At 44.9% G+C, this 68089-nt stretch overlaps 1 protein-coding gene and 1 long non-coding RNA gene across 2 annotated transcripts; both read right to left on the reverse strand.

The window, feature by feature from the left end:
- Positions 1-31194: 31194 nt before the first annotated feature.
- Positions 31195-50409, reverse strand: LOC104672670 (zinc finger protein 611). Its single transcript, XM_010376510.2, has 5 exons — positions 50317-50409; positions 45705-45806; positions 40005-40086; positions 35681-35807; positions 31195-33440 (listed from the first exon to the last, which is right to left on the reverse strand). The coding sequence occupies exons 3-5, from the start codon at positions 40017-40019 to the stop codon at positions 31510-31512; spliced, it is 2073 nt and encodes a 690-aa protein (XP_010374812.2). The 5' UTR covers positions 40020-40086; positions 45705-45806; positions 50317-50409; the 3' UTR covers positions 31195-31509.
- A 1212-nt stretch (positions 50410-51621) lies between these two features.
- Positions 51622-58717, reverse strand: LOC115900704. The gene is made up of 3 exons (XR_004060371.1): positions 57555-58717; positions 53889-54697; positions 51622-52223 (listed from the first exon to the last, which is right to left on the reverse strand). It is a non-coding gene; the product is annotated as an uncharacterized LOC115900704 (long non-coding RNA).
- Positions 58718-68089: the final 9372 nt, after the last annotated feature.

A 68089-nucleotide genomic window follows, 5' to 3' on the forward strand; every position in this document is an offset into this window, starting at 1 on the left:
ATTACAGGTGCGGTCACTGAGGTTCAGAGTAGGAGACATTTCACCAAGTTATCCTGAGAAGCTCTGAGTTGAGTCAGAAGGAGGTGTGGCTCATTCCCATGTGATGGCCTGGAAGGGTTACAGACTGGCATTGGTCTTTTTCTCTAGAAATTTGCAGGATGGGCTGGGTGTGGTGACTCACCCCTGTAATCCCAGCACGTTGGGAGGCTAACGTGGGTAGATCATATGAGCCCAGGAGTTTGAGACCAACCTGGACAACACAGTGAAACCCTGTCTCTAAGAAAAGTACAAAAAATAGCCAGGTACGGTGATGTGCATCTGTGGTCCCAGCTATTTGGGAGGCTGACTGGGGTGAATCTTTGGCCTCCCAAGTAACTGGGATTACAGGGGTGAGCCACCATGTCCAGTCCAACATTTACATTATAGCGTCTTGACTTGATCCTCGGCTCCTCAGCTGCCTTGTGACAGTGTGTGTGTGTGGGTATGTGTGTGACTGTGTGTGTGTATGCTCACGTGTTGTGACAGGCAAGGAAAAGCCAGTAGAGAGTCATCACCACTGTCCTGGCAGGAGGAGGTGGCCCTCGGGCTGCAGTTCACTGTGCTGTTTGCATCTGATTCTTGGAAGAATCTTTCCTGAAGTCATGGAGCCTCCAGCTCCTCCGGAACAGAACTAGTTGTGTAGGGGTGTGTCCTTCATGCCCCTCAGGTCCCTGACCACCTCCCCACCCTTCCTGAAGGGAACCCAGGACCCTGACTCTGAGTGCATCACCTGCTGGTGGCAAAGCCCCTGCTCATGATGGCCAAACTGGGCCCTGGTGATGTGCAGAGCATGGAAGACCCAGGAGCTGGAGTGAGGCAGTGACACAGATGACAAAAATGGGAATGGCTTGGGACTGGCTGAGGACACAGGGTCTGGTCTTTAGGGCTTTTCTGACCTCAGTGAGCCCTTCTCCTCTTACTTTGACTGAAATAAATAGCCACAGGAAGTTCAGATCAATTAGAGTTGAAATTTCCAGATGAAATGTGGGACCATCCTCACACTTGCCCCAGCCCCTCAGTCTTCTCTGAGGACGCCTCAGCATCTAAACCACAACCCCAGAGTAGATGCTGCAGTTATCCTGTGGCCAAGATGGGAAATGTGTATCCTTCAAGTAAGGGAGACCCAACACACAAAATAATCCATGCAGAAGGGTGTTTCTGGGTGGGCACAGTGATTCCTGTCTGTAATCCCAGCACACTGGGAGACCAAGGCAGGTGGATCACCTGAGGTCACGAGATTGAGATTATCCAGGCAAATATGGTGAAACCCCATCTCTACTAAAAATACAAAAATTGCACTGGGTGCAGGGGCTCATGCCTGTAATCCTAGCACTCTGGGAGGCTGAGGCTGGTGGATCACTTGAGGTCAGGAGTTTGAGACCAGCCTGGCCAACATCGTGAAACCACATCTCTACTAAAAACATAAAAAGTAGCCTGGCTTGGTGGGCATCTGACATCCTAGCTACTTGGGAGTCTGAGGCAGGAGAATTGCTTGAACTCAGGTGGTGGAGGTTGTAGCGAGCCAAGATCACACCACTACACCCCAGCCTGGGTGACAGAGTAAGACTCAAAAATAAAATATAATAAAATACAAATACAAATACAAAAATTAACCGGGTGTGGTGGCACACACCTGTAATCCCAGTTACTTGGGAGGCTGAGGCACAAGGATCACTTGAAGCTAGGAGACAGAGGTTGCAGTGAGCCAAGATCACGAGACTGCACTCACAGTTTGGACAATAAAGTGAGAGTCTGTCTAAAAAAATAAAAAAAAGCACTTCTGATATGATTCATGCAGAGATAATAAAACCTGAGTAACATGATAGAGACTGATGGGCAGAGGGAACTTCAGATGGCGGTGGGAGGGCGTGGCAGACAGCTCTGAGCCTAGACCTGAAGGAGGAAAAAGGGACAGTGCTGTGATCATTTAGGGACATAGGGCAAGAGCAGGGACAATGACCTGAGACAGAAAAGGTTTTGATGTTGGAGAAAAAAAAACAACAACTGTGACTGGGGCAGATGGAGTCAGGAGAGGAGGGCAAGCTCCCAGGAGGAGGCTGGACACTAGCAGCGGCCCTGGACACAGGGCTGTGGAGCCACAGTGAAGAGTTGGGCTTTTGTCCTGGGGAACACGGGAAGCCGGTGGAGGGTTCCCTGCCAGGGACTGACATGACTGCTTTAGATTTCACTGTGATATCCTCATACAGAGAAAGGCCCCAAAGATGGTCTCTGTGTCTGAGTCTACACCTCTGTTTCTTCCATTCTGCTGCTTTTCTTCATTTTTAGGGTTACTGCATCCCATTGAAAATCCTAGTTACAACCGGGCACTCCCCTCTCCCAGACGAAAAGCCATGCCCAGACACACACTCCATTTGCCAATCATTTCAGGGGTCAGCGTCGCCCGGGTTGACCTTTTCTGGTCTAGCCCCTCATCTCCAAGTTGCAGGGAGGCTCACTGGGCTCAGAGCAGGGACATATTCACCAAGTTACCCTGAGAAGGTCTGAGATGAGTGAGAAGGTGCCTGAATTCTTACATGGGGCCTGGAAGGGCTAACGGGAAGGGTTGGTCTTTATCACCCCTATCCTTGAAAGTTAGAGAAGCATCTTTCACATGCCTGGGCTAAAGAAACTTCTTTACAAGGTTCTGATGCCATTAATTCCTGACATTTAATTCTTCCTTAAAAAAAATCACAGTAACATCCATAAAATGCAGAAGTGTGAACACACAGCTATTGACCTTGGAAACAGTGAAAGAAGGTCAACTGTAGAACTAAGACACAAGCAGATTGTTTTAATCAAGAATACGTGGGTGGTCAGGCACGGTGGCTCACACCTGTAATCCCAGCACTTTGGGAGGTCGAGGTGGGTGGATCGCCTGAGGTCAGGATTTTGACATCAGCCTGGTAAACATGGTGAAACCTCGTTTCTACTAAAAATACAAAAAATGAGCCAGGCATGGTGGCAGGCAACTGTAATCCCAGCTACTCGGAAGGCTGAAGCAGGAGAATCGCTTGAACCCCGGAGGCAAAAGTTGCAGCAAGCTGAGATGGCAGCATTGCACTTCCAGCCTGGGGAACAAGAGTGAAACTGTCAAAAAAAAAAAAAAAAAAAAAAAAAAAAAAAAAATACAGGAGTGCTTCTGGAACAGCATTCCATGCCAATCTGACCCATCTTTCAACATTTGTCCAAATACACTAGATGGCCTTGAGGGAAACATGCACTTAATAGCTTACAACTCAAGATTTTAACAATGACATAAGGAAAGAAAACTGAAAAATAGATTAACTGGTTAAACTACATTTTCATGTTAAGGTAAGAGGTCACTGATGTCTTTACCAGGTACACACTGAAACAATCAAAACTTCTGATTGAGGTACCAAAGGTTTCCAATAAATAATAAAATCTAGAAAGCATGCAGACCTTGATCTGAACCAGATGCAACTAATTTCAAACTGAAACTATTTTTAAATTGTTTTAAAAAATCTAACAAACTCTGAGGTCAATGGGAACGTAACTGAAATATACACATGTACAGAAAGGAATGATGTGAGCTGGTTATAGGATGCCACAAAGGCATCTTTCAGAAGTGATTATGGATTAAAAAGATATTCTTAAAACTAAAATTTTTCTCACACTCCAACTGCAAATATATATATATATATATATATATATATATATATATATATTTTTTTTTTTTTTTTAATGAGGAACTAGAAAGAAAAAAAAGAAATATATTACAGCACTTTTGATGTCCCTTTTGTTTTTTATTTTTTATTTTTTGTCTGTTTTTCTGAGATGGAGACTCACTCTGCCGCCCAGGCTGCAGTGCAGTGGCATGATTTCAGCTCACTACAACCTCTACCTCCCAGGTTCAAGTGATTCTGTACCTCATCCTCCTGAGCAGCTGGAACTATAGGTGCATGCCACCATGCCGGGCTAAGTTTTGTATTTTTCATAGACACGGGATTTCACCATGTTGGTCAGGCTGCTCTTGAACTCCTGACCTTAGGTGATTCCCTCACCTCGGTCTCCCAAAGTGCTGGGATTACAGGCATGAGATACCACACCTAGCTTTGATGTCCATTTTAGAATGTACTATGGGTTGGGTGCAGTGGCTCACACCTGTAATCCCAGCACTTTGGGAGGCAGAGGTGATCAGATCACCTGAAGTCAGGAGTTTGAGACCAGCCTGTCTAATATAGAGAAACCCTGTCTGTACTAAAAATACAAACTTGGCCCGGGGTGATGGCGTATGCCTGTAATTCCAGCTACTCAGGAGGCTAAGGCAGGAGTATCGTTTGAACCCAGGAAGCAGAGGTTGCAGTAAGCTGAGATGGCAACATTGCCTTCCAGCCTGAGCAACAGGAGTAAAACTCCGTCTCAAAAAAAAAAATACTATGTAGGCCAGGCACAGTGCCTCAACCCTGTAATCCCAGTACTTTGGGAGTCCAAAGCAGGAGGATCCTTTGAGCCCAGGATTTTGAGACCAGCCTGGGAAACATAATGAAATTCCATTTTTTGTTTGTTTGTTTGTTTTTTAAATACAAAACTAGCCAGGCTTGGTGGCTAATGCCTGTGGTCCCAACTACTCAGGAGGCTGAGGTAGGAGGATCGCTTGACCCCAGGAGGCCAAGGCTGCAGTCAGAGGAGATCATGCCACTGCACTCCAGCCTGGGTGATAGGGCCAGACCCTGTCTCAAAATACTAATTAATTAAAAGTGTTTTGTAATAACAGGAAGTGAGTTTTGTCCCACTTCACTGCCCCACGTCCTACCCCACCCTGGGAAAAGGGAAGAGAGTGACTCACAACTCAGTAAGTCGCTGCCCTCTGGCTGAATAGGGATTCCAAGTGGAAGCTCACCTCTGATGCCAAAATTTACAGAATGTACATGTCTTATAGATAGAAATTTTAAAATTCTCAGTCTCATCTTTATAATTTAAACAAGTTTTAAATTATTAGATTATATACACAGAAGTCAACATGTCACAACTAATCATATGCAATAAACTCACCTACTCATCTGATCCCAAAGTCCCCGTGCCCCTTCTCTTCTTTTGAGACAGGGTTTCACTCTGCTGATCAGGCTGCAGTGCAGTGGCATGATCTTGGCTCACTGCAGCCTGGACCTCCTGAGCTCGTGATCCTCCTCCCTCAGTCTCCAGAGTAGCTGGGATTACAGGTGCGCATCATCATGCCCAATTAAGTTTTTTTTTTTTGGCAGAGATAAGGGTCTCACTATGTTGTCCAGGCTGGTCTAGAACTCCTGGACTCAACTAATCCCCCTGCCTCAGTCTTCTAAAGTTCTGGGATTACAGGCATGAACCACTGCACCCAGCCTCTCTGTCTTCATTACTTTGCTGCCTTCCCTAATTCTGTACATACTTCTCATTCTCCCTTTCTCTCTCTAGCTCGTGTTTTATTTTTCCCCAGGATTCTGCTCTTCATTTTGTACCCCTTTCCTCTCCTGCTGTTTATCCCCTTCTTCCCTCTATTCCTTCTCTTCCACCTCTTCTGCTCCATCCTCACAACTTATTTAACATCTTGCTGCCCTTTTCCCCAATCTTTTGATCATCTTGTATCTCCATATGAGATAGAAATTTAAAAATAGTAAGTACTGCATTTATTCACTCCAAGAAAAGTAAAAGCGAAGGCCCATAATATGGCAAGGCAAGCGTTAAAAAGAAAAAGAAAAGAACGAGTTTTTCTCTGCCTATCAAGCTCAGGTCAAGGACGGTTACAGGATAACACTGTCCAAATAACCAAGTCTAAACGAATGGGCTCCAGACACCCCCACATTCCAGAGCAAGGTTGAAGAAAAAAAAAAGAGTGAAAGATTTTTTTACTGTTACTCTTTTTCCAGGCTTCTTAAGCATTATGATGTTTTACAAATGTATTTAGCCAGTTCTTGTTTTTCTTTTGATGCAGCTACAAGGTCACTGGCTATGCAAGGTCACAAGATATGTTATCAGTTACATGACCTGTCACTGTATAATTAATTGCTTTTGTAAGGCCACTTATAAAAACCCCGCTCTGTCTTTGTTCAATACTCAGCTTTTTGGATATGAATCCACTGAGCTGGTGTGTACCTAAAATAAACAATTCTGTTTCTCTCATATTGGTATCTTCATTCTTCACTTTACCACAACACATATATTTCCACCTCTTCTCCCATCTCTGCACCTCCTCTGCTCTCCCTGTTACATTCCTTCTTCCCTGTTATACCCTCATCCCCACTCTCTAGAACTCCAGATCCCCAGGTGTCCTCCCTGCTGTGGTTCTCCCTCTGTTCTTTTTGCCACCAGCACAACTCTGCTCTGTCTGCCCTGGCTCCAAATCCCTCCTCCTCTCCCTTACTCTGATGAGCCTCCCTCTTTGCTGCCCCTCTCCCTACATTGCTGTCCTTCATCTCTCTGTACATCTAGCTTTTCTCTACATTTCTCCAGTTGCTTTTCTCCTCCTGCTTTCTTATCTTTTTTATTTTCACTTTTGCTGTCTCTTGGCAAATCCCTCACCATCCTCTACTTTGCCATCTGTTATGGGTCTTTCTCATTCTGCTTTTCTCTGTCTTAGGTTTTCTGCTGCTCTCTCAGTCCCTCTCTCTGTCTCCTGATTCCTTTGGCCCACACAATCACAGGAGGATTTGGAATAAGACACCTGCATCCTGGAGAAACGCATTTTCCAGGGGCTGAAACTGAGCAGGCAAGAACACCCCACGTCACAGGACAGGCCCCGGGCAGCTCCCCAACGCGGGATCAGGAGAAGCGGTGACTGCGGAGGAGAGACCTGGGGAACAGCAGGGCCCGACCCGAGGAGGGAGGTTGGGGGCGACAGTGCCTGACAAGGGTGGGATCTGCAGGATCTCAGGACAAGGCAAAGGACGCCGCCTCCCCGGGACGGGGGCCGCGGCGCTGCGCTTCAGGGGCCGACACGGGCAAGGTTGGGAGGTGTCCAAGGCGGGAATCCACGTCGCTGGTGAGGACTTTAAAAAGCGCGGGGCGGGAGGAGTCTGAAAATGGTTTTGGCCAAAACAAACAAACAAACACAAAATAAAACAAAAAAACTATCCGATGGAAAGTGTATACATTGCCCTACAGCAGAAAGAGTGGATGGGACCAGCCTCAGAGCGACTTTAGACCCAAAAAGAAGCGACTTCCGGACTCTCACGGGGATGGCTCAATTTGCTCTGGGTGAAGACGGGCGAGAATTTCCAGATCTGTGGGGACCCTAGGTCCCAGGGACAGAAGCGCTGAGGACCTGGGAAGCGCAGACTTAATACAAAACAGCCAAACTCACCGCCGCGGTGTGACCGTCACTCCAAGCGATTCGCTTCCAGGGTTTCGCGAATCTGCGCGCGCAGGACAGAAACCAGGCCTGGGCGGGACCCGCGTGGTGGTGGGCGGGCCCTGGGCAAGGTAGGGGCGGGGCGCGAAGCAGAGAGACTTTGCAGTTTAGAACCGGTAGAGGGCAGGGCCGTGACCGGACCTGTGTGTCTCACATCCTGGCTCCCAGCGCCTGTTTTGGGGGTTTTGGAGGCGAGAGCGGCCAGGAAGTCTGAGGCATGATTCAAAAGCCCTGGAATTGTCTGGAACGGGGATGCAAACTAGAATGTGAACTGCAAAGCCCTGCCTGGGCGGAATGTACGATTTCATGCTGACGGCCCACAGAACAGAATAGACATCCTCTTCCTTTCTATTCTCCATTCATACGGGAGGGAGGGTCGGCCCTGTGCTCAGCTTCAGTCTTCCCTAGAACCACCGTCTGGGTGCAGGACGGAGTGCTCAGGCCAGGGAGGAGTGAGGTCACCACCTGCTAGTTAAACACAGCATGGGTGCGGGCGCGAAGGCAGGAGCCTGAGGTCCCAGCTACTCAGGAAGTAGCGGCAGGAGGATCGCTGAGCCCTGGGGTCCAGGCCAGCCTGGGCGACAAAGTAACACCACCTCCCGCAGGGCCCCCTTCCTTGTCTCCCTCTCTCTCCCTGTCTCTCTCTCTCACTTTTTAAACTTTTTTAAATACAATTTTTGATGGTGTGACATAGGGAACCAACATTATTCTATTCCGTGTGGATATCGTTAGTTGTCCCAGCACATTTGTGGAAGAAATCTATTACTTTTCTTTCTCACGTTTTTCTTTTCTTTTTCTTTGAGAGGGAGTCTCCCTCTGTGGCCCGGGCTGGAGTGAAGTGGCGTGATCTCTGCTCACTGCAACCTCTGCCTCCCAGGTTGAAGCGATTCTCCCGCCTCAGTCTCCAGAGTATTACAGTATTACTGGTATTAGAGGCGCGCGCGACCGTGCCCATCTAATTTTTGTATATTTGATAGAGGAGGACTTTCACCATGTTGGTCAGGCTGGTCTCAAACTCCGAACTTCAAGTAATCCACCTGCTTTGGCCTCCCAAAGTGCTGGAATTACAGGTATGGGCTACTTTGCCTGGCCTAAGGAATACTCTACTATCTAAACGTTGAGAAAATACAGTTGAAAACAACGACAACAAAAATCTTCCCCCAAATGAGTAATTATCTCCACCACAACAGAGAAAGAAATAAAAACCATTTTATTAATAAAGAAACCTTAGACTCAAATGTGATGGGGAAATAGAGGCAAACAACTATAAGGTTGACAAGAGAGAAACTTCACTGTTCTATATAACCCATTAAGTACATGTTTTCAAGATGAACAGTAATCAGTCTTCAGATGAGAGGACTTGACAACACACTTGTGTCACACGTCCTTCTTCCTGGCTTTAATTGGTAACGGAGGTGACCATCCGTGTCAGCTAAATAGCTTCATCCCGAGGGAGGGGGAAAACCCTAACCCATGTCTTTTCGGCAAGTGTGAGTTTTACAACATGGCGACAGGTGCCCTCTCTGGTGAGGCTCCTACAATCTGACAGAAACTGATGTCAGCAGTAAATAATAAAATTTGGCCGGGCGCGGTGGCTCAAGCCTGTAATCCCAGCACTTTGGGAGGCCGAGACGGGCGGATCACGAGGTCAGGAGATCGAGACCATCCTGGCTAACATGGTGAAACCCCGTCTCTACTAAAAATACAAAAAACTAGCCGGGCAAGGTGGCGGGCGCCTGTAGTCCCAGCTACTTGGGAGGCTGAGGCAGGAGAATGGCGTGAACCCGGGAGGCGGAGCTTGCAGTGAGCCGAGATTGCACCACTGCACTACAGTCTGGGCGACAGAGCGAGACTCCGCCTCAAAAAAAAAAAAAAAAAAAAAAATAATAATAATAATAATAATAAAATTTAAAATATATGATTAAGCATAGAGTTAATGTGAACACAACGCTTGAAGAAAGCCAGATGGCAACATCAACTCCAAATAAAATGGGATCAGCGTTCCCAAGTAGAGACGTTATGGTTTCGCACACAGGGAAAGACAGAGAAGCTTTAGCAGAATCACCACATTTTCCATTTGAGACCAGTGCACAGGCTGTAGCAACTTGATTGGTGACGGACTGATACACTTCAAGGAAGGTTACTTTATCACTCCGTAAGAAGGGGCAAGGATCCCAGGAGGTCTTACTGCTGAGGATGCTTAGTCTTCCTAATTCTTTTTTATTTTTATTTTTATTTATTTATTTGTTTTGAGATGGAGTCTCACGCTGTCATCAGGCTAGAGTGCAGTGGCGTAACCTCGGCTCACTGCAACCTCCAGCTCCCTGGTTCAAGTAATTCTCCTGGCTCATCCTCCCGAATAGATGGCATCATAGGCATGCACCAACATGCCCAGCTAATTTTTGTATTTTTATTAGAGACGAGGTTACACCATGTTGGCCAGTATAATCTCTATTTCCTGACCCCGTGATCTGCCAGCCTCAGTCTCCCAAAGTGCTGGGATGACAGGCATGAGCCACTTTGTAGGGTCCAGCCTTACAGGGCTTACTGGGTGTTCTCCCCATGTGCGGAGACAGAGATTGTAATAAATAAAGACACACGACCAAGAGATAAAGAGAAAACAGCTGGGGCCGGGAGACCACTACCATCAAGATGCGGAGACCCGTAGTGGCCCCAAACAGCTGGGTGTGCTGATATTTATTGCATCAAAGACAAGGGGCAGGGTAAGGGGTGAATCTTCTAAGTGATTGACAAGGCGAAGCAAGTCACGTGATTACAGGATAGTGGGCCCTTCCCTCTTAGGTAGTGAAAGCAGGGAGAGAAGGCAGCATACATCAGTGTTTTCTTCTCTGCACTTACAGAAAGATCAAAGACTTTAAGACTTTCACTATTTCTTCTACCGTTATCTTCTACAAACTTCAAAGAGGAACCAGGAGTATGGGGGGAACATGAAAGTGGACAAGGAGCGTGACCATTGAAGCACAGCACCACAGGGAGGGGTTTAGGCCTCCAGATGACTGCGGGCAGGCCTGGATCATATCCAGCCTTCCACAAGGAGCTGGTGGAGCAGAGCGTTCCCTGACTCCTCCAAGGAAAGGAGACTCCCTTTCGCGGTCTGCTAAGTAACGGGGGCCTTCCCAGACACTGGCGCTACCGCTTCACCAAGGAGCCCTCAAGCGGCCCTTATGCGGGTGTGACAGAAGACTCACCTCTTGCCTTCTAGGTCACTTCTCACAATGTCCCTTCCGCACCTGACCCTATACCCGCCGTTTATTCCTAGGTTATATTAGTAACGCAACAGAGAGTAATATTAAACGTTAATGATTAATAATGTTTATAATAATGATTGATAATTGCCCATGATCATCTCTATATCTAATTTATATTATAACTGTTCTTATTCTAATTATTTTCTTTATTATATTCAGTTTGTGCCTTCAGTCTCTTGTCTCGGCACCTGGGTAATCCTCCGCCCACACATTGTGCACGGCCAGTTTTCCAAATTATTTACAGGAAAACTGTGAGAGTTGCGCCTGCATTTCCCTGGGCTCTGGCTGCAGGACCACATTCCTCTCAAGGCTCAGAACTATTTAAAGGTTCATAGCTTTAAACTGGAGTCACTTGATGTTTGAATTATTTAATTTCCTACACAGGTACTGTCTCTGTTGTTTGCCTTTCAAAGAGAGCTCCTAAGTCCTTCGGAAATACATCCCTGCATCATTAAGCTAAAAAACGGTTTAGTTCTAAAAAATTCCACTTCTATCCCAGTGCAGTGGCTCACACCTATAATCCCAGCACTTTGGTAGGCAGAGGCAGGTAGATGGCCTGAGGTCAGGAGTTTGAGGCCAGCCTGACCAACATGGAAAAAGCCCTTCTCTACTAAAAATACAAAATTAACCGGGCGTGGTGGCACATGCTTGCAATCCCAGCTACTCGGGAGGCTGAGGCAGGAGAATCGCTTGAACCTGGGAGACAGAGGCTGCAGTGAGTGGAGATCATGATATTCCACTGCAGCATGGGCTACAAGAGCTAAATTTCATCTCAAAAAAAAAAAAAAAAATACACTTCAGAAGACAGAAAATGCATTTACACATTTTCCAAATAAACGTCCTAAGAAAAGAGACTACAGGAAAGAAAATCTCTTCCTTTTGTTTTCAAAGGACGAATTATGTCTCTCATGTATTTGCTTGTTTGTTTGAGACGGGGTCTAGCTCTGCCACCCAGGTTGGAGTGTGCTGGCGAGATCACGGCTCAGTGCAGCGTCCAACTCCCTGGTTGAAGTGATGTTTTCATCTCAGTGCCCCGAGCAGCTGAGAACACAGGTGTGCACCACCACAACTGACTGATTTTCTTGTTTATTTTTAGTAGAGACGAGGTCTCTCTATGTTGCCCAGGCTGATCACACACTCCTGGGCTCAAGCAATCCTCCTGCCTCAGCCTCTCAAAGTGCTGGGATGACAGGTGTGACCCACCGCTCCAAGTTCTGGCTTTATTTCCATGAAATATGAAAATTTCCTCCACCTCCTGTGTGTAATAGGCAGTTTTCCATGTCACCTTTCAGTTTCCATTATCCACTCAAACAACCCAGGACTTTGCTTAGTTTACTAAGCCATTCTAATTGTCAGTCCCCGTTGTAAGCAGCGCCCCACTCCACCCCTTTACCGAGGTACCTGCTCCTCTCCCCCGCCCTGCCCCAGCCTGAGGGGAACTCGCCCGGCCTGCAGGACGCGCGACTCTACCTGCTCAAAAAAGGCTCTTTGCCTTAAAACCATTTTCAACTTCAGAGAAAAAAGATTCAGCGTTCAGTAAGGGGGGTCCACTACAAAATGTTTTACCTTCGATTGTTGGAAATGCTAACTTAAAATGGGCAGGAAGTATCCCTGTGATATTACCGGTAGTATCATGGCACACCAGCAACAATCCACCAATCAGAACGCGGGGGATCCAGTCCTGGAGGTGAAGAGGATGACAGCGGCTCACATCATGGACCCAGAGGAGAGAGCCCCGACCCATCGCCGCCAGGCCCCGCCCTGAAGAACAACACCCCATTTCAAGCCCAGGCCCCAAGACAAAAATAAGCCTCTGTCCAGTCCAGCCTCCAGGCAGCCTCCTACCTTTTGCCCCACCCAAGTCCCCACCCGCCCCATCCCGTCTAACCAGACCCCGCCCCCAAAGTGTGGCTTCAAATGCATTACCAAATCAGATACAAAATATCTCCCCTTATTGGTCTCCTTTTTCAGAATTGACCAGGAATCTGTGCACATTAACATATGTATCTCACATATTGTTTCTCTGATCTGTTTCACAAACAGCTGACATCCAGATGTGGCCCCTGAACCATCCAGGTTCCTCAACAGCACTGACACTACGGGGCCCACACCCCATGTCCATCCATGTCTGGGTGTGAGCCCTTCCCAGGACCGTGCCCAGTGGAGCCTCTTAATAAGTTCATGTCACTGGGTCACAGGAGTTGGAATCTCAGAGCAGGTGAGAGGAACTGAGGGCAGGCATGGGTGAGTGTGAGTGAGGGCATCAGGCAGACTGCATCAGACTCAGAAAAGACTGGCTACCACAATACCTGGCATTTCAGAAAGGAAAGAGACAGATTAATCCACCGAGGAAGATGACTTCACCGGAGGAAGAGCCATGCCTGGCTCCTTTTCTTTCCTCTTCTGAGCTGCTTCCTCATGTAACATGAGTCTTTAGAAATCAATCCTATATGCAAAAAAGGAAGGGGTCCAGCCCCTCCACACCTGTGGATATTTCTCATCAGGTGGAGATGACTGAGAAAAGAAATAAGACACAAAGTATAGAGAAAGAACAGTGGGCCCAGGGGACTGGCACACTCAGCACGCCAGGACCCGCACTGGCGCTGGTCTCTGAGTTCTCTCAGTATTCATTGATCACTATTTTTACTATCTTGGCAAGGGGAGTGCAGCAGGGTAATAGGGTGATGGTGGGGAGAAGGTCAGCAGGGAAACACGTAAGCAAAGGATTCTGTATCATGAATGAGTTTAAGGAAAGGTACTGTGCCTGGATTGCAGGGAAAAGACAGATCAGACTGTTACTGTGTCTACGTAGAAAAGGACGATATAAGAAACTCCATTTTGATCTGTACTAAGAAAAATTGATTCTGCTTTGAGATGCTGTTAACCTGTAACTTTAGCCCCAACCCTGTGCTCACAGAAACATGTGCTATAATGAATCAAAATTTAATGGATTTAGGGCTGTGCAGGATGTGCCTTTTTTTGTTTTTTTGTTTTTTGGGTTTTTTTTTTTTTTTTTTGGTTTTGTTTTTTTGAGGTGGAGTCTCATTTTGTGGCCCAGACTGGAGTGCAGTGGTGTGATCTCGTCTCACTGCAACCTCTGCTACCCGGGTTCAAGAGATTCTCCTGCCTCAGTCTCCTGAGTATCTGGGATTACAGGCGCTCGCCACCCACGCCCGGTTAATTTCTGCACTTTTGGTAGAGATTTCTGCATTTTCATCATCTTGGTCAGGCTTGTCTGGCACTCCTGACATTGTGATCCGAACGCCTCAGCCTCTCAAAGTGCTGGGATTACAGGCATGAGCCAACATGCCTGGCCAGGATGTGCCTTGTTAACAATATGTTTGCAGGCAGTATGCTTGGTAAAAGTCATCGCCATTCTCCATTCTCGATTAACCAGGGACACAATGCACTGCGGAAAGCCACAGGGACCTCTGCCCAAGAAAGCCTGGGTATTGTCCAAGGTTTCCCCGCACTGAGACAGCCTGAGATATGGCCTCCTGGGAAAGGAAAGACCTTACATCCCCCAGCCCGACACCCTTGAAGGGTCTGTGCTGAGGAAGAGTAGTGAAAGAGGGAGACCTCTTTGCAGTTGAGATAAGAGGAAGGCTGTCTCCTGCAAGTCCTGGGAATGGAATGTCTTGGTGTAAAGCCGACCATTCCCATTGGTTCTATTCTCAGATAGGAGAAAACCGCCCTGTGGCTGGAGGTGTGATGTGCTGGAGACAATACTACTCTGTATTGAGCCTTCATTCCCACCTTGGATTTCTCCTGTTTGTAATTCAGAAAAAATCCAGCAGATGGCGAATGTTAATGGACTTAGGAGCTGTAAATGCCGTAATTCAACCCATGGGGCCTCTCCAACCGGGTTGCCCTCTCCGGCCATGATCCCAAAGGACTGGTCTTTAATTACAATTGATCTGAAAGATTGCTTTTTTACCATTCCTCTGGTGGAGCAGGATTTTGAAAAATTTGTCTTTACTATACCAGCCATAAATAATAAAGAACCAGCCACCAGCTTTCAGTGGAAAGTGTTACCTCAGGGAATGAGCAACAGTCCAACTATTTGTCAGACTTTCATAGGTCAAGCTCTTCAACCAGTTAGAGACAAGTTTTCAGACTGTTATAGCATTCATTATGTTGATGATATTTTATGTGCTGCAGAAATAAGAGACAAATTAATTGTTACACGTGTCTGCACGTAGAGGTTGCCAACGCAGGACTGACGACAATAGCATCTGATAAGATTCAAACCTCTACTCCTTTTCATTATTTAGGGATGCAGATAAAAAGTTAAAAAGTTAAGCCACAAAAAATAAAAATAAAAAAAGACACATTAAAACCATTAAATGACTTTCAAAAATTGCTAAGAGATATTAATTGGATTTGGCCTACTCTAGGCATTCCTACTTATATTTTGTCAAATTTGCTCTCTAACTTAAAAGGGGACCCAGACTTAAATAGTAAAAGACTATTAACCCCATAGGCAGCAAAAGAAATTAAATTAGTGGAAGGAAAAATTCAGTCAGCACAAGTAAATAGAATGGATCCATTAGCCCCCTCCAACTTTTTTTTTTTTTTTTTTTGAGATGGAGTCTCGCTCTGTCGCCCAGGCTGGAGTGCAGTGGCCGGATCTCAGCTCACTGCAAGCTCCGCCTCCCAGGTTTACGCCATTCTCCTGCCTCAGCCTCCCGAGTAGCTGGGACTACAGGCGCCTGTCACCTCGCCCGGCTAGTTTTTTGTATTTTTTAGTAGAAACGGGGTTTCACCGGGTTAGCCAGGATGGTCTCGATCTCCTGACCTCGTGATCCGCCCGTCTCGGCCTCCCAAAGTGCTGGGATTACAGGCTTGAGCCACCGCGCCCGGCCCCCCTCCAACTTTTGATTTTTGCTACTGCACATTCTCCGACAGGCACCATTGTTCAGTATACTGATCTTGTGGAGTGGGCATTCCTTCTCACAGTACAATTAAGACTTTTACATTGCACTTGGATCAAACAGCTACATTAATTGGTCAGGCAAGATTACGAATAATAAAATTGTGTGGTAATGACCCAGACAAGATTGTTGTTCCTTTAAACAAGGAACAGGTTAGACAAGCCTTTATCAATTCTGGTGCATGGCAAATTGGCCTTGCTGATTTTGTGGGAATTATTGATAATCATTCCCCAAAAACAAAAATCTTCCAGTTTTTAAAATTGACTACTTGGATTTTACCTAAAATTACCAGACATAAACTTTTAGAAAATGCTCTGACAGTGTTTACTGATGGTTCCAGTAATGGAAAAGTGGCTTACAGAGGGCCAAAGGAGCGAGTCATCAAAACTCAATATCAATCAGCTCAAAAAGCAGGGTTGGCTGTAGTCATTACAGTGTTACAAGATTTCAATCAACCTATTAATATTGTATCAGATTCTGCATATGTAGTACAGGCTATAAAGGATGTTGAGACAGCTCTAATTAAATATAGCATGGATGATCAGTGAAACCAGCTGTTCAGTTTATTACAGCAAACTGTAAGAAAAAGAAATTTCCTGTTTTATATTACTCATATTCGAGCACACACTAATTTACCAGGGCCTTCAACTAAAGCAAATGAACAAGTTGACTTACTGGTATCATCTGCATTCACAAAAGCACAAGAACCTCATGCTTTGACTCATGTAAATGCAGCAGGATTAAAAAACAAATTTTCCAGGCCCAGTGGCTCACGCCTGTAATCCCAGCACTTTGGGAGGCCAAGGCGGGTGGATCACCTGAGGTCAGGAGTTCGAGACCAGCCTCAACATGGAGAAACCCTGTCTCTACTAAAAATACAAAATTAGCCGGGCATGGTGGTGCGCGCCTGTAATCCCAGCTACTCAGGAGCTGAGGCAGGAGAATTGCTTGAACCTGGGAGGCGGAGGTTGCGGTGAGCCGAGATTGTGCCATTGCACTCCAGCCTGGGCAGAAAGAGTGAAACTACATCTCAAAAAAAATTTTTTTTAATAAAAATAAAAAACAAATTTGATGTCACATGGAAACAGGCGAAGATATTGTACAACATTGCACCCAGTGTCAAGTCCTACACTTGTCCACTCAAAAGTCAATGCCAGAGGTGTATGTCAAAATGCATTTTGGCAAATGGATGTCACGCATGTACCTTCATTTGGAAGATTATCATGTATCCATGTAACAGTTGATACTTATTCACATTTCATATGGGCAACTTGCCAGACAGGAGAAAGCACTTCCCATGTTAAAAAACATTTATCATCTTGTTTTGCTGTCATGGGAGTTCCAAAAAAAAATTAAAATTGACAATGGATGAGGATACTGAAGTAAAGCATTCCAAAAATTCTTAAATCAGTGGAAAATTACACATACAACAGGAATTCCCTAATAATTCCCAAGGACAGGCCATAGTTGAAAGAACTAATAGAACACTCAAAACTCAATTGATTAAACAAAAAGAAGGGGGAGACAGTAAGGAGTGTACCTCTCCTCAGATGCAGCTTAATCTAGCACTCTACACTTTAAATTTTTAAAACATTTTTAGAAATCAGACTACTACGTCTGCAGAACAACATCTTACTGGTAAAAAGAACAGGCCACATGAAGGAAAACTGATTGGTGGAAAGACAACACAAACAGGACATGGGAAATAGGGAAGGTGAGAACCTGGGGAAGAGGTTTTGCTTGTGTTTCACCAGGAGAAAATCAGCTTCCTGTTTGGATACCCACTAGACATTTGAAGTTCTACAATGAACCCAGTGGAGATGCAAAGAAAAGCGCCTCCACGGAGACGGAAACACCGCAATCGAGCACCATCGACTCACAAGATGAACAAAATGGTGATGTCAGAAGAACTGATGAAGTTGCCATCCACCAAGAAAGTGGAGCTGCTGACTTGGGCCCAATTAAAGAAGCTGATACAGTTAGCTAAAAAAAAAAAAAAAATAACCTAGAGAACACAAAGGTGATGCAAACTCCAGAGAATATGCTGCTTGCAGCTTTGAGGATCGTATCAACGGTGGTCAGTCTTCACATGCCTGCAGGAACAGCTGCAGCTGATTATACCTACTGGGCCTATGTGCCTTTCTCGCCCTTAATTCGGGCTGTCACATGGATGGATAATCCTATTGAAGTATATGTTAATAATAGTGTATGGGTAGCTGGCCCCACAGATGATCGTTGCCCTGCCAAACCTGAGGAAGAAGGAATGATGATAAATATTTCCACTGGGTATCATTATCCTTCTATTTGCCTAGGGAGAGCACCAGGATGTTTAAAGCCTGCAATCCAAAATTGGTTGGTAGAAGCACCTACTGTCAGCACCACCAGTAGATTTACTTATCACACGGGAAGTGGAATGTCACTCAGGCCACAGGTAAATTATTTACAGGACTTTTCTTATCAAAGATCATTAAAATTTAGGCCTAAAGGGAAACCTTGCCCCTAGGAAATTCCCAAAGGATCAAAAGGCACAGAAGTTGTAGTTTGGGAAGAATGCGTGGCTGATAGTATGGTGATATTACAAAACAATGAATTCGGAACTATTATAGATTGGGCACCCCGAGGTCAATTCTACCACAATTGCACAGGACAAACTCAATCATGTCCCAGTGCACAGGTGAGTCCAGCTGTTAATAGTGACTTAAGAGAAAGTTCAGACAAACATAAGCACAAAAAATTACAGTCTTTCTACCCTTGGAAATGGGGAGAAAAAGGAATCTGTACTCCAAGATCAAAAATAATAAGTCCTGTTTCTGGTCCTGAACATCCAGAATTATGGAGGCTTACTGTAGCCTCGCACCACATTAAAACTTGGTCTGGAAATCAAGCTAAAGAAATAAGAGATCATAAGCCATTTTATACTACCAACCTAAATTCCAGTCTAAAAATTCCCTTTGCAAAGTTGTGTAAAGCCCCCTTATACACTAGTTGTAGAAAACATAGTTATTAAACCAGACTCCCAAACTATAACCTATGAAAACTGCAGATTATTTACTTGCATTGATTTGACTTTTAATTGGCAGCACCGTATTCTGCTAGTGAGAGCAAGAGAGGGCGTGTGGATCCCTGTGTCCATGGATCCACCATGGAAGGCCTCGCCATCCATCCATATTTTGACTGAAGTATTAAAAGGAATTCTAAATAGATTCAAAATATTCATTTTTACTTTGATTGCAGTGATTATGGGATTAATTGCAGTCACAGCTACAGCTGCTGTGGCAGAAGTTGCATTGCACTCTTCTGTTCAGACAGTAAACTTTGTTAATGACTGGCAAAAGAATTCTATGAGATTGAGGAATTCACAATCTGGTATTGATAACAAAATTGGCAAATCAAATTAATGATCATAGACAAACTGTCATTTGGATGGGAGATAGGCTCATGGGCTTGGAACATACTTTCCAGTTACAGTGTGACTGGAATACATCACACTTTTGTATCACACCCCGAGTTTATAATGAGTCTGAGCATCACTGGGACATAGTTATATGTCATCTACAGGAAAGAGAAGATAATCTCACATTAGACATTTCCAAATTAAAAAAACAAATTCTCGAAACATCAAAAGCCCATTTAAATTTGGTACCAGGAACTGAGGCAATCACGGGAGTTGCTGAAGGCCTCGCAAATCTTCACCCGGTCATTTGGATTAAGACCACCGGAAGTTCCACTATTGTAAATTTCATATTAATCCTTGTGTGCCTGTTCTGTCTGTTGTTAGTCTGCAGGTGTACCCAGCAGCTCCGAAGAGACAGCGACCATCGAGAATGGGCCATGATGACAACGGTGGTTTTGTCAAAAAGAAAAGGGGGAAATATGGGGGAAAGAAAGAAAGATCAGACTGTTACTGTGTCTATATGGAAAGAAGTAGACATGCCGGGCGCGGTGGCTCAAGCCTGTAATCCCAGCACTTTGGGAGGCCAAGGCGGGCGGATCATGAAGTCAGGAGATCAAGACCATCCTGGCTAACACTGTGAAACCCAATTTCTACTAAAAACACAAAAAATTAGCCGGGTGTGGTGGCGGGCACCTGTAGTCCCAGCTACTCGGAGGCTGAGGCAGGAGAATGGCATGAACCCGGGAGGCGGAGCTTGCAGTGAGCTGAGATCCGGCCACTGCACTCCAGCCCAGGCGACAGAGCGAGACTCCGTCTCAAAAAAAAAAAAAAGACTCCATTTTGTTCTGTACTAAGGGAAATTCTTCTGCTTTGAGATGCTGTTAATCTGTAACCCTAGCCCCAACCCTGTGCTCGCAGAAACATGTGCGGTGTTGACTCAAGATTTAATGGATTTAGGGCTGTGTAGGATGTGCTTTGTTAAAAATGTGTTTGCAGGCAGTATGCTTGGTAAAAGTCATCGCCATTCTCCAGTCTTGAGTACCCAGGGACACAATGCACTGTGGAAGGCCACAGGGACCTCTGCCCAAGAAAGCCTGGGTATTGTCCAAGGTTTCCCCCCACTGAGACAGCCTGAGATATGACCTCCTGGGAAGGAAAAACCTCACCCTCCCTCAGCCAGACACCCCTAAATGGTCTGTGCTGAAGAGGATTAGTGAAAGAGGCCTCTTTGCAGTTGAGATAAGCGGAAGGCATCTGTCTCCTGCTCATCCCTGGGAATGGAATGTCTCAGCGTAAAACAGGATCATACTTTCTATTTACTGAGATAGGAGAAAACCACCCTATGACTGGAGGTGAGACATGCTGGCGGCAATACTGCTCTTTACTGCACAGAGATGTTTGTGTAAAGTCAAACATAAATCTGTCCTACATGCGCATCAAGGCACAGCACCTTTCCTTAAACTTATTTATGACACAGAGACCTTTGCTCACATGTTTTCCTGCTGACCCTCTCCCCACCATTACCCTATAGTCCTGCCACATCCCCCTCACCAAGATAGTAGAGATAGTGATCAATAAACACTGAGGAAACTCAGAGACCAGTGCCAGCACGGGTCCTCCATATGCTGAGTGCCAGGCCCCTGGGCCCGCTGCTTTTTCTCTATACTTTGTCTCTGTGTCTTATTTCTTTTCTCACTCTCTTGTCCCACCTGATGAGAAATACCCACAGGTGAGGTGGGGTTGGCCCCCTTCAGCCAGGCACCTGTGGTCCCAAGTATTTGGGAGGCTGAGGTGGGAGGATGGCTTGATCCTGAGGGTAGAGGTTGCAGTGAGCTGCGATTGCGCCACTGCGCACCAGCCTTTGCAAAAAAGCAAGACCGCATCTCAAAATAAAATAAAATATATGAAAACAAAATTACTCAAAGTACAAAAATCCATTTTGTATATATGTCCACAAAGTAATAAAACCTACACAGACTCACAAAAAACTAAATGTTAATACAAAGCGTTGTCATTTTCCCCAGATTTTCAAAATATAAAAGATTTTCAAAATATATACATATGTGTGTATGTATTTATCTGTATGTATATATGTGTGTATAGGTGTGGGGATGTGCGTGTGTATATATATGTGTACATATATATATAAAGATTTTTAAAAATACAACTAGCAAGTTTTGTTTAACTGAAAAGGCATCTCATTTTGGTGGAAAAGAATAGTTTGGCAGCTGGGGGCAGTGGGGAATCCTGTCAGAATATTGTCAGATCTAAGAAAACAGGAAATGCCCCATCCTAGAAAAAGTAATGACCTTTCAACTGCCTGACCTGGAGGATGCTTCAGATACCTGTAAGAATTCTTTATACATAGGATTCTTTATACAGAGAAAAATCGAAAAGGACCCGCACGTTGTTATTCAACCAATTTCCAAAGCAGATGTCAAAGAGCAAGCTAGCCATGTTTACTAACATGACAACATGTATACAACCAATGGGATCAAATATCACAGTAAAATATTTACTGGAACACAAAGAAGAAAACAATAGACGCTGGGATCTACTTGAGGGTGGTGGGTGGGAGGAAGGAGAGGAGCAGAAAAAATAACTATTGGGGTCTGGGCGTGGTGGCTCATGCCTGTAATCCCAGCACTTTGAGAGGCCGACAGGGGTGGGTCACCTGAGATCAGGAGTTTAAGACCAGCCTGGCCAACATAGTGAAACCCTGTCTCTAGTAAAAAATACAAAATTAACCAGGTGTGACAGCAGGCATCTGTAATCCCAGCTACTCCGAAGGCTGAGGCAGGAGAATTGCTCGAACCTGGGAAGCAGAGGTTACAGTGAGCCGACATCATGCCATTATACTCGAGCCTGAGCAACAAGAGCAAAATTCAGTCTCAAAAGAAATAAAATAAAGTAAAATAAAAAATAACTCTTGGGTACTGGGCTTAATACCAGAGTGATGAAATAATCTGTATAACAAACCCCGAGGACAAAACTTTACCTATGTAACAAACATTCACATACGTCCCCAAACCTAAAGTAAAAACATAAATATAAAAAAACATTGGCCAAGTACCGTGGCTCACACCTGTAATCCCATCAGTTTGGGAGGTCAAGTTGGTCAGACACAAACAAAGTAATCCCACTCCGCTAAGGACTATGTTGAAAAAATTTTAAGAAGAGATTTAATAGAGACTATGAGATTAAGGAAACTTAGAACTTAGTGTGAAATAGATTGACCAGCAGTAGAAGTAAGTTGGCCATCAGAAGGAAGCCTGGACAGGTCCCTTGTTTCTAAGGTATGGCACAAGGTAACTGGTAAGTCAGGACCGTCAGACCAGTTCCCGTACATAGACACTTGGTTACAGCTGGTGCTAGACCCCTCACGGTGGCTAAGAGGACAGGCAGCAGCAGTGCTAGTAGCAAAAGGACAGATAGTCAAGGAAGGATTCTGCTCCACCCGCCAAGGGAAATCAATTCCTGAAGTTCTGTTTGACCCAACACCAGAAGACCCATTGCAGGAGATGGCACCAGTGATCCTGGTGGTGCCTTCCTCTTACCAGGGAGAGAGGCTCCTTGCTCTTGAGCCCACAGTGCTTTCACCTCCATGAGACAAACATATCCCTAGGCCACCCAGAGTAGACAAGAGGGGATGTGAAGCCTCGGTAGAAACCCCTCCCTTGGCAGCTCGTTTACGACCCAAAACTGGGATACAAATGCCCCTGAGAGAGCAGCGGTGTACTGGGATAGATGAGGACGGGCACATGGTGGAGAGGCGTGTTTTGTGTACCAGCCATTTACCTCTGTCCACCTTCTCAACTGCAAAGACAATACCCCGTTCTATACTGAAAAGCCACAAGTTCTAACTGATTTGCTCCAAACTATTATCCAGACCCATAACCCCACTTAGGCTGATGCTAGCAGCTGTTCATGTTCCTCTGTAACACAGACGAAAGGCGGAGAGAGCTCCAAGCAGCAACTAAGTGGCTGGAGGAACAGGAACCGGCTGGTTACCAAAACCCCCAAGAGTATGTAAGGACCCAGTTCCCAGGAACCGACCCCCAGTGGGACCCAAATGAAAGAGAGGACATGCAAAGGCTGAACCCACACAGGGCAGCTCTCCTGGAAGGATTAAAGAGGGGAGCCCGGAAGGCCACAAACGTTAACAAGCCCTCTGAGGTCATCCAGGGAAAAGAAGAAAGTCCAGCAAAATTCTACCAGAGGCTGTGTGAGGCCTATCGTATGTCTACTCCCTTCCATCCCGATAGCCCTGAAAATCAGCGCATGATTAACATGGCTTTAGTCAAAGCGCAGAAAACATTAGAAGAAAACTGCAGAAACAGGCCGGGTTTGCAGGGATGAATACGTCACAGTTATTAGAAATAGCTAACCAGGTGTTTTTAAACAGGGAAGCAGGAAGCCGTAAGGAAAACCGCAAAGAGAATGAATGTCAGGCCCGGCGAATCGCCAACCTGTTAGCTGCAGGAATCAGAGGGGTCCTCCTGAAGAGGCAAGAGAAGGGGGGCATGGCCGGGCGCGGTGGCTCAAGCCTGTAATCCCAGCACTTTGGGAGGCCGAGACGGGCGGATCACGAGGTCAGGAGATCGAGACCATCCTGGCTAACACGGTGAAACCCCGTCTCTACTAAAAATACAAAAAAAACTAGCCGGGCGAGGTGGCGGGCGCCTGTAGTCCCAGCTCCTCGGGAGGCTGAGGCAGGAGAATGGCGGAAACCCCGGAAGCGGAGCTTGCAGTGAGCTGAGATCTGGCCACTGCACTCCAGCCCGGGCGACAGAAGGAGACTCCGTCTCAAAAAAAAAAAAAAAAAAAAAAAAAAAAAAAAAAAAAAAAAGAGAGAAGGGGGGCCCCGGGAAAGAAACTCAGCCTGGCTGTCAGAGCTTGCAGCATAACCAGTGTGCTTATTGTAAAGAAAGAGTACATTAGAAGAACAAATGCCCTCGGCTAAAAGGAAAACAAGGTGACTCAGAGCAGGAGGCCCCAGACAAGGAGGAAGGGGCCTTGCTCAACCTGGCAGAAGGGTTATTGGACTGAGGGGGACCGGGCTCAAGTGCCCCCAAAGAGCCTATGGTCAGGATGACAGTCGAGGGTAAAGACATCGATTTTCTTGTAGATACTGGTGCTGAACATTCAGTAGTAACGGCCCCGGCCGCCCCCTTATCCAAAAAGGCTATTGACATAATCAGAGCCATTGGGGTTTCAGCAAAGCAAGCTTTCTGCTTGCCCCATACTTGTACTATAGGAGGACATACAGTGATCCACCAGTTTTTGTACATGCCTGACTGTCCCTTGCCCTTGTTGGGAAGGGACTTGCTTAGCAAGCTGAGAGCCACCATCTCTTTTACAGAGCACGGCTCTTTGCTGCTAAAGTTACCCAGGATGGGAGTCATTATGATCCTTACATTCCCCCGAGAGGAGGAATGGAGACTTTTCTTAACTTAGCCGGGCCAAGAGATAAGACCAGTTCTGGCTAAGAGTGGCCAAAAGTGTAGGCGGAAGACAACCCTCCAGGATTGGCAGTTAACCAAGCCCCTGTACTTACAGAAGTTAAGCCTGAGGCCCAGCCGGTTACGCAAAAGCAGCACCCAGTCCGCAGAGAAGCTCTTGAAGATATCCAGGTCCATCTCAAGTGCCTAAGAACCTTCAGAATTATAGTTACTTGTCAATCTCCATGGAACCCTCTGCTCCTGCCTGTTCCCAAACCAAGGACAAAGGACTACAGGTCGGTACAGGATTTGCTCTTAATCAAGCTACAGTGACTTTACATCCAACAGGACCTAACCCGTACACATTGTTAAGGTTGCTGCCAGCTGAGGACAGCTGGTTCTCCTGCTTAGACCTGAAAGATGCTTTCTTTAGCATTACATTAACCTCTGAGAGCCACAAGCTGTTTGCTTTTCAGTAGCAAGATCCAGAGTCAGGTGTCACTACTCAGTACACTTGGACCCGTCTTCCCAAGGGTTCAAGAACTCCCCCACCATCTTTGGGGAGGTGTTGGCCCAAGACCTCCAGAAGTTTCCCACCAGAGACCCAGGCTGTGTGTTGCTCCAGTACGTTGATGACCTTCTGCTAGGACACCCCACGGCAGTCAGGTGCGCCAAAGGAACAGATGCCCTACTCCAGCATCTGTAGGACTGTGGCTATAAGGTGGCCAAGAGAAAAGCTCAGATCTGCCGACAGCAGGTACGTTACTTAGGATTTACTATCCGACAAGGGGAGCACAGCCTGGGATCAGAAAGAAAGCAGATCATTTGCAATCTACCGGAGCCTAAGACCAGAAGGCTGCTAAGAGAATTCTTAGGAGCTGTGAGGTTTTACAGACTGTAGATCCCAAACTTTGCAGTATTAGCCAAGCCTTTGTACGAGGTCACAAAATGTGGGGGGGGCGGGGGCGACAGGAAAACTTTTGAATGGGGATCCCAACAACAGCAAACTTTCCATAACTTAAAGGAAAAACTTATATCAGCCCCAGCCCTGGGGCTACCCGATCTGACAAAGCCTTTTAACTTGTATGTGTCAGAGAAAGAAAAGATGGCAGTTGGAGTTTTAACCCAAACTGTCAGGCCCTGGCCGAGGCCGGTGGTCTACCTCTCTAAACAACTAGATGGGGTTTCTAAAGGATGGCTCTGTGTTTGAGGGCCTTGGCAGCAACTGCCCAGCTACTACAAGAAGCAGATAAGCTGACCGTTGGGCAAAACCTGAACACAAAGGTCCCCATGCTGTGGTGACTTTAATGACTACTAAAGGACATCATTGGCTAATGAATGCTACAGTAACCAAGTACCAAAGCTTGCACTGTGAAAATCGCCGTATAACCATTGAAGTTTGTAACACCCTGAACCCCGCCACCTTGCTCCCAGTATCAGAGAGCCCTGTCGAGTATGACTGTGTAGAAGTGTTGGACTCAGTTTACTCTAGCAGGCCTGACCTCCGGGACCAGACTTAGGCATCAGTAGACTGGGAACTATACGTAGATAGGAGCAACTTCATCAACCCACAAGGAGAGAGATGTACAGGATATGCGGTGGTAACCCTGGACACTGTTGTTGAAGCCAGATCATTGCCCCAGGGCACTTCAGCCCAGAAAGCTGAACTCATTGCTTTAATTCAGGCCTTAGAATTCAGTGAAGGTAAGACTGAAAACATTTACACTGACTCTCAGTATGCCTTTTTAACCCTTCAAGTGCACGGAGCATTATATAAAGAAAAGGGCCTATTGAACTCTAGGAGAAAGGACGTAAAATATCAACAAGAAATCTTGCAATTATTAGAAGCAGTATAGAAACCCCAGAAGGTGGCAGTTATGCACTGCAGAGGACACCAGCAAGCTTCCACCTTAGTGGGTTTGAGGAATTCCTGCGCTGACTTAGGCTCAAAGAGCAGCATCTGCCCCCTTCCAGGCGTCAGTCACAGCCCCTCTGCTCCCTCAAGCACCTGATCTTGTACCTACTTATTCTAAAGAATAAAAGGACTTTCTCCAGGCAGAGGGAGGAGAGGTGATAGAGGAAAGGTAGATTCAGTTACCAGATAAGAGAGTAGCTGTGCCACAGCTGCTAGGAGCTGCAGTTGTACTGGCTGTACATGAAACCACCCATCTAGGTCAGAAATCACTTGAAAAGTGTTAGGCCAGTATTTCTACATCTCACATTTGTCAGCCGTTGCCAAAACTGTGACACAGTGGTGTGTTACCTGCGGACAGCACATTGCGAGGCAAGGTCGTCTTTCTGCCCGGCATACAAATTTATGGAGCAGTCAGCTATGAAGATCTCCAGGTGGGCTTCACAGAGATGCCAACGTGTAGAAGTAACAAGTATTTACTAGTTCTCGTGTGTACCTACTCTGGGTAGGTGGAGGCTTATCCAATACGAACTGAGAAAACTCGTGAAGTAACCCATGTGCTTCTTTAAGATCTTATTCCTAGATTTGGACTGACCTTATGGATTGGCTCAGATAACAGGCCAGCGTTTGTGGCTGACTTAGTACAGAAGACAGCAAAGGTATTGGGGATCGCATGGAAACTGCATGCTGCCTACTGACCTCAGAGTTCCAGAAAAGTGGAGCGGATGAATCGGACTATCAAAAATAGTTTAAGGAAAGTATGTCAGGAAACAAGACTAAAATAGATACAGGCTTTCCCTATGGTATTATTTAAAATTAGACACACCCCTTCCAAAAGAGCAGGATATTCCCCTTATGAAATATTGTATCATAGGCCCCCTCCCATATTGTGGGGACTTCCAGGCACTTTCCGAGAGTTAGGTGAAATTAAGTTACAGTGACAGCTACAAGCTTTAGGAAAAATTACACAATCTCAGCCTAGGTAAATGACAGATGCCCCGTTAGCTTATTTTCCCCAGTTCACCCTTTCTCCCCAGGTGATTGAGTGTGGATCAAGGACTGGAATGTAGCCTCTTTATGCCCACGGTAGCAAAGACCCCAGACTGTCGTCCTGACCACTCCCACCACTGTGAAGGTGAAAGGAATCTGAGCCTGGATTCACCACAGCCGTGTAAAACCGGTAGCGACTGAAACCTGGGAGGCAAGACCAAGCCCGGACAACCCTTGCAGAGTGACCCTGAAGATGACAAGCCCTGCTCCAGTCACACCCGGAAGCTGACTGGTGTATGCATGACCAAAGCGTGAGGAAGCTCATCGTAAGATTCACTTTTCTTAAATTTTAGATTATACAGTAAAGGCTTCAACTGACCTTACTCAAACTGGAGACTGTTCCCAGTGTATTCATCAGGTCACTGAAGTAGGACAGCAAATTAAAACAATCTTTCTGTTCTGTAGTTATTATAAATGTGTAAGAATGTTAAAAGAAACTTGTTTGTATAATGCACTCAGTACAAGGTATGCAGCCTGAGGAATGACCAACCTGATGTGTGTTATAACCCATCTGAGCCCCCTGCAGGCACCGTTTTTGAAATAAGATTAAGAACTGGCCTTTTCCTAGGTGATACAAGTAAAATGATAACTAGAACAGAAGAAAAAGGAACCCCCAAACAAGAAACTTTAAGGTTTGATGCTTGTGCAGCCATTAATAGTAACAAGCTAGGAACAGGATGTGGTTCTCTTAACTAGGAAAGAAGCTACAGAGTAGAAAATAAATATGTTTGTCATGAGTCAGAAGTGTGTGAAAATCGTGCCTGTTGGCCATGTGTTATTTAGGCTACTTAGAAAAAGAACAAAAAGGACCCGGTTCACCTTCAGAAGGAGGAAGCCAACCCCTCCTGTGCTGCTGGTCACTGTAACCCACTAGAACTAATAATTACCCATCCCCTAGATCCCCGTTAGAAAAAAGGAGAACGTGTAACCCTGAGGTTCGATGGGACAGGGTTAAACCCCCCAAGTTGCCATTTTAGTCCAAAGGGAGGTCCACAAGAGCTCTCCTGAACCAGTGTTTCAAGCCTTTTATGATGAGCTGAATCTGCCAGAACCAGAACTTCTGAAAAAGACAAAAAAATTGTTTCTCCAATTAGCAGAAAATGTAGCTCCTTCCCTCAATGTTACTTCTTATGTGTGTGGAGGAACCACTGTCAGAGACCAATGGCCTTCGGAAGCCCAAGAGTTGGTGCCCACTGATCCAGCTCCTGATAAAATTCCAGTTCAGAAGGCCTAAGCTAGCAACTTCTAGGTCCTAAAAACCTCAATTATTGAACAATACTGTATAGCTAGAGAAGGAAAAAACTTTATCATCCCAGTATGAAATCTTAATTGTATAGGACAGAAGTTGTACAACAGCACAACAAAGACAATTATTTGGTGGGGACTAAACCACACTGAAAAGAACCCATTTAGTAAATTTTCTAAATTAAAAACTGCCTGGGCTCATCCAGAATCTCATCAGGACTGGACGGCCCTGCTGGACTATACTGGATATGTAGGCACAGAGCCCACATTTGGTTACCTAATAAATAGGCAGGCAGTTGTGTTATTGGCACTCTTAAGCCGTCCTTTTTCTTATTACCCGCAAAAACAAGTGAGCTCCTAGGCTTCCTTGTCTATGCCTCCTGAGAAAAGAGAAGCAGGCCGGGCGCGGTGGCTCAAGCCTGTAATCCCAGCACTTTGGGAGGCCGAGACGGGCGGATCACGAGGTCAGGAGATCGAGACCATCCTGGCTAACACGGTGAAACCCTGCCTCTACTAAAAAATACAAAAAACTAGCCGGGCGAGGTGGCGGGCGCCTGTAGTCCCAGCTACTTGGGAGGCTGAGGCAGGAGAATGGCGTAAACCCGGGGGGCGGAGCTTGCAGTGAGCTGAGATCCGGCCACTGCACTCCAGCCTGGGCAACACAGCAAGACTCCGTCTCAAAAAAAAAAAAAAAGAAAAGAGAAGCATAGTTATAGGAAACTGGAAAGATAATGAGTGGCCCTCTGAAAGGATCGTACAGTATTATAATCCTGCCACATGGGCACAAGACGGCTTATGAAGATACTGAACGCCCATCTACTTGCTAAATCAGATCATACAGTTGCCTGCCATCTTAAAAATAATTACTAATGAAACTGGCAGAGCTTTGACTGTTTAGCTTGGCAGGAAGCCCAAATGAAGAATGCTATCTATCAGAATAGACTGACCTTAGACTACTTGCTGGCAGCTGAAGGAGGAGTCTGTAAAAAATTTAACTTAACCAATTGCTGCCTACAAATAAATGATCAAGCACACATAGTTAAAAACATAGTCAAGGACATGACAAAGTTTTCACATGTGCCTGTACAGCTTGAGCACGAGTTTGATCCTAGGTCTTTATTTAGAAAATAGTTTCCAGCTACAGCAGGATTTAAAATCGTCATTGTAGATGTATTGCAAGTAATAACTTGCTTGCTGCTCCCCTATATATTACCCTTGCTTCTTCTTTTCTCTTTTTTGAGACGGAGTCTGGCTCTATCTCCCAGGCTGGAGTGCAGTGGCGCGATCTCAGCTCACTACAAGCTCCGTTTCCTGGGTTCACGCCATTCTCCTGTCTCAGACTCCCCAGTAGCTGGGACTACAGGCGCGCACTACCACGCCAGGCTAATTTTTTGTATTTTTAGTAGAGACAGGATTTCACCATGTTAGCCAGGATGGTCTCGATCTCCTGACCTCATGATCCGCCCGCCTTCCCAAAGTGCTGGAATTACAGGCGTGAGCCACCACACCCAGCTGATATACCTTTTAAAAAGTACTATGGCATATCCCTTTTAAAAAGTACTATCTCAAAGAAGTACTATATCTTTAAAAAGTACTATCTCCAGGCCGGGCGCGGTGGCTCAAGCCTGTAATCCCAGCACTTTGGGAGGCCGAGACGGGCGGATCATGAGGTCAGGAGATCGAGACCATCCTGGCTAATACGGTGAAACCCCATCTCTACTAAAAAATACAAAAAACTAGCCGGGCGACGAGGTGGGCGCCTGTAGTCCCAGCTACTCGGGAGGCTGAGACAGGAGAATGGCATGAACCCGGGAGGCGGAGCTTGCAGTGAGCTGAGAGCCAGCCACTGCACTCCAGCCTGGGTGGCAGAGCAAGACTCCGTCTCAAAAAAAAAAAAAAAAAAAAAAAGTACTATCTCCAATAATAATAATAATAATAATAATAATAGAAAATCAGAAACAAAAAACAGGCTGAGACAAGTGGTTCACATGTGTGGGCCATGCTGGTTTCAAACTCCTGACTTCAAGTAATCTACCTGCCTTGGCCTCCCAATGTGCTGGTACAACAGGCCTGAGCCACCACACCTGGCCCAATCCTCTTAACACAAACACTTTAATGTCAATTAAGGCTTGAACTTAATGTTGTCAACAGAAACTCGAGTCAATGCTGAATTGACTCTAATGTCAATTAATGCCTGATGGTTTGCTACAGTCATTGCATTGCGAACAGTTAGCTCAAAAATGAATTTTCTCATGTTCTGTAAGGAGTGATCTCGGACTAAAGACCTTGCCACACTTACGATGTTTGTAAGATTTCTGTCCAGTATGGATTCTGATGTCTAATGAGGTGTGAACGTGAAGTAAAGGCTCTGCCACAATCACCACACTTGTGAGCTTTCTCTCCTGTATGAATTCTCCTGTTTTGCATAGGATGAAGCTTGACTGAAGAACTTGCCACAGTCATGACATTTGTAAGGTTTCTCTCCAGTATGAGTTTGCCAATGAAGTGCAATGTACAAACGATGTCTGAAAACTTTACCACATTTATTACACTTGTAAGATATCCCTTATTTATGGGTTCTCAAATGATTTGCAATGGTTTTAGTGTTACTGAAGACTGTGAGAATCATTACATTAGTCAAATTTCCCCATACCATGAACTGCCTGATGGGAAATAAGTGTTGACTGTCCACTAAAGGCTTTGCCACACTCACTACACTTGTAAGGTTTCTCTCCGGTGTGAATTCCAGTATGTTGTGCCAGGTGTGAATCACTCCCAAAAGTCTTGTGACAAACCTTACATTTGTATGGCTTCTCTCCAGTATGAATTCTGTCTTTTAAGGTGTGATTTCCAACTGAAAACTTTGTCACATGCTTCACATTTCTAAGGTTTCTCTCCAGTATGAATTCTATGATGACGTGAAAGGTGTGATTGTTGATTAAAAACCTTCCCACATTCATTACACTTGTAAGGTTTCTCTGCAGTGTGAATTCTAGTATGTCTTGCCAGGAGTGAATTACGCACAAAAGCCTTGTCACAAACAGTACATTTGTAAGATTTCTCTCCAGTATGAAGTCTACGATGGTATATAAGGGATGGCCAGTGACGGAAGGTATTGCCGCACTCATTACACTTGTAAGGCTTCTCACCACTATGAAGTCTACGATGGCAATGAAGGGATGACCTGCGACTGAAGCTCTTGTCGCACTCATTACACTTATAAGGTTTCTCACCACTATGAACTCTACGATGGCATACAAGGTATGACCTGTGACTGAAGGTCTTGCCGCACTCGTTACACTTGTAAGGTTTCTCTCCACTATGAATTCTAGTATGTTTTGCCAGATAGGAATGACATGCGAAAGCCTTGTTACAAACCTTACATTTGTATGGCTTCTCTCCAGTATGAATTACCTTATGTGTTTCAAGGCTTGATTGGCGACTGAAAACTTTTTCACATTCTTCACATTTGTAAGGTTGCTCTCCAGTGTGAATTGATTTATGAATTAAAAGATATGAATTTTGATGAAAGGTCTTGCCACATTCATGACACTTGTAAGGTTTTTCTCCACTGTGAATTCTAGTATGTCTTGCCAGTTGTGAATTCCGCATGAAAGCCTTGTCACAAACCGTACATTTGTAAGATTTCTCTCTGGCATGAACTCTTCGATGGCATACAAGGGAGGACTTGTGACTGAAAGTCTTGCCACACTCATTACACTTGTAAGTTTTCTCTACAGTGTGAATTCTGGTGTGTCGAGTCAGCTGTGAATGCCACGTGAAAGCTGTGTCACAAACCTTACATTTGTATGGTTTCTCTCCAGTGTGAATTCTCCTATGTGTCTCAAGGGTTGATTTGTGACTGAAAACTTTGTCACATTCTTCACATTTGTAAGGTTTTTCTCCAGTATGAATTCTATGATGACGTGCAAAGTTTGATTGTTGATTAAAAGCCTTGTCACATTCATTACACTTGTAAGGTTTGTCTCCAGTATGAATTGCCTTATGAATTACAAGAGCTGAATTTTGACCAAAGATCTTGCCACACTCATTACACTTGTAAGGTTTTACTCCAGTATGAAGTCTACGATGGCATGTAAGGGATGACACCTGACTGAAGGACTTGCCATACTCATTACACTTGTAAGGTTTCTCACCCGTGTGGCATCTCTGATGGCATGCGAGGTACTGCTTGTGATGAAAGAGCTTGCCACATACATCACATTTATATGGTTTGTCTCCTAAATGGATTATCTGGTGTTTCCTTAAGAGTGAGCTACAATTAAAGGCTTTGCCACTCTCATTACATTGGAAAGATGTTTCTGTCATGTGTACTTCCTGTTCTTGTGTGAGTAATGAAGAATTCAAGAAATTATTCCTATAGTTATTAGAAATCTGGGTTTGGGGCCTACAAGAAATTCTTTGGGATGCTGAAACCGAGGGAGCATCACTGGTAGACTTCTCAAGTTGATTAGCAATTTTGTCTTTGATCAGAAATATGTGCAGTTCAGGCAGATGTGAATGAAAGTTTGATCCAAGCTGATCGTTAATATGCTTGTTTCCAGCATGCCTTTGATCATATCGGTCTGTACTACCAATCAAGATTTTAATTTTTGTCATGGGTGCTTCATGGCCATTTCTTTCATCTTCTTGACACTGAAACTCAATGTCATGAATTTCTTTTTCAATGTCCTGGAAGCAAAAATCTCCAATGTGATGACTTTCAGGTCTTTGCAATGTCCCTGGGTAGAACACTTCTGTATTGCCTTGCCCTGTTGACAAGACCTCCTTCATCATGCATTTGGAAGTGATATCTATAAAATATAAACACCAACAGGTTTCCAATTAAGTCCAGATGGCAAGTCATACTGAAGTGTGTAAATATGACACACAAAAAAATACTTATTTTGAACTTACCAAACATGATCTTCAAAGTATAGGAACACAAAAGGAGTAAGATTCTTTAATAAATAAAGGGCGATTACATGTCCTTCAAATCAATTCTATGAAAGTCTATTTTCTGTGTCATGACAAAACACTGACAGGGCACAAACATGTATAAGCCTAAAGTGAGGAGTATTTTTCCCACCATGACCCTAAAGTGTATCACAATTTGCAAAAAACATATTACTGTCACATCAATGCAGAGAAAAATATGTATTCTTCACATTTAAAGCATATTCACTGTATACAAACAAATGCTAAAAAAAAAAAAAAAACCCCACACAATATACTATATTGGTAAATAATCTACAACAATCTCACGTAAGGATAAGCAAAAGCAATGGAAATTCTGTATTGTCAAACAATTATAGCACTGAGAAGATAAGAAAAGATTACAAAAATTAGCCAGGTATCGTGGTCCATGCCTGCAGTCACAGCTACTTGGGAGGCTGAGGCACAAGAATTACTTGAACCAGGAGGCAGAGGTTGCAGTGAGCTGAGATTGCACCACTGCACTCCAGCCTGGGTGACAAAGTGAGACTCCACCTCAAAAAAAAAAAGGAAAAAAAAAGAAAAAAATAGTTAATACAATATTTTTCTGAATAAATGTCATAAAATTACCTATATCCACACAAAACAGGCACTTAGTGATGTTTTTAAAATTTTTTGTATTTTTATTTTTTTGAGACAGGGTCTTTCACTCCAGCTTGGAGAGCCATGGTGTGATCTCAGCTCACTGCAACCTCTGCCTCCTGGGTTGAAGTGATTCTCCTGCCTCAGACTCCTGAGTACCTGGGATTATAGGCATGCACCACCATGCCTGGCTAATTTTTGTGTTTTTAATAAAGATGCGGTTTCACCATGTTGGCCACCATGTTGGCCAGGCTGGTCTCAAACTCCTGACCTCAAGTAATCCACCCGCCTCGGCTTCCCAAAGTTCTGGGATTACCAGTGTGAGTCACTGCATCCGGTGGCTTTAACGAGTGGAGTGTGTCAGTTATATTGCATACCACATACCAAAAAGCCATATATAAAATTATAAAAATTAATTAATAAAATATTGGAACCCATGATAAAACCAGCAAGCAAATGAGTACATTTATACAGCCTACAGAATTCGAAACAATTCCTCTTAAGAAAAAAATCCACAACTTCTACTTAACCACCAGCACACAATATCAGAACTGAAATACATGTTAAGATCACTACCTTCTGATGTATGAGGTCAAGGAAATACACATTTGGCCGGGTGCAGTGGCTCACACCTGTAATTCCAGCACTTTTTTTTTTTTTTTTTTTTTTTTTGAGACAGAGTCTGGCTCTGTGGCCCAGGCTGGAGTGAGCGGCGCCATCTTGGCTCACTGCAAGCTCCGCCTCCCGGGTTCCCGCCATTCTCCTGCCTCAGCCTCCGGAGGAGCTGGGACCACAGGCGCCGCCACTACGCCCGGCTCATTTTTTGTATTTTTAGTAGAGACGGGGTTTTACCGTGTTAGCCGGGATGGTCTCGATCTCCTGACCTCGTGATCTGCCCTCCTCGGCCTCCCAAAGTGCTGGGATTACAGGCGTGAGCCACCGCGCCCGGCCAATTCCAGCACTTTTGAAGGCTGAGGTAGCGAATCACGAGGTCAAGAGATTGAGACCATCCTGGCTAACATGCTGAAACCCCGTCTCTACTAAAAAAATACAAAAAACTTAACTGGGCATGGTGGCGGGCGCCTGTAGTCCCAGTGACTCTGGAGGCTGAGGCAGGAGAATGGCCTGAACCCAGAAGGCAGAGCTTGCAGTGAGCTGAGATTGCGCCACTGCTCTCCAGCCTGGGCGACAGAGCAAGATTCCGTCTCAAAAAAAAAAAAAAAAAAAAAAAAAAAAAAAAAAAAAAAACCACAGCATTTTAAGAAATAATAATCACTTCATCCTGAGGGGCGGAGGTTATGGTGAGTCGAGATCATATCATTGCACTCCAGCCTAGGCAATAAGAGCGAAACTCCATCTCAAAAAGTACAAAAAAAAAAAAAAATGTATGGGGCAAAATCACAAGAGAATACAAAACCAGGAAGAGCCAAGACACACAAGAGCAGACTCCTCATGTCTGCAGGGACATTTTCCTCACCCACAGACTCCAGGTTCCTGTAGTTCTCCAACATCACTTCCCTGTATAAAGCTCTCTGCGCAGGGTTCAGGCATTTCCACTCCGCCAATGAGAATTCTATAGCCACATCCCTGAAAGTCACGCGTCCCTAAAATGAAACACACATTTCAACGAAACATTATGGAGGAGTTATCACCTTCACAGGAAATGAAAAAAGAGAAAATAAGTATTTATTTGATCAAAGACTGTGCTCTGACAAAACCATGTTAATGTATTTTTTAATATTTTTTCCCCATAGTTGCATTTTATTATACTTTGCCTTGAAAGATTTTAAGATACCATAAGTCATTATGGAAGTCTTGATTTTATGGACAATATAAAAACTATATAAATAAAAAGGAAACACAGAGCTAGGCATGGTGGTTCACGCCTGTAATCCCAACACATCAGGAGGCCAAGGCAGGCAGATTATTTGAGGTCAAGCATTTGAGACCAGCCTGGCCAACATGGTGAAAACCTGTATCTCCTAAAAACATAAAAATTAGTCGGGCATGGTGGTAGGTACCTGTAATCCCAGCTACACAGGAGGCTGAGGCAGGAGAATCACTTGAACCCAGGAGACAGAGGCTGCAGTGAGTCCAGATCGCACCACTGCACTCCATCCTGGGCAACAGACTGACACTGTATCTCAAAAAACAAAAACAAAACAAAACAAAACAAAACAAAAAAACACTGCTGGGTGATGGCTCTCACCTGTTATCTCAACACTTTGGGAGACCAAGGCGGGCAGATAATGTGGTCAAGATATTGAGACCATCCTGGCCAATGTGGCAAAACCACATCTCTACTAAAAATACAAAAACTAGCTGGGTGTCATAGCGCGGGCCAGTACTCCCAGCTACTCAAGAGGCTGAGGCAGGAGGATCGCTTGAATCTGGGAGACGGAGGTTGCAGTGAGCCAAGATCACGCCACTGCACTTTAGCCTGGCAACAGAGCAAGACTCCATCTTACAAAAAAAAAAAAAAAAGCAAACACAGGGTTTTCTCTAGAGACATGTCAGATATAATGTTCAACATACCAGGTGATATTAAGTTTCTGGATGAGCTAAGATAAAAGTGGTGTTTCAGAGAGGACAAAGTCCAATGGCTTTGAAAGAAAAGTCTGAATCTAAAATCTATCAAGATTGGTCAGGCACAGTGGCTCATGCCTGTAATCCCAGCACTTTGGGAGGCCGAGGCGGGCAGATCATGAGGTCAGGAGTTCGAGACCAGCCTGAGAACATGCTGAAACCCCCTCTCTACTAAAAATACAAAAATCAGCTGGGCGTGGTTGTGGGTGCCTGTAATCCCCGATACTTGGGAAGCTGAGGCTGGGGAACTGCTTGAAACCACGAGGCGGAGTTTGCAACGAGACGATATCACGCTACTGCACTTCAGCCTGTATGACAGAGCAATACTCCGTCTCCAAAAAACAAAAAAACAAAAAACTGTCATGATCACAGCAACAGCCATGACTAACATTTTTGAATGCTTCCCATGTGCTATACACTCTTCTAAGTGCTTCCCGTGTCTTAAGCCATAAAATAACATACTATCCCACGAAGGAAGATCTGTACTTGGAGTCAGCTGCATCACACACACTCTAGGAAACTTGCCACAAATCAAATAGCTAAAAATATCAACACGAGCACCTGAATCCGGACGTCTGGGATTCACATGTGAACATAAACACCTAAGTAACAGACATAGCTTTAAACTAAACTGACATAGGTCTATCTAGTGGAGAGAATGTGATAAAGGTCCAAGGGTGAAAACATGGAGCATCCTACAAGGTCACTGAATGGACACACACAGGCATGCATATAATCCTTCACAATACTACTTTTTTTTTTTTTTTTGAGACGGAGTCTCACTTTATTGCACAGGCTGGAGTGCAGTGGCACAATCTCGGCTCACTGCAACCTGTGCCACCCAGGTTCAAGCAATTCTCTTGCCTCAGCCTCCCTAGCAGCTGGGATTTGAGGCACCTGCCACAGCATCCATCTAATTTTTATATATTTAGTAGAGATGGGGTTTCACCATCTTAGCCAGGCTGGTCTTGAACTCCTGACGTAGTGATCTATCCACCTCAGTCTTCCAAAGTGCTGGGATTACAGGTGTGAGCCATGGCTCCCGGCCCCTTCTTACTATTAACTGATTATTGTGATAGTTGACAACAATGAAAAATACTTAAAATAATTACAATTATTATAAAAAATAAACTTATTGCAAATGTTGTTTTCTATATAAACCATGGGCTTATCCATCCATGTATTAATGCACACACATCCCATCAGGCCGTTACACATGTGGTGGCGCACACCTCTAATTCCAGCTACTCAAGCAGCTGAGGCAACTGAATCACTGTAATCCAGGAGTCAGAGGCTACAGTGAAATGAAATCAAACCACTGCACTCCTGCCTGGGTGACAGAGTGAGACTCAACTCAAAAAAAAATAAAAAATAAAATAAAATCAATGATGTAATAAAGCATCCTGTACCACTGATGCCTATCTCCACTTTCCATTCCATTCTGAGTCATTAAAAGTGCAGTTTGGCCAAGCACAGTGGCTCAGGCCTGTAATCCCAGCACTTTGGGAGACCGAGCTCGAGGAATCACAAGATCAGGAGTTCAGCCAGCCTGACCAATATGGTGAAACCCCATCTCTACTAAAAATACAAAAAAATTAGACAGCCATGGCAGTGAATACCTGTAATCTCAGATGTATGGGAGGCGGAGGCAAAAGAATTGCTTGAAGCCGGAAGGCAGAGGTTGCAGGGATCTGAGATCCTGCCACTGCAATCCAACCTGGGCAACAGAGCGAGACTCCATCTCAAAAAAGTGCAGAGTCCAGCCGGGCTGGCTGTCTCCCATCTGGAATGCCAGCAATTTGGGAGGCCAAGATGGGAGGATCAATTGAGGCCAGGATATCAAGGCGATAGTGAGCTATGATTGCACCACTGCACTCCAGCCTGGACGACAAAATAAAAATACAATATAAAAAATAAGGCCGGACTCAGTGGCCCACACCTTTAATCCCAGCGCTTTATGAGTCCCAGATAGCAGATCACAAGGTCAGGAGTTCAAGACCACCCTAACCAACATGATGAAACCCCGTCTCAACTAAAAATACAAAAATTAGCTGGGTGTGGAGGTGCGTGTCTGTAGTCCCAGCAACTCGGGAGGCTGAGGCAGAAGAATTGCTTGAAACTGGGAGGCGGAGGTTGCAGTGAGCTGAGATTGTGCCATTGCACTCCAGCTTTGTTGACTAAGTGACTCCATCTTAAAATAAATAAATAAATACATACATACATACATTCATACATACATACATATATAGATATATATGGTGACCCATGCCTATCCTTCAGGCTCTTTGGGAGGCTAAAGTAGGGATTAGTTGAGCCCAGGAGTTTAAGGCTGCTGTAAACTCTGAATTGTGTCATTGTACTCCAGAACTAAGCCACAGAGTGACACCTTCTCTCTCTCTCTTTTTTCTTTTGAGACAGAGTCTCACTCTGTCTCCCAGGCTGGAGTGCAGTGGCACAATTTCGGCATATGGTAACTTCCACCTCCAGGGTTCAAGTGATTCTCCTGCCTCAGCCTCCTGAGAAGCCAAGATTACAGGTATGCACCACCACACCCAGCTAATTTTTGTATTTTTAGTAGAGATACAGTTTCACCATATTGGCTAGGCTGGTCTTGAACTCCTGACCTCAAGTGATCTACCTGCCTCGGCTTCCCAAAGTGCTGGGATTACAGGTCTGAGCCACCGCACCTGGATCAACATCCTGTCTCTTTCAAAAAAAAAAAAAAAGTTTGGAGTCAGAGACATCTTGATCTACTAGTGTGGCTTCAAATGCATTACCAAATCAGATACACAATATCTCCCCTTATTTGTCTCCCTGTCCAGAATTTACCAGATATCTGTGCACATCAACATATATATTTCATATGTAGCTTCTCTGATCTGGTCCACAAGAAGCTGACATCCAGATGTGGCCCCTGAACCACCCAGGCTGCCCAGCAGCACTGACATCAACGGGCCCACACTCCATGTTTATCCATGTCTGGGTGTGAGCCCTTCCCAGGACCGTGCCCAGTGGAGCCTTTTCCCAAGTTCATGTCACTGGGTCACAGGAGATGGAATCTCAGAGCAGGTGACAGGAACTGAGGGCAGGCATGGGTGAATGCGAGCGAACCTGTCAGGCAAAATGCTTCAGACTCAGAAAAGACTGGCTACTACAACACCTGGCATTTCAGAAAGGAAAGAGACAGATTAATCCCCAGAGGAACATCACTTCACCTGAGGAAGGGCCATGCCAGGCTCCTTTCCTTTCCTCTTCTCAGCTGCTTCCTCACGTAATATCAGTCTTTAGAAACCAATCCTGTATGTGAAAAAAAAGATAAGACTTCGTGTTAGAAATGACTCACTCCCTTCCCATGACAAAAACACACGAACAGGAGAGACTTCACCCTGTAGAAAGATGTTCCTCCACTGCCTTCTGCACTAGAGATCATGCAGAGATAAGAAAGCCCCACAGGAAGACCTATAAGTGTACATTTGACCCCGGTCTTCAGATCTCACTCCCCTCCTGGAGAAACCACCACACACGAGGCAGCAGGGGTGAGCTGGGCTGCACTGATCTCCCTTTCAGGATACAGACTCATCCCTGACCAAACCCCATCCAGAGGACAGCCCCTCATCTCTCTGTGGATCACAGGCTGAGCTCAGCCCCCAGAAATGGAGGACACAGAGCTTCGATGCTCAATGCTGCACACAGATGACAAGCACCTGGGCCACTGCAGCTATTACTGAGGGTGGGCTCCATCCCTTCAGAATAAGAACCCCTGCTAAAGCAGCACAAATGCTCTATTTGCAAAATGCTCTGCACTCTAATGTGAAGCCAGGGTTGAGTTCCACTCACAGCGGACGAGCCCAGCACAGCCCCACTTTCTGGCTCTGCTCTCTCTTTGGGGTCTTGTTCTCACCAAGATCCAGACAGTGGATGGTAAAGGCACAAAAATAATCACACAGAACAGTCAATGTGGACCAGAGGTGGGATGAAGGTTGGGCTGTGTGTAAGGAAAATAAACCTTGGGGCCCCAAATCACTAAGCAAAATGGAAAAGTCAAGCTGGGAGCTGCTTCGGGAGCCAGACTCCACTTCTATTCAAAGTCACCCTTCTGCTCCCTGACATAGGTGCCTATATGAGTGTCTCCTTTGGAAAGGCTAATCAGAAACTCAAAAGAAAGACCCAGCACAGTGGCTCAGGCCCGTCATACCAGCTCTGTGGGAGGCAGAGGCAGGGGGATCACTTGGGGTCAAGAGGTCTACACCAGTCCAGCCAACATGGTGAAACCCCATCTCTGCCGGGCGTGGTGGCTCAAGCCTGTAATCCCAGCACTTCGGGAGGCCGAGATGGGCGGATCACGAGGTCAGGAGATCGAGACCATCCTGGCTAACACGGTGAAACCCCGTCTCTACTAAAAAAAACACAAAAAACTAGCCGGGTGTGGTGGCGGGCTCCTGTAGTCCCAGCTACTCAGGAGGCTGAGGCAGGAGAATGGCGTAAACCCGGGAGGCAGAGCTTGCAGTGAGCTGAGATCCGGCCACTGTACTCCAGCCCGGGCGACAGAGCCAGACTCAGTCTCATAAAAAAAAAAAAAAAAAAAATCCTCTCCAGATGGCCTATGCAGAGTAAAGGAGTTTGTAATTTTACTTTAACTTCTTTATTTACATAGGGCTTGCCTCCAAGTAACCAATGAAATCCTCCAGCGAATATTTAAACTCCAAAAATTCTGTAAAGAGGCCCTTGAGGGCGGGGCGCGGTGGCTCAAGCCTGTAATCCCAGCACTTTGGGAGGCCGAGACGGGCGGATCACGAGGTCAGGAGATCGAGACCATCCTGGCTAACACGGTGAAACCCCGTCTCTACTAAAAAAAACACAAAAAATTAGCCGGGTGAGGTGGCGGGCGCCTGCAGTCCCAGCTACTCGGGAGGCTGAGGCGAGAGAATGGCGTAAACCCGGGAGGCGGAGCTTGCAGTGAGCTGAGATCCGGCCACTGCACTCCAGCCTGGGCGACAGAGCGAGACTCCATCTCAATAAAAAAAAAAAAAAAAAAAGAAAGAAACCTCATGTTGGTCTCTACTAAGAGAAATTCTTCTGCCTTGAAACGCTGTTAATCTGTAACCCTAGCCCCAACCCTGTGCTTGCAGAAACACGTGCTGTGTTGACAAGGGATAATGGATTTAGGGCTGTGCAGGATGTGCTTTGTTAAAAAGTGTTTGCAGACAGTATGCTTGGTAAAAGTCACCGCCATGCTCTAATCTCAAGTACCCAGGGACAGAATGTACTGCTGAAGGCCACAGGGACCTCTGCCCAAAAAAGCCTGGGTATTGTCCAAGGTTTCTCCCCACTGAGACAGCCTGAGATATGGCCTCGTGGGAAGGGAAAGACCTGACGGGCCCCCAGCCCAACACCGTCAAAAAAAAAGTTTTCAGCAGGAAAACTATGCAATAGGAAGTGTATACATTGTCCTATAGCAGAAAGAGCGGGTAGGGGACCAGCCTCCTGGCGACTTCAAACCCAAAAAGAAGCAAATTCCGGACTCTTATGGAGACGTCTCAATTTGCTCTGGGTGAAAGAAGACAGGCCAGAATTTCCAGGTCCGTGGGGTACCCACGTCCAAGGGATATAAGCGCCGGGGACCTGGGAAGGGCAGACTTAAAATAAGACAGAGCGAAACTCAGGTGCCGCGGTAGGGTCTTCACGTCACGCGATCCGCTTCCGGGTTTGCGCACGCAGGACAGAAGCCAGGCCTGGACTCCACCCGTGAGCTGGTTAATGGGGCCTGGGATGGGGGCGGGGAGCGGGCGGAGAGACTTTGCCCTTTAGAACCGGCAGAGGGCGGGGCCGGGGCGGGACCTGTGCGTCTCTCAGTCTCGCACCCAGAGCCTCTGTTTTTCGGGTTTTTGGAGGCGAGAGCGGCCAGGAAGGCTGAGGCACGATTCAAAAGCCCTGGAATTGTATGGAACGGGAATGCAAACTATAATATGAAATGCAAAGCCCTGCCTCGAAGGAACATACGATTTCATGCTGACGACCCACAGAAGAGAATAGAAATCCTCTCAATGCCGGACCAGGTGGCTCACACTCGTAATCCCAGCACTTTGGGAGGCGGAGGCGGGCGGATCACGAGGTCAGGAGATCGAGACCATCCTGGCTAACACGGTGAAACCCTGTGTCTACTAAAAATACAAAAAATTAGCCGGGCGTGGTGGTGGACGCCTGTAGTCCCAGCTACTCGGGAGGCTGAGGCAGGAGAATGGCGTGAACCCGGGAGGCAGAGCTTGCAGTGAGCCAAAATCGTGTCACTACACTCCAGCCTGGAGGACAGAGCGAGACTCCGTCTCAAAAAAAAAGAAAAGAACTCCTCTCCCTTTCTATTCTCCATTTACTCAGGGGAGGGAGTCCACCCTGTGCTCAGCTTGGGAGACTTCCCTAGGGCCTCCGCCTGGGATGCGGGAGGGAGTGCTCAGGCCAAGGAGAAGTGAGGTCACCATCTGATGCTTAAACACAGCAGGGATGCGGGCGCGGGGAGGAAGCTGAGGTCCCAGCTACTCAGGAAGCAACGGCGGAGAATCGCTGGACCTGGGGGTCCAGGCCAGCCTGGGCGACAAAGTAACATCCCCTCCCTCAGGGTTCCCTTCCTCATCTCTCTCTCTCACTCTTTTACTTTTGGTTTTTTTTTTTTTTTTTTTTTTTTTGAGACTGAGTCTCGCTCTGTCGCCCAGGCTGGAGTGCAGTGGCACGATTTTGGTTCACTGCAAGCTCCGCCTCCCGGGTTCACGCCATTCTCCTGTCTCAGCCTTTTGAGTAACTGGGACTACAGGCGCCAGTCACGACTCCTGGCTAAGTTTTTGTATTTTTAGTAGAGATGGGGTTTCACCGTGTTTGCCAGGATGGTCTCAATCTCCTGACCTCGTGATCCGACCGCCTCAGCCTCCCAAAGTGCTGGGATTGCAGGTGTGAGCCACCGTGTCTGGCCTTTTTTTTTTTTTTTTAACCCTTTTTAGATAAAATTTTTGATGGTGTTACATAGGGATCCAACATTATTCTTTTCCATGTGGATACCCAGTTGGTTGTCCCAGCACATTTGTGAAAAAGATCTATTACTTTCTCTTTTTTTACTTTTTTCTTTCCTTTTATTTTTCAGGCAGAGTATTTCTCTGCAGCCCATGCTGGGGTGCAGTTGCGAGATCGTGGTTCACTGCAGCCTCTGCCTCCTGGGTGGAAGCTATTCTTCTGCCTCAGCCTTTGGAGTAGCTGCTATTACAAGTGCACACGGCTATGCCCAGCTAATTTTCGTATTTTTGGTAGAGACGGGGTTTCACCATGTTGGCCAGGCTGGTCTGGAACTCCTGACTTCAAGTGATCTGCCTGCCTTGGCCTCCCAAAGTGCTGGGATTACACTAGTGAATCACGGTGCCTGGCCCAGGAAATATTCTTTACTTCACTCTTTAAATGTGAGAAAATATAATTGAAAAACAAAGAGTCTCCTCCCAAATGAGAAATCATCTCCACGATGATAATAGAGAAAGAAATTAAAGCGATTTTATTAATAAATAAGCTTTAGATGAGAATATGATGGGAAATAGAGGCAAATAGCCAAGAGGTTGAAAGGAGAGAAAGACACTTCACTGTTCTATACAACGCATTAAGCACATGTTTTGAAGATAAACACTAATCAGTCCTCAGGGAAGAGCACTTGACAACACCCTTGGTCACACACAGTTCATCCTGGCTCTACTTGATAATGGAGGTGACAATCTGTGTCAGCTAATGAGCTTCATCCTGAGGGAGGGAGAGAAACCCTAACACTAACCCTAACACAATATTAGCAGGGCGTCGTGGCAGGTGCCTGTAATTTTTCTGTATTTTTAGTAGAGACAGGGTTTCACCAAGCTGGCCAGGCTGGTTTCGAACTCCTGATCTCAAGTGATCTGCCCACTTCAGCGTCCCAAAGTGTTGGGATTACAGGCTTGAGCCACGATGGTCAGTCAGGAAAACTCTTAGAAGTTGCACCTGCATTTCACTAGACTCAGGTTGTAGGGCCACATTCCTCTCAAGGCTCAGAATTATTTAAAGGTCCAAAGCTTTAAATTGGAATCATTTGATGTTTGAATTATTTAATTTCCTTTTTTTTTTTTTGAGATGGAGTCTCGCTTTGTCACCCAGGCTGCAGTGCAGTGGTGCAATCTCGGCTCACTGCAACCTCTGCCTCCCAGGTTCAAGCAATTCTGCTTCAGCCTCTTGAGAAGCTAGGACTACAGGCATGTGCCACCACGCCTGGCTAATTTTTTTGTGTTTTTAGTAGAGACAGGGTTTCACCATGTTGGTCAGGCGATCTCAAACTCCTGACCGCGTTATCAGCCCACTTTGGCCTCCCAAAGTGCTGGGATTACAGGCGTGAGCCACCGTGCCCAGCCGTTGTTTGCCTTTCAAAGCGAGCTCCCAAATTCTTCAGAAATACATTCCTGGGCCGGAAGCGGTGGCTCATGCCTGTAAACCCAGTACTTTGGAAGGCCGAGGATGGAGGATCATCTAAAATGAGAAGTTCAAGACCAGCCTGGCCAACATGGTGAAACCCCGCGTCTACAAAACTATAAAAATCAGCCAGGCATGATGGCGGGTGTCTGTAGTCCCAGCTACTCTGGAGGCTGAAGCAGGAGAATCGCATGTACCGGGGAGATGGAAATTGCAGTGAGCCGAGATCACGCCATTTTACTATGGCCTGGGAAACAAGAGCGAAACGGAAAGGGAAAGGGAAAGGGAAAGGGAAAGGGAACTACCTCAGAAGGCAGAAAACGCATTTGCAAATTTTCTAAATAAATGTCCTAAGAAAAGAGATGAAAGGAAAGAAGATCTCTTTATTTTCAAAGGAGGGATTGTACCTCTCATTTATTGGCTTGTTTGTTTGAGACAGGGTCTAGCTCACTCACCCAGGCTGGAGTGTGGTGGCAAAAACAGGGCTCACTGCAGCCTTCAACGTCCTGGTTCAAGTGATCCTCCCACCTTTTTCACTAAGCATTTGGAAGAGATACCTACAATATATAAACACCAATACGTTTCCAATGAAGTCCAGATGGCAAATCATACTGAAATGTGTAAATACAACACAAAAAACAGTACTTATTTTAAACTTCCCAAATATGATCTTCAAAGTTTAGGAACACAAAAGGAGTAAGATTCTTTAATAAATAAAGGGTGATTACATGTCCTTCAAATCATTTCTATGGAAGCCTATTTCCAATATCATGACAAAACACAACACGGCAGAAACATGTTTAAGCCTGAAGTCAGAAGTGTTTTTCCACTGTGACCCTAAAGTGTATCACAGTTTGCAAAAAACATATCATTGTCACATCAATGAAAAGGAAAGTATATATTCTTCATATTTACAGAATATCTAGTGTATACAAATAAATGCTAAAGGACCACACAATATGCTATATTGGTAAATAATCCACAACAAGCTCATGTCAGGGTAACCAGAATCAATGGAAATTCTGTATTGTCAAATAATCACAGCACAGGGAAGATAAGAAAAGATTACAAAAATTAGCCAGGACTGGTGGCTTGCACCTGCAGTCCCAGCTACTCAGGAGGCTGAGGCACAAGAATCGCTTGAACCTGGAAGGGAAAATTTGCAGGGAGCCAAGATTGCACCACTGCATTCCAGCCTGGGTGACAGGGTGAGACTCCATCTCAAAAAAAAAAAAAAAAAGAAAAAGAAAAAGAAAAGAAAGAAAGAAAGAAAAAGAAAACAATAGTAATACAATATTTTTCTGAATACCTGTCATAAAATTACCTATATCCATGCAGAACAGGGACTTATTGAAATTAACAAGTGCAGTGTGTCAGTTATATTACATACCATATATGGAAAAGCCATATGTGAAATCTTAAATGTTAATCAGTAAACTATTGTAACCCATGATAAAACCAGCAAGCAAATAATAAGTACATTTATACAGCCTGCAGAATTCTAAACAATTCCCTCTTAAGAAAAAAGCTACAACTTCTACTTACCACCAGCACACAATATAAGAACTGAAATACATGTTAAGATCACCACCTTCTGATGTATGAGTTCAAGTAAATACACAGCATTACAAGGAATACGAACTAACAGTGTCAGAGGGTGCAATTATGATGTCACAGGTACAGTTACATAACACCAGACAATACAGCAATTATATATATATGCATTGCCCTTAGTTCTCTAGCTAACTATGCATAAAATATAAAATATAGACTGTGTACTGTGAAAATCTATAAACTGAGATCACAGAAAACATTGTATAAAACAAATTGCACAATAAAAACATAAAAAACAAGATGCAGGCTCTCTGGTCTGAAAGATCATGTTGGTCAAAAGCAATGTTCAGAGTTCTTATTGTGCAATAGGATGTTCCTGCAGATGGTGCCTTTGAAAGAATTTGGTCATGGGTGTTGACTACATGTGAATAGGACCAGTGCTTTTGGTTTTATTATTAATTAATTAATTAATTTTTTGAGATGGAGTTTCCCTCTTGTTGCCCAGGCTGGCATGCAGTGGTGCAATCTCGGCTCGCTGCAACCTCTGCCTCCCAGATTCAAGCAATTCTGCCTCAGCCTTCTGAGCAGTTGAGATGACAGGCATCTGCAACCATGCCTGGCTAATTTTTGTATTTGTTAGGTACAGATGGGGTTTCACTGTGTTGGCCAGGCTGGTCTCGATATCCTGACCTCGTGATCCACGCACCTCGGCCTCCCAAAGTGCTGGTATTACAGATGTGAGCCACCGTGCCCTGATGTCCATTTTAAAAACTACTATGGGTGTGGGCGTGGTGGCTCATGCCTGTAATCCCAGCACTTTGGGAGGCCAAGGCAGGCAGATCCCCTGAGATCGGGAGTTAGAGACCAGCCTGAACCAACATGAAGAAACCCAGTCTCTACTAAAAACACAAAATTACCTGGGTGTGGTGGTGCATGCCTGTAACCCCAGCTACTCACTGTTAGTTAGCTTGTATTCCTAATCATATCCAATAAACTCACCCACTCATCTAAACCCAAGGTCTCGTGCCCCTTTTTTTCTTTTGAGACAATGTCTCCCTCTGTTGACCAGGCTGCAGTGTAATACCCTGCCTCTCTGAGGCAGCAGAATCACTTGAAGCCGAGAAGTGGAGGTTGCAGTGAGCTGAGATCATGCCATCGCACACCAGCCTGGGCAACAAGAGCAAAACTCCCTCAGAAAAAAAGAAAAGAAAAGAGAAGGCTATACAGGCCAAATGCAGTGGCTCATCCCCGTAATCCCACCTGTAAACCCAGTAATTTGGGAGGCCAAGGCAGGAGGATCCTTTGGGCCCAGGATTTTGAGACCAGCCTGGGAAACATAGTGAAATCTCATTTCTACAAAAACAAAACAAAAACTAGCCGGGCTTGGTGGCTCATGCCTCTGGTCCCAGCTACTCAGAAGGCTGAGGTAGGAGGATCGCTTGAACCCAAGAGGTTGAGGCTGCAGTTAGAGGAGATCACACCACTGCACAACAGCCTGGGTGATACAGCCAGACCCTGTCTCAAAATAGTATTTAATTAATGAATTAAATTAAAGTATTATGTAATAACAGACAGTGACTTTTTCTCCCCTTCACTACCCACATCCTACCCCATCCTAGGAAAAGGGAAGGCAGTGATTCACAACTGAATAGTCACTTCCCTCTGGCTGAATAGGGATTCCAAGTGGAAGATACCCCTGATGCCAAGATTTATAGAATGTTTATGCCTTATAGATATGAATTTTAAAATTCTCAATCTCATCTGTATAATTTAAACAAGTTTTTAGATATTAGATTATATATTTGGAAGTCAACCTGTCACAAGTAATCATATCCAACAAACTCACCCGCTCATCTAAACCCAAGGTCTCTCACCCCTTTTTTTCTTTTGAGACAATGTCTCGCTCTGTTGACCAGGCTGCAGTGTAATGACATGATATCAGCTCACCGCAGCCTGGACCTCCTGGGCTCAAGTCATCCTCCCAGCTCGGCCTCCAGAGCAGCTGGGAGTACAGGTGTACCATTAGGTCCGGTTATTTACTTATCTTTTTTGGCAGAGATGGGGGTCTCATTATGTTGCCCAGGCTGGTCTTGAACTCCTGGACTCAAGCAATCCCCTTGCCTCAGTCTCCTAAAGTGCGGAGATTTCAGGCGTGAGCCACTGTGCCCAGCCCCTCTGTCTTCATTACTGTGCTTCCCTCCCTAATTCTGTACATATCTCTCATTCTCCCCTTCTCTCTCTAGCTCTTGTTTTCTTTTCTTTTTCCCTGGGATTCTGCTCTTCATTTTGTACCCTCTTCTTCCCTCTATTCCTTCTCTTCCACCTCTTCTGCTCCATCCTCGCAACTTAATCTCTTGTTGCTCCTTCTCCCCAATCTTTCAATCGTCCTCAATTTCTGTCTCTTCTGCCATCTCTGCGCCTCCTCTGTTCTCCCTGTTAAATTCTCTCTTCCCTGATATACTCCCTTGTCCCCACTCTGTGGCACCTGAGATCCGCAGTTGTCCTCCCTGCTGTGGTTCTCCCTCTATTCTTGATACAAGCACCACTCTGCTTTGTCTGTCCTGGCTCCAAATCCCTGCCTCTCTACCTCACTCTGATGAGCCTCCCTCTTTGCTTTCACTCCCCCTACCTTGCCGTGCTTCATCTCTCTGTACATCTGGGTTTTCTCTACATTTCTCCAGTTGCTTTTCTCCTCCTGCGTTCCTACGTTGTTTTTCTTTTTGTTTTTCACTTTTGCTATCTCTTGGCATATCCCTCAGCAATCCTCTATTTTTCCTGTCTGTTAGGGGCCTTTTTTATTCTCTTCTCTGTCTCAGGTTTTCTACTGCTCTTGTCTGTCTCCTGATCCCTTTGGCTCACACAATCGCAGGAGGGTTTGGAGTAAGATGCCTGCATCCCGTAGGAGCGCATTTTCCAGTGGCTGGAGCTCGGCAGGCAAGAAAACCCCGTGCCACAGGGCAGGCCCCTGGGACCTCCCCAGAGCGGGTTCAGTGGAAGCGGTGACTGCGGAGAGGAGACCTGGGGAGGAACAGGCCCTGGCACGAGGAGGGAGGTGGGGAGGGCGATGTGTGCCTCAGGACAAGGATGGGGTCTGCAGGATCCCAGGACACGCAGAGGACTCGGCGTCCCCGGGACTGGAGCCGGGGCGCGGCGCTCCAAGGGCCGACGAGGGGGAGGCTGGGAGGAGCGCCCCAGGCAAGAATCCACCTCGCGGGTGAGGACTTTAAATAGCGCGGGGCGGGAGGAGTCAGAACAAGGTTTTGAGCAGGAAAACTACGCAATAGAAAGTGTATACATTGCCCTATAACAGAAAGACCGGGGACCGGAACAGCCTCAGGGCGACTTTAAACCCAAAAGGAAGCGACCCCCGGGCTCTCACGGGGATGTCTCAATTTGCTCTGGGGAAGGAAGATGGGCAAGAATTTCCAGGTCTGTGGGGACCCCACGTCCCAGGGACAGAAGGGTCGAGGACCTGGGAAGCGCAAACTTAATACAACACAGAGCAAAACTCACCGCGTGATGTGACCTTCACTCCAACCGATCCGCTTCCGAGTTTGCGTTAATCTGCGCGCGCAGAACTGAAGCTAGGCCTGGGCGGGAGGTGGGAGGAGGTGGGCGGGGCCTCAGCGAGATAGGGGCAGGGCGCGAGGCGGAGAGACCTTGCCGTTTAGAACCGGCAGAGAGCAGGAGCGAGGAGGGACCTGCTCGTCTCTCAGTCTCCCTCCCAGTGTTTTGGAGACCAGAGTGGCCAGAAACGCTGAGGCATGATTCCAAAGCCCCGGAATTGTCTGGAAGGCGGATGCAAACTAGAATGTGAAATGCAAAGCCCTGCCTGCGCGGCAAGTACTATATCACGCTGACGGCCCACAGAACAGAGCAGAACAGAAATCCTCTCCCTTTCTGTTGTCCCATTCACTCGGGAGGGAGAGTCTATCCTGTGCTCAGCTTCAGGGACTTCTCTAAAGCCACCGCCTGGGGTGCGGGACGGAGTGCTCAGGCCAGGGAGGAGTGAGGTCACCACCTGCTGCTTAAACACAGCAGAGGCGTCGGGGCGGGAACCTGAGGTCCCAGCTACTCAGGAAGCAGCAGCAGGAGAATCGCTGAGCCTGAGGTTCCAAGCCAGCCTGGGCGACAAGTAACACCCACTGCCGCAGGTCTACCTTCCTCGTCTCTCTTCTTACAAAAAAAAAAGAAAAAAAAAAAAAAAAAAAACCTTTTTAAAATAAAATTTTTGATGGTGTGACAAAGGGATCCAACACTATTCTTTTCCATGTGGATATCCACTTAGTTGTACTGGCACATTTGTAGAAGAGATCGATTACTTTCTTTTTTTAATTATTATTTACTTTTTGCTTTTTCTGGTTTTTTTGTTGTGTTTGTTTGTTTGTTTGTTTTGAGACAGAGTATTTCTCTGTCGCCCAGGCTGGGGTGCAGTGGTGAGATCTCGACTCAATGCAGCCTCTACCTCCTGGGTTCAAGCGATTCTCCTGCCTCAGCCTCGGGAGCAGCTGGCCTTAAAGGCCCGCGCCACGAAGCCAGGCTAATTTTTGTATTTTTCGTAGAGACGGGGTTTCACCACGTTGGCCAGGCCGGTATCGAACTCCTCACTTCAAGTTATTTACCTGTCTCGGCCTCCCAAAGTGCTGGGATTACAGTCGTGAGCCAACATGCCTGGCCCAAGAAACATGCTTTACTTCGCTTTTTAAAAGTTGACAAAGTATAATTGAAAACTAAAAAATCTTCTCCCAAATGAGAAATCATCTCCACGACGATAACAGAGAAAGAAATGAAAACAATTTTATTAATAAATAAGCCTTAGACCAGAATGTGATGGGAAATAGGGGCAAACAGCTAAGAGGTTAAAAAGACAGAAAGAAACTTCACTGTTCTGTACAACCCACTAAGTACAAGTTTTCAAGATAAACACTAATCAGTCCTCAGGGAAGAGCACTTGACAACACCTTTGGTCACACATAGTTCATCCTGGCTCTACTTGGTAATGGAGGTGACCATCTGTGTCAGCTAACTAGCTTCATCTTGAGGGAGGGGGAAAAACCCTAACCCATGTCTTTTAGACAAGTATGAGTTTTACAACATGGCGACAGGTGCCCTCTCTTGTGAGGCTCCTACAGTACCACAGAAACTGATGTCAGCAGTAAATAATAAAATTTAAACTATATGATTAAGTATAGAGTTAATGAACACAACGCTTGAAGAAAGCCACCTGAAAACATCAACTCCAAATAAATGGGATCCGCGTTCCCAAGTAGAGACGTTAAGGTTTCTACATAGGCACAGTAACAGTCTGATCTCTCTTTTCCCCACATTTCCCCCTTGTCTTTTTTACAAAACTGCCGTCATCAACATGGCCAGTTCTCGATGGTCGCTGTCTCTTCAGAGTTGCTGGGTACACCTGCAGACTAACAGACAGAACAGGCACACAAGGATTAATATAAAATTTACAATAGTAGAACATCTGATGGTCTTAACCCAAGTGACAGGGTTAAGATTTGTGAGGCCATTAGCAACTCCCGTGATTGCCTCAGTTCCTGCTACCAATTTAAATGGGCTTGTGATGTTTCAAAAATTTATTCTTGCCAGGCGCGGTGGCTCAAGCCTGTAATCCCAGCACTTTGGGAGGCTGAGACGGGCGGATCACAAGGTCAGGAGATCGAGACCATCCTGGCTAACATGGTGAAACCCCGTCTCTACTAAAAATACAAAAAACTAGCTGGGCGAGGTGGCGGGTGCCTGTAGTCCCAGCTACTCGGGAGGCTGAGGCAGGAGAATGGCGTGAACCCGGGAGGCGGAGCTTGCAGTGAGCTGAGATCCGGCCACTGCACTCCAGCCTGGGTGGCAGAGTGAGACTCCGTCTCAAAAAAAAAAAAAAAAATTATTCTTTTAATTTGGAAATGTCTAAAGTGAGATTATCTTCTCTTCCTTGTAGATGGCATCTAACTATGTCCCAGTGATGCTCAGACTCATTATAAACTCGGGGTGTGATACAAAAATCTGACATATTCCAGTCACATTGTAACTGTAAACGATGTTCTAAGCCTATCTCCCATCCAGTCACACTGTAACTGGAAATGATGTTCTAAGCTCATGAGTCTATCTCGCATCCAAATGACAGTTGTCTAAGATCATTAATTTGATTTGTCAATTTTTGATCAATACCAGATTGTGAATTCCACAATCTCGTAGAATTCTTTTGCCAATCGTTAACAAAGTTTACTTTCTGAACAGAAGAGTGCAATGCAACTCCTGCCACAGCGGCCATAGCTGTGACTGCAATTAATCCCATAATAATTGCAATTCAAGTAAAAATGAATCTTTTTGGATCTATTTAAAATGCCTTTTAAACCTTCAGACAAAATATGGATGGACAGCAAGTCCTCCGACGGTGGGTCCATGGACACAGTCGAATCAATGCAAGCAAACAACCTGCAGTTTTCACAGGTTGTAGTTTGGGAGTCTGGTTTAATAACTATATTTCCTACAACTGGCATATAAGGGGGCTTTACACAACTTTGCAAAGGAACTGTTAGACTGGAATTTATGTCGATAGTATAAAATGGCTTATGATCTCTTGTTTCTATAGTTTGATTTCCAGACCAAATTTTAATGTGGTATGAGGCCACAGTAAGCCTCCATAATTCTGGATGTTCAGGACCAGAAACAGGACTTATTGTTTTTGGTCTTGGAGTACAGATTCCTTTTTCTCCCCATTCCCAAGGGAAGAAAGACTGTAATTTTTTTGTGCTTATGTTTGTCTGAACTTTCTCTTAAGTCACTATTAACAGCTGGACTCACCTGTGCACCGGGGCATAATTGAGTTTGTCCTGTGCGATTGTGGTGGTAGAATTGACCTTGGGGTGCCCAATCTATAATAGTTCCGAATTCGTTGTTTTGTAATATCACCGCACTATTAGCCACACATTCTTCCCAAACTACAACTTCTGTGCCTTTTGATCCTGTGGGAATTTCTTTGTGGCAAGGCTTTCCTTTGGCCTAAATTTTAATGATCTTTGATATGAAAAGTCCTGTAAATAATTTACCTGTGGCCTGAGTGACATTCCACTTACCGTGTGATAAATAAATCTACTGGTGGTGCTGACAGTAGGTGCTTCTACCAACCACTTTTGGATTGCAGGCTTTAAACATCCTGGTGCTCTCCCTAGGCAAATAGGAGGATAATGATACCCAGTGGAAAAATTTATCATTCCTTCTTCCTCAGGTTTAGCAGGGCAACAGTCATCTGTGGGGCCAGGTACCCACACACTATTATTGACATATGCTTCAATAGGATTATCCATCCATGTGATGGCCCGAATTAAGGGCGGGAAAGGCACATAAGCCCAGTAGGTATAATTAGCTGCAGCTGTTCCTGCAGGCATGTGAAGACTGACCACCGCTGATACAATCATCAAAGCTGCAAGCAGCATGTTCTCTGGAGTTTGTGTCACTTTTGTGTTCTCTAGGCTTTTTTTTTAGCTAACTGTATCAGCTTCTTTAATTGCACCCAAGTTGGGGCTCCTCTTTCTTGGTGGATGGCAACTTCATCTGTTCTTCTGACATCACCATTTTGTTCATCTTGTGAGTCGATGGTGCTCGATTGCGGTGTTTCCGTCTCCACAGAGGCTCTTTCTTTTGCATCTCCGCTGGGTTCACTGTAGAACTTCACATGTCTAGTGGGTATCCAAACAGGAAGCTGATTTTCTCCTGGTGAAACACAAGCAAAACCTCTTCCCCAGGTTATCACCTTCCCTACTTCGCATGTCCTATTTTTGTTGTCTTTCCACCAAATCAGTTTTCCTTCATGTGGCCTGTTCTTTTTACCAGTAAGATGTTGTTCTGCAGAGGTCGTAGTCTATTGCAGGATCTGGCCAGCAACCTGCAATGCAATGGGGCTCTTTCTTTGTTCCCAGGTGGATTGGCATTTCGAGAAATAATGGACACACACAAGATAGTGAAAGCTGGGCCCAGGGGGGTCACCGCCTCTGGTCCCACAGTGCCACCAACGCACTGGATATACCAGCATTCATTAATAAGTTTAGTGAGGTGGGGGTAGGTTAGTGAGGGATTTTGGGTCATTTGATTACGAGGTGAGATGGTCACATGGGGATGAAGTAATTCTTTAACATAACATCTGTATGCAGAAGTATAGTATACAGAGATAAGAATTTACAGTGTAGTGTGTGTGTGCATCAGTAATTTTTAACAGAGCCTTAAAACAGAAACACAGTCTTTCCATAACCTATGATTAGCAAGATCTTAATCAGCAGTAACAGTTGCAGCAAAAGCTGGTTACAAACAATCCACAGAAACAGGACGTGAACCTAGACAACCGGTTAGGCCAGAAATTCTCAGAAGGGAGTATGCCTTAACCCTAAAGAGGCCTAGAAGAGCTGTGGCAAGATGAGGACGTTTATAGCCCTATCTTATCCATATGGACAGGCGCCCCTCATATGTCCATTTATATGCGCATTCCACAAGGGTCGCATTTCATTCCCAGAGCTATGAACATCTGCTTTTCTGGGATAGGAATCTTGGTGATGTGAAACCTCCGACTGCACGTCCATTCATAGGCTCTCTGCAGGGGGAAGGACATCACGCACTGTTGGCTCATTCTGGCAGTCCAACCTGGCATTGTCTTTACACAGTCCTGCATGCAATTTTGTATTTACAATAAATCGGGAGCATTTCATCTTTTATTCCATAGCAATAGTTTCAGGGGGTCTCCCTATATCACCCCCTTTTCTCTGATTTAAATAAGCCATAGCAATCATAGCTTGGCACTCATTACAATTGAAGATTTTTTTCCAATTTTACATATGAACAATAAACCAATGGCACAAATTATGCACAGAACAAAATTAACGATAGTGGATCCTCCCAGAGATTTTACCCATTGAATGGGGTTGAGATTAGATAACCCCTCAGAGATACTGTCTAAAGCTTCAGCACCGGGTAAAGCAGTTAAGTGTGCTTGAGAGGGCTCAAAAATCTGTTCTTTTAGCCTGCTCATGTCTAAACTTAAATTATCTTCACTTCCTTGTAAATAGCATTTTACTAACTCCCAATTGTGAACAGACTCATTACATTGGAAGGAGTTATACAAAAATCAGAAGTATTCCAATCACGTTGCATTTGTAATCTATGTTCTAAACTCATAATTCTGTATCCCATCCATGTAACAATTTGTCTTAGATCATTGATTTGATTGGCCAATTTTTGATCAATACCTGACTGAGAATTCCACATCTGAGTAGAATTTTTTTTTGCCATTTATCCACAAAATGAGCAGTTTGAATAGATTGGTGTCATGCAACTCCAGCAGAAGCAGCAGTCACAGTAACAGCAATCAAGCCCATTATTACTGCAATTAATGTAAAAGTAAATCGTTTACTCCTTTTAAGAAATTTCTGTAGAATATTAATAATAACATGGATAAAAGGGGAAGATTCTCAAGGCCTATGTAAGGCTACAGAGAGCCAAATACCTTCTCTGGCTCCGACTATTAAAATACTATGATATTGATTAAAGGATGAGTCAATACAAGTATACAAGTAACAGTTAACACATGTAATTATGTTGGTTTTTGAACTAATATGCGTCTTTCCTACTAATAACATATATGATGATTTAACACAACTTTTCAGTGGTACAGTTTTGTTAGACTCCAGATAAATAGTATATGTATTTGGGGATAGTACTCTTTTTTGTGAATGTGGGTTGGAGGGAATAGGTTTTATGAGAGGTGGTGGGGGGACATTAGCAACAGGGGTGTAATAAGTCCTCATAATCTTTACTATCCCATCTTTGAATTGACCTTTTGACGATGGCCATAGTGATGTTTTTGGCTGTGTGGAAATAGTCGTGTAAATCAATCTGTTGTCTTAGTTTTCGAGGTGACAAAGTGTATTTACTTATAACACTTTCTCCAGCCCAAACTCTCATACCAGTCATAGCTATGGTTAATCTCCATAATTCTGAATATTCAGGTCCTAAGTGGGGAACAACGAGCCTTGACTTTGGAGGGGCAACCCCTGCCCCTTTCCACTTTAAAGGAAAAAAGGAGTTAAATCTACGATATAATAGGGGAGGGTTGTCACTGCTTTTTTGATAGGTAATATCATAGAGAAAATGTTGACAATCTCCGTGACCCTGAGAGCAATCATCAGTAATATGACCTTCAGGAGCCAAATCAACAATGGTGTGGTGAGAAGAATTAAATAACACAGTTTCTTCTGGACTAACACAATCCTTCCGTATTACTTTGTCAGCATTTGAAGACAAGTTGAGAGGACACATAGATCCTAAAGGCTTATATTAGGATGTGTGAATATAATCAGCAATTCCTGTTTGGATCTGTCTTAGAGGTTTTACTGAGAGCCTTGATATCAAGTGTCCTAAAGGAGGGACAGAGTGACCAGAGGGTAGTGTGACTGCCCAAGTTTGAATATCTAATGAGAGACATCCATTAGGGTCCCAGGCACAAAGGTGGATACCTACAACCTAAAGTGATACTGAAAGGGGTTCCTTCCTCTGAGGGTTAGGTCATCTACAGAACCAGGCATCCAAATACAATCACTAACATAGACCTCCATAGGAGCGTCCATCCATGTCATGGTTCGAATAAGAGGAGGAAAAGGAATGTAGGCTCAATATGTATAGTTTTTAACAGTCTGTGGGGTGACAGAGGGTAGAAGGATCAGTATCATCAGGAGGAGGCAGAGGTTGAGCCGGACCTGGATTGCTGGAGACAAGTTGTTCAGGATGGCTGACGGGATTGTCTGTTGTCAAAGAGTTAGTGTGGTCATTTTCTTCTTTTTGATGATGGGATGTGTTAGTTGCTTCTGCTGTGGCTCTTTTTCAACAAATTTATCTGTTTTGTTGTTGCATGCATTTTCAGGATGCATTTCAGGTGTCTAGCAGGAATCCAAGCAGGAGATTGATGTTCACCTGGGGAAACACAAGCATAGCCTCTTCCCCACGTTAATATAGAATATTTTGACCACATATTAGATTGAAAGTCTTTCCACTACACTTCCCCTCCTTGGTTTACTGTGTGACAGTTACCAGAAAAATGTTTTTAGGCAACAGTAACAGAACCAGGTTTAGGAATATTAAGAAAATTTAACGTGAGCAATGCCAAGTTTAGTTGTATGTGAGGCGTAGATAACTCCTTTGGATTGACTGGTTGAATTTTAGCAGGAGAAATGTGGAGTCCTGCATTGGCAACAGCTAATTTTAAAGAGGTAAAACATTGAATTAATTCATCTTTAGTGGGGGCAGCAATCAGTATATCATCCACATAATGAAGAATGTAATTATTTTTAAAAGTCTGTTGGATAGGTTTTAACACAGTACCAACAAACAACTGACAAAGAGTAGGACTGTTAATCATTCCTCGAGGTAAAACTTTCCATCGATATCTAGCTGCGGGAGCTGAATTGCTAATGGAAGGTTTAGTGAAAGCAAATTTTCACAGTCTGACTTGTCTAAAGGAATATGAAAAAAGCACTCCTTAAGGTCAATGATAATTAAAGGCCATTCCTTAGGAATCATGGAGGGGGAGGACATACCGGGTTGTAACGCCCCCGTAGGTTTAATAACTGCATTAACAGCTCTTAAGTCTGTTACCATCCTCCATTTTCCTGACTTTTTTTGTACAACAAACACAGGCGAGTTCCATGGTGACAAGGAGGGCTCGATAGTGTTTGCTTGTAGTAAATCATTAACAATTTCAATTAAAGCCTCCAACTTTTGTTTGGAGAGCTGCCACTGCTCTACCCAAACAGGTGACGCACACATCCATTGTAAAGAGATTGGTGGGGGAGGCTCAGCAGTGACGGCACCTAAAAAGTGTATCCAAGTCCTGATTTATTAAGTTTTGGGGAGGGCCTGGCGCGGTGGCTCAAGCCTGTAATCCCAGCACTTTGGGAGGCCGAGACGGGCGGATCACGAGGTCAGGAGATCGAGACCATCCTGGCTAACACGGTGAAACCCCGTCACTACTAAAAAATACAAAAAACTGGCTGGGCGAGGTGGCGGGCGCCTGTAGTCCCAGCTACTCGGGAGGCTGAGGCAGGAGAATGGCATAAACCCGGGAGGCGGAGCTTGCAGTGAGCTGAGATCCGGTCACTGCACTCCATCCCAGGTGACAGAGCGAGACTCTGTCTCAAAAAAAAAAAAAAGTTTTGGGGAGGGTTCCAAGGGCTCTTTAATTCCCTCTCCGTTAACTCCCAATCCTTTTCCAGGAACAAAATTCACTTTATACATTATGTTTTTGCTAGCTTCACTATAATTTGATAAAGGGATAGATATTTCAGCTCCCCATTGTTGCAGTAAATCACGTCCCGATAGATTTATGGGAATTGGAGTGATAAAAGGTTGAATAGTGCCAATTTGGTCATCAGGTCCTGTACAAGGAAGTATAAGGAACTTTAGTATACATCAGATGACGTTCCAACTCCCACTAAATTAGTTGAAGAGGGCTCTTTTGGCCAAGAGGAAGGCCACTGATTAACAGCGATTATAGAAACATCAGCCCCAGTGTCGACTAAACCTTCAAACTTTTTTTGGGAAATTTTAATAGTACAGGTGGGATGAAGAGAAGAAATAGCATTAACCCAATAAGCAGCTTTGTTTTGTTTAAAGGTATTTCCTACGCTCCTGTGTGAGTAGCAGATTCTGCCGAGGGGCACAGTGCAGGGAGAAGTAGTAATTGAGCAATGCGTTCTGATTCAATGAAAATGGGAGATTTGGTAGAAATAACCAAACAAATTTCATCTGTAATGTTGGCATGGATAATGCCAGTATGAACAACCACACCTTTTAAGGTTAATGAAACTCTGCCAAGAATTAAGCCAATATGACCTTTAGGTAAAGGCCTTTAACTCCAGCAGGAGCAAGGACGGGTCATTCTTCAGTGAGTAAAGACAGAGGGAGAGTACTACATAAATCTATTGAGCCCCCTCCTGTGGTGGAGGCGGACAGGCATTGTATGGGGACAAGAGGAGGGAGTAATTGGCATTGGGTTGTGCGTATTGAAGTTGAGGTAATGCCTGTGGCACTGTTTGTACTTGAGTCTGCGGCATTGCTGGCGCAGTTATAGAGGTAGCCAAAGGGAGGGGGAAACGAAACCCCGAAATCCCAATTGGGGCTCGATGCTAGCCCCTCCCCCAGTTTCCCTGAAAAGAAATGGGATTAGAAACAGTTTTGGTCACGTTTAAAGGAGGCAACAGATTACCACTAATATCAAATTTAGATCGACAAGAATTCATCCAACGTTTACCTTTTTTACATCTTGGGCAAGTAGTAGCAGGTGCTTTCTGTAAATTTGGAGTTTGTGGAGTAGGTTCTTGGGGATTAGCATTAAGTAAAGGACAAGATTTTTTAAAGTGTCCTACTCCCCCACATTTATAGCAAGTACCTGGAAAAGTTTTGGGCACACCCGTTGTAGGAACATTAGGAATAACAGCAGCCACTTTTAAGGATGAAGTCATGGCTTGAGCCATGAGCACAGTTTTATGAGTTTCAGAACGAATACCATCACAGGCTCTAATGTAGGAACTATGCCATCATCAGGTACGTTTTGAGTCTTAGGACATAATGGTCGAATAGCAGCCTGACACTCAGTGTTGGCATTTTCAAACACTATAAGTTGGATAACCACATCTCTTGCTCTAGTATCAGAAATAGCCTTTTCAGCAGCATCTGTGAGTTGAGTCACGAAATCAGGATAGGGTTCAGAAAGACCTTGTTTAATAGCACTAAAAGGTAAAGGGGCCTTGCCTGCATCTTGAATAGGTTCCCATGCTCATAAACACACTTGAGTAACCTGAGTTAAAATACGTTGATCATATTCCAATTGTTGAGCAGGAGTATTCCACAAATCACTAGAACCCATAAGCATATCATAAGACCCTTCAGTCCCATTTTCAGAATTTATAGAAGCTTGAATCATGGCCTCTTCTGACCACCATGTCTTAAATTGTAGGAATTGAGAAGGGGTAAGAGAAGCACGAGCTAGGAAATTCCAATCATAGGAACAAGCTGTTTTTCCATAGTAAGAGAATATGGAACAATTTTAACATAAGGAGAATTGGGTCCATATTGATCATAAGCAGCTTTAAAATCTTTAAGGAGTTGCAAAGAAAAAGATTCATAATGTCACCGGCCTTTAGCAGTACCTTTGCCCCACCTCCTGCACTCTCAGACTTAGGGGCTATGGCTATGGGGAACTGCCAGGCACGCAAACCACCAGAAGCCCTAGAACTACCCATCGCCTCCTGAATAGAAGTGCGGACAGATCTAGCAGGGGCAGAGGAACGAAGAGAAGGAGAGCGAGGGCGCCGGGACGTGGACTGGTGGGAAGCAGGATTCCAAGCCTCCAAAAGAAGGGGTCCCGGAGCGTTGAAAGAAACAGTAGGCTTAGAAGAGGGGAGAGTCCAAAAGGACAAGAGGAATGAGAAACAGGCCATTCAGATGAATGCCACACGTCCTCCTCTGTCAGAGGGGGCAACGGCTTAGTAGAAGAAGAGTTAACATATACAGATTCCAAGATAGGAGGCGGAGGGAGGGGATCATCACCAGGTTCCTCCCCTTGGGGAGAAAACAAGGAGAGATCGAATTCTTCCTCATCATCAGAAGGAGGATAGTAGGGGGGTCAGCTACCCGAGGTAAAGGGAGCGGTTCACCATCCGCGTTAACTTGTGGCAGTTGAAGAGGATCACCAGACTGAAAAGGAAGTAAAGCAACATGAATAAGAGCCCAGTCAGTCCAAACAGAAATAGGAAATAAAACACCATCTCTCATGAGTTGGTGGAGAGTGGCGCCAACTCTATCCCAGTCTAACAGGCCCATAGAACCTTTGTCACGGAACCAAGGACAATGCTTTTCAATAGTCTGAAATAAGAGAATAAGGTTATTGGAATCAGCCTTGATTCCACCCTGTTGAAGAAGTTTAATAAAAGACAGATAAGCCTGGTGTTTAGACTGTGATTGTCCCATAATAACCCTGGAATAATAGCGATCAACAAACCTGAAAAGAGGGGAGAGTCGGAAAAAGTGTACCCAGAGATCTTACCGTCGAGACTGAAGACTAGTCATCATGAACCCCCACTCGGAGTGCACTGAGCCGGGGAACAAAGAAGGCCACATTGGGCACCAGATATTGCAGGATCTGGCCAGCAGCCCGCAATGCAACGGGGCTCTGTCTTTGTTCCCAGGAGGATCGGCAGGTTGAGAAACAGACACACACAAGATAGTGAAAGCTGGGCCCAGGGGGGTCACTGCCTTCTGGTCCTACGGTGCCAACAATGCACTGGATATGCCAGCATTTATTATTAAGTTTAGTGAAGGTGGGGGTAGGTTAGTGAGGGATTTAGGGTCATTTGATTATGAGGTGAGATGGTCACATGGGGATGAAGTAATTCTTTAACATAACATCTGTATGCAGAAGTGCAGTATATAGAATTAAGAATTTACAGTATAGTGTGTGTGTGCATCAGTAATTTTTAACAGAGCCTTAAAACAGAAACAGTCTTTCCATAACCTATGATTAGCCAGATATTAATCAACAGTAACAGTTGCAGCAAAAGCTGGTTACAAACAATTCATAGAAACAGGACATGAAGCTAGACAACTAGTTAGGCCAGAAATTCTCAGAAGGGAGTATGCCTTAACCCTAAAGAGGCCTAGAAGAGCCGTGGCAAGATGAGGACATTTATAGCCCTATCTTATCCATATGAACAGGCGCCCCTCATGCGTCCATTTATAGGCACATTCCACAAGGGTCGCATTCCATTCCCAGAGCTATGAACATCTGCTTTTCTGGGATAGGAATCTTGGTGATGTGAAACCTCCCTGACTGCAAGTCTATTCACAGGCTCTCTGCAGGGGGAAGCACATCACAAGCTCTTGGCTCATTCTGGCAGTCCAACCTGGCAATGTCTTTACACAATCAGGCATGCAATTTTGTATTTACAATAATCAGGAGCATTTCATCTTTTATTCCATAGCAATAGTTTCAGGAGGTCTGCCTACAGTAGTCTGATTTCCATAAATGTTTAAAAAATTTAAAGTATAGAGTGCTAGATTAAGTTGCATCTGAGGAGTGGTATACTTCTTACTGTCTCTCCCTTTTTTGTTGTTGAACTAACTGAGTTTTGAGCATTCTATTAGTTCTTTCAACTATGGCCTGTCTTTGGGAATTATAGGGAATTTCTGTTTTATTTGTAATTTTCTACTGATTTAAGTATTTTTGGAAAGCTCTACTACAGTATCCTGGTTCGTTGTCAGTTTTAATTTTATTCTGGAACTCCCATTACAGCAAAACAAGATAATAAATGTTTTTTAACATGGAAAGTACTTTCTCCTGTCTGGCACGTTGCCCATATGAAATGTGAATAAGTATCAACTGTTACATGGACACATGACAATCTTCCAAATGAAGGTACATGCGTGACATCCATTTGCCATAACATTAGGACACAGACTTCTGGGATTAACTCCTGCCTCTTGAGTGGGCAGGTGTAGGACTTGACACTGGATTCAATGTTGTACGATACTTTTTGCCTGTTTCCATGTGACATCAAATTGCTTTTTAAACCTGCTGCATTTACATGAATCAAAGCATGAAGTTCTTATGCTTTTATGAATGCAGATGATACCAGTAAGTCAGCTTGTTCACTTGCTTTAGCTAAAGGTCCTGGTAAATTAGTGTGTACTCGAATATGAGTAATATAAAATGGGAAATTTCTTTTTTTACAGTTTGTTGTAATAAATTGAACAGCTGGTTTCACTGATCATCCATGCTATATTTAATTAGAGCTGTCTCAACTTCCCTTGTAGCCTGCACTACATATGCAGAATCTGATACAATATTAATAGGTTGATTAAAATCTTGTAACACTGTAATGACTACAACCAATTCTGCTTTTTGAGCCAATTGATATTGAGTTTTGATGACTCGCTCTCTTGGCCCTGTGTAAGCCGCTTTTCCATTGCTGAAAACATCAGTAAACAGAGCATTTTCTAAAGGTTCATGTCTGGTAATTTTAGGTAAAATCCAAGTAGTCAATTTTAAAAACTGGAAGATCTTTGTTTTTGGGTAATGGTTATCAATAATTCCCACAAAATCAGCAAGATCAATCTGCCATGCACCAGAATTGATAAAGGCTTGTCTAACCTGTTCCTTGTTTAAAGGGGTCATTTCCACACAATTTTATTATTCGTAATCTTGCCTGACCAATTAATGTAGCTCTTTGATCCAAGTGCAATGTAAAAGTCTTAATTGTACTGTGAGGAAGGAATGACCACTCCACAAGATCAGTATACTGAACAATGGTGCCTGTCGGAGAATGTGCAGTAGCAAAAATCAAAAGTTGGAGGGGGGCTAAGAGATCTATTCTATTTACTTGTGCTGACTGAATTTTTTCTTCCACTAATTTAATTTCTTTTGTTGCCTCTGGGGTTAATATTCTTTTACTATTTAAGTCTGGGTCTCCTCTTAAGATAGAGAACAAATTCGACATGGCATAAGTAGGAATGCCTAGAGTAGGCCAAATCCAATTAATATCTCCTAGCAATTTTTGAAAGTCATTTAATGTTTTTAATGTGTCTTTTCTTATTTCTTTTCTTTTGTGGCTTAATTTTTCTATTTTCTATCTGCACCCCTAAATAATGAAAAGGAGTAGAGGTTTGAATCTTATCAGATGCTATTGTCAGTCCTGCGTTGGCAACCTCTGCTTCCATAAATGTGTAAGTCAATTAATTTGTCTCTTGTTTCTGCAGCACACAAAATATCACCAATATAATTAATGCTATAACAGTCTGAAAACTTGTCTCTAACTGATTGAAGAGCTTGACCTATGAAAGTCTGACAAATAGTTGGACTATTAAGCATTCCCTGAGGTAACACTTTCCACTGAAACCTGGTGGCTGGTTCTTTATTATTTATGGCTGGTATAGTAAAGGCAAATTTTTCAAAATTCTGCTCCGCCAGAGGAATGGTAAAAAAGCAATCTTTCAGATCAGTTATAATTAAAGGCCAGTCTTTTGGGATCACGGCCAGAGAGGGCAACCAGTGTTGGAGAGGCCCCATGGGTTGAATTAAGGCATTTATGTCTCTTAAGTTAGTTAACATATGCCATCCGCCAAATTTTTTCTGAATTACAAACACAGGAGAATTCCAAGGTGAGAATGAAGGCTCAATATGTCCCTTTTCTAATTGTTCCTTTGCTAATAAATGTAAAGCCACCAGTTTTTGTTTTGGTAGAGTCCACTGATTTACCCATAGTGGTTTTTCTGTTTTCCAAGTTAATGGAATGGGTTTAGGAGACTCTACAGTGGCCACCCCTAAAAAGGATACCCTATTCCTTTTCTTTCTTGATTTCCCTCAGCCTCAATTGGGACTTTTATGCCATTTTCATTTTTTCCTAGTCCCTTTTCTGCTACATATCCCATTTTAGTTATGATTTTTTGACTCATGTCTAAACATTTGTGCCTCACTTCTCTGTGACCTGGGAGCCCCCTCCCTGCTTCAAGTCTCCCTGGCTTTGGATAAAGTTGTCCCAACTTCCCAGACCAAACCAATGTACTTATTACATATATTGATTGATGTCTCATGTCTCCCTAAAATGTATAAAATTAAGCTCTGCCCTGCCTACCTTGGGCACATGTCGGCAGGGCTTCCTGAGGCTGTGCCACGGGTGTGTCCTCAGCCTTGGCAAAGTAAACTTTCTAAATTAACAGAGATCTGTCTGAGAAGTCCTGGGTTCACAGCTACAATGTCAAATGGTGGGGGGGGGGGGTGCTGTGTGAGATCACAAAGGTTTCCACAGAGAAGGTGATTCCAGAACAAACACCTAGGGAAGAAAGAATGCTTGTCATTTGCAGCTGAGGGAACAGAGAGTCCTAGGCAGAGGGACAGCTCAAGCGAAGGCCCTTAGTCAGGAGCAACCTCAGCCCCAGGAAAAGGAAAGCGGCCCATGTGGGTGGAGCAGTGGAAGAAAGGAGGGCACAGGTAGGCGATGACGTCAGAGAGGTCCTGGGGCCACAGATCCATAGGGAGAAGGTCTTCAAACATTTTTCTCCCACAACCCAAAAGAACATTGAAAGCCAACTCTGATCCCAGCTACTGGAGAGACTGAGGCAGGAAAATCGCTTGAACGCAGGAGGTGGATGTTGCAGTGAGCTAAGATCTCACCACTGCACTCCAGCCTGGGAGACAGAGCAAGACTCGGTCTCAAAAACAAACAAACAAACAAACAAACAAACAAACAAACTGAGCTTTACCCTCTGGGGAAGAAAAGCCACACACTGTATTTTGTCAGTCATTTCAGGGGCCAGTGTCACTCTGACTGAGCTTTCCTGGTCTTATTCCTCACCTCTATGTTACAGGTGGGCTCACCGAGGCTCACAGCGGGAGACATTTCACCAAGTTATCCTGAGAAGCTCTGAGGTGAGGAGGAAGGAGGTGTGGCTGATTCCATGTGATGGCCTGGAAGGTCCAATAGGCCACCTTGGTCTTCCTCCTCTAGAAAATTCCAAGAGGAGCCAGGAGTGGGGGCTCAGCCGGGTAATCCCAGCACTTTGGGAAGTTGTGGCAGGCAGGTCATTTGAGCCGAGAAGTTTGAGACCAACATGGGCAACATGGTGAAACCCCATCTCTACCAAAAATGCAAAATTGAGCCAGGTGTCATGGTACACTTCTGTGGTCCCAGCTACTTGGGAGGCTGATGCAAGATTACTTGAGCATGGGAGGCAGAGGTTGCAGTGATCCAAGATTGTGCCACTGCATTCCAGCCTGGGTGACAGGGTGACACTCTATCTCACAAAGAAACAAGTAAAAAGCAAAGTTCCTGGACTGTCTTTTATATACCTGAGCAAAAGCAACTTCTTTCACGATCAAGGTTCTGATGACATCAAAGCCAAACATGTAATTACTCACTCCCAGAAAATCACAGAAATACGTTCAAAATATACACAAGTGTGAACACATAGCTACAAATGTTTAAAACACTGAAAAAGAGGCAGTTGTAGAAATGAGATTGGAACAAATGTTTTCTTCATGAACATATGGGCTCTGCTAAACCAAGGTTCCAAGTCAATCCAGCCCATCCTTCAACATCTGCAGAGAATACTATGGACCAGAGGGACTTCACGGGGACATTTACTTAGAAGCTTACAGCTCACCATTTTATCAGATGACATAAGGAAGGAAAATGGAATAGGCTACTTTCACTCTCATCCTTGTGAAGAGACCACCAAACAGGCTTCGTGTGAGCAATAAAGCTTTTTAATCACCTGGGTGCAGGTGGGCCGAGTCTGAAAAGAGAGTCGGCGAAGGAAGATAGGAATGGGGCTGTTTTATAGGATTTGGGTAGGTAACGGAGAATTACAGTCAAAGGGGGCAGTCTCTGGTAGGCAGGAGTGGGGGTGACAAGGTGCTCAGTGGGGGAGCTTTTGAGCTAGGAGAAGGAGTTTCACAAGGTAATGTCATCAGTTAAGGCAAGAACAGGCCATTTTCACTTCTTTTGTGATTCTTCAGTTACTTCAGGCCATCTGGATGTCCACACGCAGGTCACAGGGGATATGATGGCTTAGCTTGGGCTCAGAGGCCTGACAGCTACTTCAACTAAATTTTGTTGTTAGGGTAAAGAAAACGGTTATGGATATTTCATCAAAAGAAGTAAGATTCTTTAATAAATAAAGGGTGATTCCATGTACTTCAAGTCATTTCTATGGAAGCCAATTTCTTTTTTTTTTTTTTTTTTTTTTGAGATGGAGTCTTGCTCTGCCGCCCAGGCTGGAGTGCAGTGGCCGGCTCTCAGCTCACTGCAAGCTCCGCCTCCCGGGTTCAAGCCATTCTCCTGCCTCAGCCTCCCGAGTAGCTGGGACTGCAGGCGCCCGCCTCGTCGCCCGGCTAGTTTTTTGTATTTTTTAGTAGAGACGGGGTTTCACCGTATTAGCCAGGATGGTCTCGATCTCCTGACCTCGTGATCCGCCCGTCTCGGCCTCCCAAAGTGCTGGGATTACAGGCTTGAGCCACCGCGCCCGGCCAGGAAGCCAATTTCTAATATCATCACAAAACACTGACAGGGCACAGACATGTATAACCCTAAAGTAAGAAGTATTTTTCCACTGTGACCCTAAATTATATAACAGTTTGCAAAAAACTTACCACTGTCACATCACTGAAGAGAAAAATATGTATTCTTCATATTTACAGCATATTTACTGTAGACAAGTAAATGCTAAAGGATGACACAATATA

The sequence above is a fragment of the Rhinopithecus roxellana genome, chromosome 12 (assembly GCF_007565055.1).
Source record: "Rhinopithecus roxellana isolate Shanxi Qingling chromosome 12, ASM756505v1, whole genome shotgun sequence".
NCBI lineage: Eukaryota > Metazoa > Chordata > Mammalia > Primates > Cercopithecidae > Rhinopithecus > Rhinopithecus roxellana.

What these genes read in the sequence shown, in the direction of transcription:
- LOC104672670 (XM_010376510.2), bottom strand. An exon ending in CAGGAACCTGGAGTCTGTGG is followed by an intron (nt 33,441 to 35,680) that starts GTGAGGAAAATG and finishes TATATTTTATAG; the next exon opens with ATATCACTTCCAAATGCATG.